Source organism: Lactuca serriola, chromosome 4 (genome assembly GCF_051521515.1).
Source record: "Lactuca serriola cultivar US96UC23 chromosome 4, Lser_US96UC23_V15, whole genome shotgun sequence".
In the NCBI taxonomy this organism is placed as follows: Eukaryota; Viridiplantae; Streptophyta; class Magnoliopsida; order Asterales; family Asteraceae; genus Lactuca; species Lactuca serriola.
Window position 1 is genome coordinate 188,712,510 of NC_136411.1, and position 72,089 is coordinate 188,784,598.

General features: G+C 39.6%; 1 protein-coding gene across 1 annotated transcript; it reads right to left on the reverse strand.

Moving 5' to 3' along the window:
- Window positions 1-31,228: 31,228 nt before the first annotated feature.
- LOC145103064 (glyoxylase I 4-like) lies at window positions 31,229-32,265 on the reverse strand. The gene is made up of 3 exons (XM_079040601.1): window positions 31,938-32,265; window positions 31,690-31,795; window positions 31,229-31,608 (listed from the first exon to the last, which is right to left on the reverse strand). The coding sequence occupies exons 1-3, from the start codon at window positions 32,090-32,092 to the stop codon at window positions 31,348-31,350; spliced, it is 522 nt and encodes a 173-aa protein (XP_078896727.1). The 5' UTR covers window positions 32,093-32,265; the 3' UTR covers window positions 31,229-31,347.
- Window positions 32,266-72,089: the final 39,824 nt, after the last annotated feature.

The following is a 72,089-nucleotide window of genomic DNA, read 5'->3' on the forward strand; positions in this document are numbered from 1 at the left end:
CGCCATCCTCTACGTCTAGCCGCCTCTCCCATCGACTTATCCCTATTCTGATCACCAAAGACCGCCGATACCATTGCTTCCGGCGACAAAGACCATCGAGTTTCGTCTTGTTGTCCGACTGCCACCTATCCCTATTCCATTCCAACGTGACGTCCGTGCTACCACTTTACCAGAGTCGCCACTCCCACTGTTGGGGTCGTAAACCACCCACCATTACTACCAAGGGAGCCGTTGATGATGCCAAGGACCACCAGTAGGTCCGCTCCTTGACTACTGTGGCTATTGTTCGAGCAGCCTTTGACGAGGGGGTGTTTTATCGTCACTGGCAGCTGCTAGCCTCCGCCTACCTCCACGGAGTGGCTGTGTGGGGTGTGTGGTTCAGTTTAGACCAACGTTTGGTTGTGTGCTTCAGTAACGAGAAGTCATATGGGTGTGATGTTGGTCGGAGATTAAGGAAAAGAACCACCATGGACGCCACCAATGGTGGTCGCCGCTTGCTGCTATGTTTCCGTTGCCACCAGCCACCATGGAAGGTGGATGTGTGTGTGTGTGTGTGATTTATGTATGCTTAGGTGGGTGTATTGTGTGTGTGTGTTGTATTGTGTGGGTGGGAAAAACCTTGGCCGGAATCTGGAAAGAAGTCACCACCACCACCGTGAGGTGGTGGCTGCTGCCGTCTACCATCACCGACCAGCACAAGGTGGTTGTGTGTGTGTGCAGGTGTGTTAGCTTAGTGTGTGTGTTAATTGAGTTTTCTGCTATATGATTCAATCGACAAAGGATAATGGAAAGAAAATCCTAACCACCACCGTAGGGTGGTGGCTGCCCCCTCCTACTGCCACCGGCCGCCGTGTCAGGTAGCGGTGTGCTTCGCCTTGGTGTGTTTGTTCGTCTGGAATGGATGAATCCCTAATAGGACCCAAGGAAGCCCTAATTCACCTAATTGACCTTAATGGACCCAATGAGGCCCAAAGTGACCTAAAAGCCCAACCAATTGAATAATGGGCTAGTATTGGGTAGAAAACGGTAATTAGGGTTTGGAAAACCCTAATGTCTTGAAAACCCTAATTTTGGGGAGTGAGCGGGACACACATTGGAACTAATTATTAAAGTTAAAATATTAATTAATAATCATTGGCAAATTAATCTAAAGCGATATGGGACTTAATGAATTAAGTCCTTAATGGGTTAAGTAAGAACACTTAACCCTAATTGTCATATTATGAGAAACGCTAATTCACTTAGGCTTTATGTCGGGCCTTTCCATTGTACTTTGGTAATTAGATTATTAATGGGCGATCCAAGAATGATAATATGGACTACAATATGTTGATGTTTTAGGATAAGGCCCATGTAAGAGTCTTGGGCCCAATTTGGAAAATTGGGCCATATGTTGGGCTTTAGTCCATTGGTTGGCTATTGGGCCTTTGGAGTGTGAGTTGGACCTTGGACATGGAACCTAATTATTAATTGGGTGTTGTTTGATGTTGACAGCTCGGGATTTGTCAACCAGCAGCTGGAGTTTTATCTACGGGACTTCAACAGTGCCAGGTGAGTTGTCCTCACTATATCAACAGGGTCTAAGGCACCAAGGTCGGTCCTTTCTCGGATTGTGTACTGGTATTTGTGTATTATGCTAACGCTTAGTGACCTGTTTAGGTCGGTGTCCTAGTTATAGGATGTTTCTATGTTATTGGATCTGGTAGATCGGTTTGACTGTTATGATGCTAGCGTATGATATGTATGTGATATGCTTATGCTTAGTGACCTGGTAACGTCGGTGTCCTGGTTATAGGATATTGCCATGCTATTGAATCAGCTAGATCAGTTTGACTGTTATGATGCTAGCATGTATGTGATATGCTTATGCTTAGTGGCCTGGTTAGGTCGGTGTCCTGGTTATAGGATGTTGCTATGCTATATGATCTGTTAGATCGGTTGGATTGTTATATGTGTTATGCTACCATACGATAGTTATGTGCACATGTTTGTTTGATTGGGGTGGGTTGAGGCGGTCCTGCTTTGTGCTAAAGGCCAACATACCCAGGGCAGACCGGATAGACTACAAACCCAAAAGGGTATGGTAGTCAGACCGAAGGCCCGACGAGCATTCCAGATAGGCTAAAGGCCCTGAGAGGTGGTCCAGACATGCCGAAGGCTCGGAGAGCGGTCCAGTCAGGCTGAAGGCTCATTATTGATGGGTTTTAGCCATAAGAACTTTCCTATGTGCGCATGCAAAACCCTAATGCTTGGATCTAGGGTTTCTAATTAAACATGCTTTGAATCCAAGACTTCTAATGACTAATTAGGTATAAGAACAATACAAAATCAGATCTAGAAGTTTACCTTTGAATCTCTTGTTTGATCTTGTTTTCTTGGAGCTCTAGAGTCACAATTGTCACTCCTCTAATGGCTTGCAAACACCAACTAGCAAAGAGGATGATTTGAGAGAGAGGTTAGGAAGAAATCGGCCAGGGGTTCTCTACTTTTGATGAGATACCGATTTCCCTTGGCCATAGGGTCTATTTATACTTGTAGACTCCTTAAGGGTTTCACCTTAAACCCTAGTTGGATAATCTTTCCTTAAAGCAATCCAAATCCTTTCCTTAGATAAGCATTGGACGATTTAAGGCTATCCCTAGCCCTAGAATCCGTCCACCCTTCACCCAATAAGGATTTACAGTCTAAAGTGTAATTATCAAACAATTGACAGTTTATACCCTCTTATTTAATTAATCTCTTATTTACAGTCTAAAGTGTAACTATCAAACAATAAGGATTTACGGGTTTGTTCCAATACTCAAAACCAATTCATAAGCACTCATGAACGTCGTAGCAATCTTTTGCCATGTCTAATACCATTTAGACAATCTACGCACCAATTCACGACAATCTTCATTCATATCTACTTCCGACATATGAACGATTGTGGACAATTTGAATAATTCGATTATTCTTAATAAACTTAATTATTCTGGAAGTCAAAACATGCAAAATGAAACAATAGTTTAACAATTAACATAAGACAGTAGCATTACTCATAAATAAAACTCCTTTATTTAATCATCAAATGTTAATTACATTTATCTATTACACGTTTCTACTATCTAATCTATACTAATATCATCCTTCAACCCAATACTCCTAGTATGCTACAAGTGCTTAACCCTACTCAGTCCCTTCGTAAGCGGATCTATTGGGTTATCTTCTGATGATATCCTCTTCACTACGAGTTGTCCTTCTTCTACACGATGTCTAATAAAGTGGTATTTTATGTCGATATGTCTAGATCTACCATGATCCCTCGGTTCCTTGGTCAAGGCAACTGCTCCTTCATTATCATAGAAAATCTCAATGGGCTCCTTTATGGCGGGTGCAACTCCAAGATCACCAATGAAGTTCTTCAACCATATTGCCTCCTTCGACACTTCGCTCGCTACAATGTACTATGATTCGCACGTTGAATCAGCTACGGTTTCCTGCTTGGAACTTTTCCAAGTCACTGCTCCTCCATTCAGGGTAAAGACCCAGCCCGACTGCGAACGGTAGTTGTCCCTGTCGGTCTAAAAACTGGCGTCACTATACCCTCGCACCTTCAAGTCATCACTCCCTCCGAGGACTAAGAACCATTCCTTCGTCCTCCGAAGGTACTTAAGGATATTCTTCACCGCAATCCAATGGGCTCTGCCAGGGTTCCCTTGATATCTACTAACCATGCTCAAAGCAAAGGCTACATTAGGGCGAGTACAAGTCATAGCGTACATGATTGAGCCAACTGCGGAAGCGTATGGTACTCGGCTCATTTCTGCTATTTCAGCTTCGGTACTCGGACTTTGAGTCTTACTAAAGTTGGCATTACTTTGTATCGGTAATTCTCCCTTCTTTGAGTTTTCCATACTAAAACGTTTTAGTACCTTCTCTAAGTAAGTGTTCTGACTAAGTCCTATTAGTCTCTTACTTCTCTCTCTTACTATCCTTATTCCCAAAATGTAAGAAGCCTCTCCGAGGTCCTTCATAGCGAAGCACTTCCCGAGCCAGGACTTAACCTCCTGCAGAGTCGAGATGTCGTTTCCTATGAGCAATATGTCATCGACATATAGAACGAGGAAGCTTACTATACTCCCACTGGATTTGACATATACACACGATTCATCTTAGCTTCGTACAAATCCAAACTCTTTGACTTTCTCATCGAAGCAAACATTCCATCTGCGAGATGCTTGCTAAAGTCCATAAATGGACTTCTCAAGCTTACACACTCTATTCGGATGCTTCGGATCCACAAACCCCTCTTTCTGAGCCATGTAAACATCCTCAGCCAATTTTCCGTTAAGGAAAGCGGTCTTGACATCCATTTGCCAAATCTCATAATTATGAAATGCGGCAATCGCTAGCATCACTCTAATATATTTTATCTTCGCAATTGGTGAGAAGGTCTCGTCATAGTCAACTCCGGGAGTTTTAGTAAAGCCCTTCGCGACCAATCGCGCTTTATATGTGTGTACGTTTCCATCCACGTCGGTCTTCTTCTTGAAGATCCATTTGCACCCAACGGTCTTACGTCCGGGAACATAATCAACCAAATTCCAAACTTGGTTATCACACATGGATTGGATCTCACTATCCATTGCCTCTTTCCATTTCGCAGACTCCGGGCCTACCATGGCTTCCTTATAGCTATTAGGTTCATCAAGGCTTATTAGTGTACCATCATTAATATACGTGTCCCCTTCGGTAGTAATATGAAAACCATAAAACTGGGGTTGAACTCTAACTCTATCGGAACGTCTAAGAGGTAAGGAATCGTCAATCGGTTCAACTGGAGTTTCCTCCTCGGGTTGAGTGCCAGCGGTAGAGGTTCCTTCATCTATCGACTCTTGAATCTCTTCAAGCTCGATTTGCCTCCCACTGTCTCCTTGGCTTATGAGTTCTCGCTCTCGGAAAACCCCTCTCCTCGCAACAAAGACAACATTGTCCTTCGGTCTATAGAAGAGATATCCAAAGGATTTCTGCGGGTAGCTGATGAAAATACATCGCTCACTACGAGGTTCGAGCTTGTCGTGAGTATCTCGTCTTACGAAAGCCTCGCAACCCCAAACCTTGATATGTGCTAACGAAGCAGCTTTCCCTGTCCACATCTCGTGAGGTGTTTTGGCAACCTTCTTAGTAGGGACTCGGTTAAGGATATGGGCGGCAGTCTCTAAGGCATACCCCCAAAAAGAGATCGGTAGTGAAGCACGACTCATCATAGAGCGAACCATATCCAATAAGGTTCGATTACGCCTTTCTGCCACACCATTCAATTGTGGTGTCCTAGGTGGCGTCAATTGTGAAACTATTCCACACTCCTTGAGATAATCGTGGAATTCAAGACTTAGGTACTCTCCTCCTCGATCGGATCGAAGCATCTTGATTTTCCTGCCCAATTGATTCTCCACTTCATTCTTGAACTCTTTGAACTTTTCAAAAGTTTCTGACTTTTGCTTGATTAAGTAGATATACCCATATCTACTATAGTCATCGGTAAAAGTCACATAGAAGCGGTTCCCATCCTTCATGGTTGATCTAAACAGTCCACATACATCGGTATGTATTAGGTTCAATAGACCCTCACCCCTTTCACATGTACTCATGAAGGGTGACTTGGTCATCTTTCCAAGTAAGCAAGACTCGCATGTGTCGTCTTCCCTAAGGTCGAACGACTCCAACACTCCGGATAGGCTAAAGGCCCTGAGAGGTGGTCCAGACATGCCGAAGGCTCGGAGAGCGGTCCAGTCAGGCTGAAGGCTCATTATTGATGAGTTTTAGCCATAAGAACTTTCCTATGTGCGCATGCAAAACCCTAATGCTTGGATCTAGGCTTTCTAATTAAACATACTTTGAATCCAAGACTTCTAATGACTAATTAGGTATAAGAACAATACAAAATCAGATCTAGAAGTTTACCTTTGAATCTCTTGTTTGATCTTGTTGTCTTGGAGCTCTAGAGTCACAATTGTCACTCCTCTAATGGCTTGCAAACACCAACTAGCAAAGAGGATGATTTGAGAGAGAGGTTAGGAAGAAATTGGCCAGGGGTTCTCTACTTTTGATGAGATACCGATTTCCCTTGGCCATAGGGTCTATTTATACTTGTAGACTCCTTAAGGGTTTCACCTTAAACCCTAGTTGGATAATCTTTTCTTAAAGCAATCCAAATCCTTTCCTTAGATAAGCATTGGACGATTTGAGGCTATCCCTAGCCCTAGAATCCATCCACCCTTCATCCCATAAGGATTTACAGTCTAAAGTGTAACTATCAAACAATTGACAGTTTATACCCTCTTATTTAATTAATCTCTTTAAGTCACCAAATTAATACTAATAAATTTATGACTTATATGTGACATCCCCATTTTCACGGCCAGAAAAGACCGATTTTGTTTATGCTTTGTTTTATAAAATCAGAGTAATCTTTTAAAGATAACGGTTGCGGAATTTGTTCCCAAAACAAGACATGATAATAACTTATCAAAACATTTCTCAAAGGGAATGTATTTTTCATTTAATAATAAAACCTCGGGATGTCATGTTCCGATACAGACATATAAGCATAAACAGAACTTACATTTAATTACACAATTGATTTATATCTCCTTTAAATCTCTCTGTGAAATATGTCTTCGTATTAATACCTGTGATATAAAGAAAACTGAGTGGGTCAGGCTTGGGAGCCTGGTGAGCATATAGGGTTTTCATCCCACAATGTTATATCATATTTTTATAAATATAGAACATTCAAACTTGCACAATTTCACCATATAAAGGCAACTCTTAACCCACCCCCATCGATCCTCACAATGACACGATCTAAACTCTCGTATCTAATATTTTCCTCTTTACCTGATCCCTACTCATGGATCTAAAACTATTCTTTTCACCTGATCCATACTCACGGATCTAAAACTACCTGATCCATACTCACGGATCTAAAACTACCTGATCCATACTCACGGATCTAAAACTACCTCCTGATCTGATCCATACTCCCGGATCAATAATTGTACCCAATCCATACTCCCAGAATAAGGACAATTATCTATACCCTAATCCTGATCTGATCCATACTCCCGGATCAATAATTGTACCCAATCCATACTCCCGGACTAAGGACAATTATCTATACCCTAATCCTGATCTGATCCATACTCCCGGATCAATAATTGTACCCAATCCATACTCCCGGACTAAGGACAATTATCTATACCCTAATCCTGATCTGATCCATACTCCCGGATCAATAATTGTACCCAATCCATACTCCCGGACTAAGGACAATTAACTTAGTCTTAATCCATACTCCCGGACTAATAGCAAGTTTATCTCTTTACCTGATCCATACTCACGGATCTAAAACTAACCTCTTGATCTGATCCATACTCACGGATCTAAAAACTAACCTCTTGATCGGATCCATACTCACGGATCTCATCTACCCATGTCCTACCCAACATATTCGTAGATATAAAATACACATATAGTTTAACTCATTAAAAATCTATATAGTTCATCCATTCCTCCAATACCTCAAATAAACAACAATATATAAACACTTAGCACGTATTTCGTAGCAAATACTTCATACTTATGCGTTTAGAAGAAAGTAACCACACACTCACACATATAAACAACAATATACTTAATACACTCGAACCATACTTGTATTATTATCGTGTTTATGAAAGGTTGTATACACTCACTTGATCAGAAGATGATCGGACAGCACTACGACTTGCAGAAGTAGAAATCCTCAGCAGATCTGGAAGATCTCTACAAAAATCGAACTTCTCGCGGGCAGAGCTTCGACTCGGGAACCGCACTTCTCGGGATCTTTGGGATCTCGGGACTTGCCTCGGGGCTCGAGAATAATACCGGGCCTTCAGGGTATTTTCTAGCACGCAAAACGATGCAAAACGGGAGAAAGAAGAGAAGAAATGAACAAAACTCTCGGCTGCCCTCGCAAGCCTTTTATAGGGGCTGAGTCTCGCACGTACGCGGGGCGTACTGGTCCGAGAAACGTCACTGCTTACGCATCCGAAGCCACTTGCTGCGATGTCGACACCTTCGAAGTACGCGGGGCATACTCGAGTACGCGGCGCGTACCTCGGATTAGACCGGTGACTCCTTCGGATAATGCTTCCGATTAAAAGATTAAAAATAAATAAAATTTATTTAATAAACTTCGGAAATTCATATCTTCTTCATACGAACTCCGTTTTCGACGTTCTTTATATCCACGAGAAGGTGAGAATACGCTCTACAACTTTTGTTTAGACTCCATCGGCTAATTTCGACTTTATTTTTATTATTTATTTTTAATAGGCCGCGACAGAAAAACTTCGTTATAAATTCATAACTTCTTCGTTTGACGTCCGTTCTCGCCTAACTTTTCGTCGTTTCGCTACTAACAACAGGATCTTATATTCTCGTTTAGATTGCTAAGGCTAAATATCGCTCCAACGTAAATTCACTTTTTACGTCGCGCTGTGTCGTGCCTGTTCTGTCGCGAAACTTCGACAGGTCATAACTTCTTCGTTATAGCTCGGATTTTGGCGTTCTTTATATGCACGGAAACCTTGTGACATATACTACAACTTGGTTAAGATTAATCCTTCTAGATAATCTTCCTTCAAAAAGTCATTTTTGACGCCTATTGCCTCTCAATTGACTAGCCCTGATCTACGGGCGTTACAATTATCCCCCCCTTAGGATGATTACGTCCCAAAATCATCAACGAAATAGGACTTGCATAATGATTCTACACGTTATCTCTTCATCCTAGGTAATAACCGTAAATTCTATGTTTCCTCGAAAGAGTATTTAACTCTATGGCTTTCTTGACCGCAGAAGATGCCAAATGTTGCATCTGCTTATCGTACTATGTTGTACTTTCAATCGTAACCTTCAAGTTACCAAATAAGTTCTCATTGTGGACTCCTTCTTCTTCTCAAGATAAATACTTTCCTTTATCTATTGTAACAAACCGATGGGTCGTGCTCTATTGAGCTCTCATCGCACGATGCGACGCTTAGACTCGGTCTTTAATAAAGTTAAATTCCAGAATGGAATATACCTTCCTTCATATTCTAATGTGATTTAATCACATTTCAGCATGTAGCATTTCTACCTGCAAACTTCTTTTAATAACGAGCGCGACACTATCAATCGCATTAACTTCAACCTTCTGACTTAATTCAGATGTTACATCTGACTTGGTTCCATGAACCATGTAACAAACTCCTCGTAGTCGGACTCAATTTAAACATGACCACTAGGGTTGGAACAAGAACCACCTTACTAGTCATTACCGAAACAATGGTAATGACATACCAGAATAAAATGGAATCGATCACTAGCTTCTTGGTAACCTTGTGACTTTCCCTGATCCAAGTGCGAGTCCTGTGCTTCCGGTAGTATATGCATCTACTACCTTTCACACCTACTCATACTTGTCCCAAGTATTGTCCCGCAGTCGACCAAGTCACCATACAAGAAAATCACATAATCATTCAACACATCAGATAGCAAAACTAGGTTTTATATTATTTCTTGAAACGATTACACAAAGGTTCAAGTTCACCCTATACTACGCCTCTAGTAGGCTACACCACATGTTACTTTTCATATCGCTACTTTATAACTTGATCTTTGGATATAAAATCCTCATTCCTGATTCCTTGCATTGCCATCTGCTTCATCAAGGATCATGTGGAATGCTTTTGGCTTTGGTGGTGCATTTGGCCTTATAGCCTCTTCCCTTCTTGGGCAGTTTTGATTGAAGTGCCCTTCTTCGCCACACTTAAAGCAGACTTCTCTTTTGGTTGGGCATTTGCTGGCGTAATGACCAGTCTTCCCGCATTTGAAGCATGTCATTTCTTTAGAGCATTCACCAATGTGCTTCCTTTTGCACTTGTCACACCATTGTGCTCCTTCTTCGAGCTTCTTCGAATCATACTTCGAAAATTTTCTCTTCTCATCGGACCTTGAAGATCCTTCCATCTTTCTTTTCTCACCCACCTCGTTTCTCTCTAGACCCCTTTCCTTTAACTGGGTCTCCACATTTTTAGCTGCTCGAACTACTGTCTTCAAAGTAGTTGCCATCTTGACCGTTGGGCCAAAGTCGACAGGCAGTCCATTTGCGAACCTCTCAATTTTTGAGAGTTCAGATGGCACTAAGTATGGAAATAACTTCATCTTTTCGGTAAACGCAGTAGCATAATCATCAATGCTCAATTTACCTTTCTTCAGGTTCTAGAATTCATTGTTCAGATCAATCAGATCTATCTCTGAGCAGTATTGCATCTTTAACTGCTCCAGGAATGATTCCCACGACATCTTTAGGGTTTCCCCTCGAGGCATCATATCTGCCAGTAACTTCCACCAGCTCAAGACTCCGGTCTTCAGTTGTCTAACTGCAAAGACAGTCTTCTGTTTGTTGCTACAGTCGCAACTCTCAAACACCATCTCCATTTCGGAGATCCAGTCCATAATCTCAACAGGCTTTGGGCTTCCAGAAAGACTTGGCGGTTTGGCGCCCAAGAAATTTTTATACATACGCCCATCCCTGTTTCTTTCCCTATCTGGGTCATTCCTTTCTACTACTGGGGGTTCTGCTCGTCCAACCGTCCCACTGTAGTTACCTCCCTCTGAATGCCCTCCATTCACTTCAGGCTCTTCCACTTGAAGTGACACTTCCTCCCGATTCTGTTGGAGTAATCGCCTTGTCTCCTCCATTTGGCGATCCAACATCATCTGTATCATCGCTTGCACCCCAGCCATTGTCATCGGCTCTGGTGCTGCTGCTACAACAGGTACTTGTTCAACCACAGGTGGTTGATTCCTGTTTTCATCAGCATTTCCAACCCCACTTCTTGTTCTCACCATTTTTGATCTACACACCCAATAAGGTGAAATTAGATCCTTATTCACGATAGATATTCAAATCATCTTTATCTCTCCGAAACGTTTACATGCTAGTTCTAATATCGTAGACGTACGCTTAGAATCCTATACACATAAGGTTTCCAGATCCGGTCGGCAACAGACCATAGATCCGAACAAATAATAGCACCAATATAGCTATCACACAAAACATTTAGCACATAAAAGCATTTTAGGCATCATTCCTAAAATAAACTAGTGCTTGTGTCAATTTAGGTGTACTACCTAACATATTTTAGACACACTCCTCACAATCATTACTTAGCATTCTAAGTTTAAGTCTAGAAATTTCCTACAAATTCCTAGTTCGCTTAAACTAATGCTCTGATACCAACTGTGACATCCCCATTTTCACGGCCAGAAAAGACCGATTTTGTTTATGCTTTGTTTTATAAAATCAGAGTAATCTTTTAAAGATAACGGTTGCGGAATTTGTTCCCAAAACAAGACATGATAATAACTTATCAAAACATTTCTCAAAGGGAATGTATTTTTCATTTAATAATAAAACCTCGGGATGTCATGTTCCGATACAGATATATAAGCATAAACAGAACTTACATTTAATTACACAATTGATTTATATCTCCTTTAAATCTCTCTGTGAAATATGTCTTCGTATTAATACATGTGATACAAAGAAAACTGAGTGGGTCAGGCTTGGGAGCCTGGTGACCATATAGGGTTTTCATCCCACAATGTTATATCATATTTTTATAAATATAGAACATTCAAACTTGCACAATTTCACCATATAAAGGCAACTCTTAACCCACCCCATCGATCCTCACAATGACACGATCTAAACTCTTGTATCTAATATTTTCCTCTTTACCTGATCCCTACTCATGGATCTAAAATTATTCTTTTCACCTGATCCATACTCACGGATCTAAAACTACCTGATCCATACTCACGGATCTAAAACTACCTCCTGATCTGATCCATACTCCCGGATCAATAATTGTACCCAATCCATATTCCCGGAATAAGGACAATTATCTATACCCTAATCCTGATCTGATCCATACTCCCGGATCAATAATTGTACCCAATCCATACTCCCGGACTAAGGACAATTATCTATACCCTAATCCTGATCTGATCCATACTCCCGGATCAATAATTGTACCCAATCCATACTCCCGGACTAAGGAAAATTATCTATACCCTAATCCTGATCTGATCCATACTCCCGGATCAATAATTGTACCCAATCCATACTCCCGGACTAAGGACAATTAACTTAGTCTTAATCCATACTCCCGGACTAATAGCAAGTTTATCTCTTTACCTGATCCATACTCACGGATCTAAAACTAACCTCTTGATCTGATCCATACTCACGGATCTAAAAACTAACCTCTTGATCGGATCCATACTCACGGATCTCATCTACCCATGTCCTACCCAACATATTCGTAGATATAAAATACACATATAGTTTAACTCATTAAAAATCTATATAGTTCATCCATTCCTCCAATACCTCAAATAAACAACAATATATAAACACTTAGCACGTATTTCGTAGCAAATACTTCATACTTATGCGTTTAGAAGAAAGTAACCACACACTTACACATATAAACAACAATATACTTAATACACTCGAACCATACTTGTATTATTATCATGTTTATGAAAGGTTGTATACACTCACTTGATCAGAAGATGATCGGACAGCACTACGACTTGCAGAAGTAGAAATCCTCAACAGATCTGGAAGATCTCTACAAAAATCGAACTTCTCGCGGGCAGAGCTTCGACTCGGGAACGGCACTTCTCGGGATCTTCGGGATCTCGGGACTTGCCTCGGGGCTCGAGAATAATACCGGGGCTTCAGGGTATTTTCTGGCATGCAAAACGATGCAAAACGGGAGAAAGAAGAGAAGAAATGAACAAAACTCTCGGCTGCCCTCGCAAGCCTTTTATAGGGGCTGAGTCTCGCACATACGCGGGGCGTACTGGTCCGAGAAACGTCACTGCTTACGCATCCGAAGCCACTTGCTGCGATGTCGACACCTTCGAAGTACGCGGGGCATACTCGAGTACGCGGCGCGTACCTCGGATCAGACTGGTGACTCCTTCGGATAATGCTTCCGATTAAAAGATTAAAAATAAATAAAATTTATTTAATAAACTTCGGAAATTCATATCTTCTTCATACGAACTCCGTTTTCGACGTTCTTTATATCCACGAAAAGGTGAGACTACGCTCTACAACGTTCGTTTAGACTCTGTCGGCTAATTTCGACTTTATTTTTATTATTTATTTTTAATAGGTCGCGACAGAAAAACTTCGTTATAAATTCATAACTTCTTCGTTTGACGTCCGTTCTCACCTAACTTTTCGTCTTTTCGCTACTAACAATAGGATCTTCGATTCTTGTTTAGATCGCTAAGGCTAAATATCGCTCCAACGTAAATTCACTTTTTACGTCGCGCTGTGTCGTGCCGGTTCTGTCGCGAAACTTCAACAGGTCATAACTTCTTCGTTATAACTCGGATTTTGGCGTTCTTTATATGCACGGAAATCTTGTGACATATACTACAACTTGGTTAAGATTAATCCTTCTAGATAATCTTCCTTCAAAAAGTCATTTTTGACGCCTATGGCCTCTAAATTGACTAGCCCTGATCTACGGGCGTTACATTATATTAATCAAATAACAATATTATTATTCCTTATATTATTCTCATAATATATTAATAATATTTATTCTCTCATAATAAATCATCCTATCAAGTTGCTATGGTGAAGGCAACCCAAAAGGACCATGCATAATCGGGCCAAATACTTGCCTAATATAGTTGCAGCCTTAGACCCTATTCCAACAATTATGCATGTTGTTCTTAATTTGTTATATGATATGGTTGTATTTGTATGGCGTTGATACTTTGGGGAAACTCACTAAGCTTCAGGCTTATAGTTGTTGATTTTGTTTCAGGTACTTCTAATGATTGCTGGAAGGCGAATGTGTGATCGTGCACCTCCTTATATTTTCATGATTGATTCTGGGGATACTCTGATGTTTAGACTATTTTGAAAACAAATTGTAATAACTTAATGGTTTTAAATGTTTTAAAAAGTTTTCAATTGGCTTGATTTTTATGGGTGTTACATCATGTGTATATGTTAAGGCTAGTGCGAGTATAGTTAGCTTTTTGGTATTGTATGTGGATGGCATACTACTCATAGGAAATGACATCCCAACCTTGCACGAGGTTAAATCATGGCTTGGGAAGTGTTTTTCTATGAAGTACCTTGGAGAAACTTCCTATATCTTAGGAATAAGGATATGGAGAGACATGAGTAAAATACTAATTGGACTTAGTCAAAGTACCTACTTGGATAAGGTATTGAAAAGGTTAAGCATGCAAAATTCCAAGAAAGGTGACTTGCCAATCCATACTAACACCAAACTAAGTAAGACTCGGAGCCCGAGTATAGAGGCTGAGATAGCTGAGATGAGTCTAGTGTCGTATGCTTCCGCTGTAGGCTCAATCATGTATGATATGACTTGTACTCGCCCTAATGTGGGCTTTGCTTTGAGCATGGTCAACATATATCATGGGAATTCGGGCAAGGCTCACTGGACTACAGTGAAGAATATTCTCAAGTACCTACAAAGGACTAAGGACTGGGTCATTACCCTTGGTGAGAGTGATGACTTGAGAGTAGTGGGGTATAGTGGTGTTGGCTTCCAGACTGATAGGGATAATTTCCGCTCTCAGTCGGGTTGGGTCTTTACCCTAAATGGAGGAGCGATTACTTGGATAAGTTCCAAACAGGAAACAGTGGCTGATTCAACTTGCGAATCAGAGTACATAGCAGCAAATGAGGCGACAAAGGAGGCTATATGGCTAAAGAACTTCATTGGATACCTTGGAGTTATACCGACAATTAAGGTGCCTATGGAGATTTTCTGTGACAACAAAGGTGTTGTTGCCTTAGTGAAGGTACCAAGGGATCACGGGAGATCTAGGCACATCGACAGAAAATACCATTTCATTAGACATCAAATAGAAGAAGGAATCCTCATGGTGAAGAGGGTATCATCAGATGAGAACCCAACAGATCCCCTCACGAAGGGACTGTGTAGGGTTAAGCATTTGTTCCATGCGTGGCGCATCGGGCTAAAGGATGATATTAGTTTTACAGATTAGATAGCTATTTCTGAAACTTGTAAAATGTAAATTGACATTTGATGATTGAATAAAAGTTGCTGTTTATTTATAAGTAAGGTGTTGCTATCTTGTGTCAATTATTTACTATTGTGTCAATTTTGCATGTTTTGACTTCCAGAATAATTTCTTTATTCAAACTCTCCACAGTCAGTCATATGTTGGAAGTAGATATGAACAAATACTATCTTGAATTGGGTTTGTAGATGTCTAAGGTGCTAGACATAGCAAATGGTTGCTACAACATTCATGAGTGCTCATAAGTTCTGAGTATTGGATTCAACCCACTCTCACTTGTATCACTTCATGGAATTTATCTCAAGTGATCGTGAGACGGTAACATCATATAAGTCTTCAAACCTAGAGATATGAGTTCTTGACTATGACTTGGCTATACATTGATTGTACGAAAACGCATTGGTAACTCGATGTTATAAAACGTGCCTTTTGTATGATTCAACAAGTAGTAGAACAAGCATATAAGTCGAAGTTTATTTGTTCCTTCTAGTCCTTGGAGGATTAGAAGCAATATTTGGTCCCTTCGATGATTTTATTTTGACCTATGTACCGGGCCCGGTTAGAACCAAATTGATGTGTACAGTTTAGTTCTATGTCAAAAAAATCAGAAATCGGGAAACAAATTGCTAGACAATAAGTACGACATTGTTCTACATATTTTTCCGGCTGATATCTAGAATAGAGGATTATATGATCACTTATCTTAAATGGCGCATCATCATCTCAGTTCTGTGAGACTTTGAAAGAGCTACGATTGCTGGTCGGTTCCTGAAGTCATACCTGTAACTATAGTTATTAGACTTATCCAAGTGGGACACTGTTGGATAAAGTGTCTAAGTCCATAACTATATTTAGTATGTACTTGACCCGACTTGGCATGGTCTATTTGGGTTGCATCGACATCTCAACTGTTGGATAGACAAAATGAGAAAAAGGACACTTACAATTTGTTAATATATTATAAGTTCTAATATATTAATATGAAATCATATTATTTAATTAGTATTGATCAAGAATTAATTTGGAATTAATTTTTTGATCAAAAGTGACTAATTAAATATATGGGATTGATTTGTAAATCATTCATTCTTATATAGTGGTCTTTTGGTTCATGATTCACTAGATTGTGCTAGCACCAATTGGGTGCTCCATGGATACTCCATGGAGGTTATAACCCATGGATCATGGAGGAAAATGAAAAGCCATGCACATTAGGGTTTACATGGTGTAACCCTACATGTGGCACACCATATAAAGAGCTCAATAGCAAGCAAAATCGACCACTAAGACAAGACAAGGAGGGCTAGCCGATTTTGTGATCAAAGTGTTCTTCTCTCAAGTTATTTAAAGAGTATTGGTGTTGTGTGAAACATTTGAGGCATCACACTTGAGGTGCTAGGCTCACAAAGTCTTAAGGAATCCAAACAACTTCAAAGGTATGTTATTCTACTAGTTTTATATTACATGTACCCCATGTCATGCTAGTTAGGATGTAAACCTTGGAAAATTCTTATTTGCATGAATATTAGAGAAAACATAGATCCAAGGTTTCTAGGGTTGCATGTACACCATAGGAGTGTTAGAATGCTCAAAACCCATCAATAATCATCTTTCTATGTAAAACCGTAAGGTGTGTTTTATATGAAAATGAATGGAACATGTGTGTTTACTAGAATTAGTGGGAGCATAGTGAAATTCCTAATCTTGTATGAATGAGAGATGATTAATCATTTGAAATAACATTCTGACTAAGAAAGTTCGTTTTCACCTTGACTCAGAAAGTGTTTCTAAAATGAAAGACTTAGAAAGGAAAGGATACATTCTTGGAATGTAAAATCTATAAGGGATAGATAAAAGAATTGTTAAAAGTTTCATGTTAATTTCTAAACAAATACAAATAATTGTGAATTATAATTGGATTTTGACTTCATTATGGAATGAAAAGTAGGTTTTGTTGGAATCAGGTCCAAACAAAACATATTGACACAATATACTATAAAATATGAATACACTAATTTAGAAGATGAATTCAAATATGATTGGATGAATGGGATCATTGAAATACTATGTTGATTTCTGCCATTCAAGGATCACATAGAAATCTTTGTGACTTCGAGAGTATACTTAATCAAGCTAAGATACTCTATGTCACGAAAGAAAGCCAATCATATTCTCTAAGATATTTAACTACACTTAGAGTAAAGTTAAGTATGGAGATGATAATATTCACAGAATTCACACAAATTAAATTTTGTCATATCCATTGATAAGGTCATTCGTTTGACCTAAGTATGAATGGTCACACTTCAGCTATAAGACTTTACTATTCTAGAAATGGGTTTCTGATTTGGATTTAGTATTGGAACATTATAACAACAACTATTAGATAATGTTATGATATATTGGGATATAGTCATCACGTTAATACTTGTTGTGTTCTATATTAACATGTTTAATCCATGAATAATGTTATTATTCTAAAAGTTCATAGTCGGTTATAATTGTGGGAGCAATTATGAAGTAAGACTAATATGAATTGGATTGGTTGACTCTCACTAGATGAAAGTAGGCAAGTGGTTGTAACCAAGTTTCATAGGTACTTGTCAGAGAACTAGTATTGAACTGACCCGCATCAATATCATCTCATGGGTCCCTATCATGAATGATACTTGATTAAAAGGTACTATCTTTGTATCCTTAACACCTGAGATACATAGTGGGACTTAAGTATAGGGAGTATTATGCTTTGATATGTTCAAATGTTGTTCCTTAATCGGGCAGTTATAAAAGCCATTTTCAGGTATTGTGTGAACTATGCAAGAGGCTTATGTAGTCAAAATGAGATTTGTTCCTCTTATGTGTTGAGAGTTAGACATCTGAGGCGCCTTACAAAAAGTTGAACAACTAATGAGACTGATCGCAATCCGTATCTCATGTTCAACATGATGTCTGTAGCAAAGGGATAACTGATAAACTTACCTTATACACCAATTCTCGCTTTGAGATTTTTGGTAATTGGGCATTGATAGAATGGTACAAAGTTGTATATTGTTGGGGGCAGTGAAATGTTGCTAGACGTTCACACCGTCTATATCTATCTAATATGAGTCTTGCACAAGTGGGAGATTGAAAGGTCTAGTATGCTCAAGAATCATATTAAAGTGATATTGCTAATTAACATATGATAATAATGGGTCACACTAACAACAACTTGATACAATTGATTATTTATTAGAAATTGGTTTTAATAAAAATTCAATAAAGTCTTATAATTAAAATGGAAATTATATATATTTCTAGGAAATAATAATTTTCACTAGCAAGTAACACAAGTAACATTATATATAATTCATATGGTATGAATTAATAAGTCATGCACAACATTTTGTAGGACTAGACAATTTCTTTTGTCTTTTACCAGAAAGTGAAAGTTTATATTTTACAAACTTGGTTTATAAAATATAAAGCTTTTGCCTTCTTCCTTTTATTATTTTATAAAATAAGAGTCAAAAAAGAAGATTATCGTTTTTTGATTATTTAAATGAGAGAATGGCTCTTTGAATATTTAAATAAAAGTATGGCTTTTTGATTATTCAAATGGGATAATAGCTCTTTGATTATTTAAATAAGGGCATGGTCTTTTGATTAGTTTATTCAAAAAGTAGGGTATTGTTTCTACTATATATACAAGACTTGAGGCTTTCATTTGGTCTTGGATTTGATACACCAAAACTGTAACATATATATATATATATATATATATATATATATATATATATATATATATATATATATATGGAGAGAGAGAGAGAGAGAGAGAAAGAGAGACACAGAGAGAGAGAGAGAGTGAGATGAGACTCTCTCTGTAACATCCCAAAATTCAAGCCCAAAAATTTCATTTTTGATAAATTAATCCATAAAACATTCATCAGAAAATATTGTATAAACACGTCATCTCAAAACCAAGTATCATATTTGAAACCCACAACCATGAACAAATGTCATATCAGAGTACAATCCCAGAATACACCTTGCGAAAAATCATATATGGGTGTGTGATGCCATGCTACGCCGCTGACTCCTTCCCCTTAGATGAAGAGGTACCTGAAACCAAAAACTGAAACCGTAAGCACAAAGCTTAGTGAGTTCCCCCATTATACCACATACCATACAATGCTATCAGTATCTTTCAACCGGTAATCATCATCGGTATCTTTCAACCGGTAATCATCATCGGTTTCTTTCAACCGGTAATCGTTATCGGTATCTTCCAACCGATAATCGTCATCGGTATCTTTCAACCGGTAATCACCATCGGTATCTTTCAACCGGTAACTAGGGACTATTCCACCTCCTACCACTAGTATACAATATCAAGATATAAGCACACAGTCAGACATATCCGGGTACTGACCTACCCCTTGGTCCTAAGGACCACTATCAGGGAAACTATCCCTATCATGTAACATATCATACAGATATAACTCATAACCAAACGCATACCATACCAAGATAAATTATCACAAATACAATTATCTTCTAGATACTCCTCAATGGTGGGCCGATATTGTGGCCTTAGACCCACCCCTACTGGAAGGTAACTCACCTCGTAGTTGCTGAACTGTGTGGGAATCCTCTGACTGATGTCGCTGCTGCTCCGGAAATCCTTCGGCTATAATTCCCACAAAACACTTAGTCAGAAACTGACATCTACCTTTAGGGTAAAATGACCGTTTTACCCGTTGACGAAGTCAAAGACAAAGTCAACTTCCAGTTGACCTGGCTCGCCAACTCGCCGAGTCCCTGTCCTTCCATCAGACCTCATACACGTCTCTACTCGTCGAGTTAGGCGATGACTCGACGAGTTTTCCTTCTAAAAGGATACCGACTGAATCCACATCCGACTCACCAATTTGTATGAACAACTCGTCGAGTTCATCATCAATCGACACTCATGTGCTGCCTTGACTCGTCAAGTTGTATGAACAACTCGTCGAGTTCATCATCAACCGATGAACACGTTATGTCCTTGACCCACCGAGTTGTATGAACAACTCGCCAAGTACCATGAAGATTGTCTTGGAATCGCCGAGTCCGTTCATGCACTCGCCCAGTACCATGAATTCCCAAAACACTTTGCTTAGTCTAGAACGTTGGGTCACTCCCCGAGACTCCTAAAACCCTTCCACACTCAACTGGCCCTTAAGACCCTCACTGATATGGGCCCAAAACCCTTGGACTCGCCGATTCTATCACATTCCTTACTAAGAACTTCGATTTCTGATGTACAACACTTAACCAAATGATAGATCCAGGCCCCTAAACTCGATCTAGCACGTAAAGTTACAAACTTTACGTGCATGCATGGGACATTAGAGCTTAAAAGGCTCTAAAATGGTTCTTTTGTATCATGGGGCCTTCCTTGGTGCAAAAAGCAACCTAGATCTGACTTGTGGCTCATAAAATGACATGATACAGAAGCCCAAACCCCCAACCATGTTTGCAAACATGGCTGGCCACAAAAAATGGCTTATAAAAGCCCTAAATCACCTCAAAGAGGGATCTAAGAAATGAATGAGCAAGGTTCAGACTTTATACCTTCCAAATACTACAAATGATGAACCAAACTTGAATCCTTCAGTCCCCTCTTGATCCTCCTATGCTCTTCCTTCTTCCTTGAGGTCAAAACTCACAAGAATCACTCAAAAAGCCTTAGATCTACTCAAAAACGGCTAGGGTTTGCTATGAGGAGTGTTTGGGAGCATAAAGGGGGAAAGGAGGCTGCATAAGGTTGTTTAAATAAGGTGCAAACCCCTAGACTAGGGTTTTTGCCCAAACAGCGGCTACTCGCCGAGTCCGCAACTCAAACCCCGCGCCTCATCCCGCTTCTACTCGGCGAGTCAATCCTTCGACTCGCCAAGTCCAAGGCTAAAATGAAAAAATAAATGAAGGTTTAATAACATAATACATACTAAGAACCAGGCGCTACAAATCTCCCCCACTTATTTTAGACTTCGTCCTCAAAGTCTGCCGCTCGATCCTGAAACAGCTCGGGGTAGTGCTCCACCGTCTCACTCACCGGCTCCCAAGTCTACTCTGACCCCTTCCGGTGCTGCCATTGCACCTTCACGAGTTCCACTCTTTTGTTCCTCAGATCCTTCGACTTCCGGTCAAGGATCGCTACAGGCTGCTCGATGTAATTCAGGCTGCCATCAACCTGAATGTCCTCCAAGGGTACCACTGCCGTATCGTCCACCAGGCACTTCCACAGCTGAGAGACATGGAAAGTGATGTGGATCTGACTGAGTTCGGATGGCAGTTCTAGTCGGTACGCCATCTTGCCCACCCGGGCTACAACCCTGAACGGTCCGATATACCTTGGGCCCAACTTGCCCCGCTTCCTGAATCGGATGCCGCCCTTCCATGGCGACACCTTCAGGAGAACCATATCCCCGACCTAGAATTTCAGGTCTGATCGACGCTTATCGGCGTAACTTTTCTACCGTCTCTGAGCAGTCTGAAGCCTGCTCCGGACCTGCTGAATCTTCTCTTTCATCTTGAGCACTACTTCGGTGTTCCCCATTACTCTCTGGCCAACCTCGCCCCAACATATCGGGGTCCTGCACCTCCTCCCATATAACATCTCGAAGAGAGGACGGTCGATACTCGCATGATAGTTGTTATTATACGAGAACTCCGCCAACGGGAGGTAGGTACCTCCGAAATCTAAAACACATGCCCGCAGCATATCCTCTAGAGTCTGGATGGTCCGCTCGCTCTGGCCATCCGTCTGCGGGTGGAAAGCGGTGCTAAAATGCAGACGAGTACCCAGCTCGTCATGAAACTTCCTCCAAAACCTGGAAGTAAACCGCACATCTCTGTCTGAAATCACCGATACTGGCACTCCGTGCCGCGCCACCACCTCCCTGATATAGATATCGGCCAATTTCTCGGCCGAGATGCTCTCCTGAATTGGAATAAAGTGGGCGCTCTTGGTCAATCGATCCACGATGACCCATATCGAATCCATCCCCCGCGCAGTGCTGGGAAGCTTCGTGATAAAATCCATCGTAATATCCTCCCATTTCCACAGCGGGATATCCAACGGCTGCATCTTGTTGTGTGGTCTCTGATGCTCGGCCTTGAACTTCCTGCACGTCAAGCACCGCTCCACGTACCATGTCACATCCCGCTTCATGCAGGGCCACCAATAGTCCAGACGAAGATCCCTATACATCTTCGTCACCCCGGGATGAATGGAGAATCGGGATTTATGTGCCTCCTCCATCAGGACCTGGTGCACACCTCCATGATAAAGGACCCACACCCTACGGTGAAGAGTCAGTAACCCTCGGCTGTCATAGTCGAAGGAGGAAACCTGCCCCACAATCGGCTCACTCTTCCGATGTTCCTCCTTCATAGCCTCTTGCTGAGCCTCCCGGATCCGCTCTAGAAGTGGAGTCACCACTGTCATCCTTAGATAGATATCCCTGATCGGCGCTGCCTTGCGGCTAAGCGCATCGGCCACGACATTGGCCTTCCCTGGATGGTAGAGGATCTCACAATCATAATCCTTCACCACATCAAGCCACCGACGCTGCCTCATATTCAAATTTGGCTAGTCCATGAGATACCTCAAACTCTTGTGGTCCGTGTAAATCGTACAACGAACCCCATAGAGGTAATGACGCCAAATCTTGAGGGCAAACACAACGGCCCCCAACTCCAAATCATGCGTCGGGTAGTTCGCCTCGTGAGGCTTCAGTTGCCTCGATGCGTAGGCGATGACATGCCCTCTTTGCATCAATACCGCTCCCAAACCTGCGATGGATGCATCACAGTACACAACGAAATCCTCCATGCCCTCTGGCAGGGCTAAGATTGGCGCCTCACACAATCTCTGTCTCAGCGTCTCAAATGCAGCCTGCTGCTCAGGCCCCCAGCGATACACCACCGACTTCTTAGTCAGTCGGGTGAGCGGAACCGCTATCTTAGAGAAGTCCTGAATGAATCTCCGATAGTAGCTTGCCAATCCTAGAAAGCTTTGAATCTCATATGGAGACCTCGGAACCTCCCAATTCATCACGGCCTCTACCTTGGGCGGATCTACCGAAATCCCATTCTGGTTGACAAGGTGCCCAAGAAACTGCACCTCGCGCAACCAGAACTCACACTTGGAGAACTTAGCATACAAGTTCTCCCTCCTCAAAGTCTCCAGAACCTCCCGCAGATGCTCCTTATGCTGCTCCCACGTCTTGGAGTAAACCAAGATGTCATCAATAAATACTATCACAGACCGATCTAGCATCGGTCTACACACGTGGTTCATGAGATCCATGAACGCGGCAGGAGCATTGGTGAGCCCGAAAGGCATCACCACAAACTCATAATGACCATAACACGTCCGAAACACGGTCTTCTGCACATCCTCCTCTCTGACCCTCATCTGATGATACCCTGAACGCAAATCAATCTTAGAGAACCAAGATGCTCCCTGTAGCTGGTCAAAGAGGTCATCAATCCTCGGGAGTGGGTAGCGGTTCTTCACCGTTACCTTGTTCAGCTCCCGATAATCTATACACATCCAATGCGACCTGTCCTTCTTCCTCACAAACAGAATCGGGGCTCCCCAGGGTGAACTGCTTGGTCTAATGAAACCCTTGTCTAACAGCTCTTGCAGCTGTGTAGACAACTCCTGCATCTCAAGAGGAGCCAACTGATACGGTGCCTTGGCTATCGGAGCTACACCAGGAACTAGGTCGATCCTAAATTCCACCTGTCGTTCCGGAGGTATCCCAGGCAACTCCTCGGGGAATACGTCCGCAAACTCCCGTACCACAGGTACATCGTCCACCGTCGCCCTACCCGTTTCCCGGGTATCCATAACATACGTGACATAACCTGCGCAACCGTGCTGAAGGTAACGCCTAGCTCTCGCTGCTGAACATAAAGTCGGTCATCGTTGTGGCCTCTCGCCTTGAATCACCAGCTCTCCCCCACTTGCGGTCCTGACCCACACCAACTGCTGCGCACAGTCGATCACTGCCCCATTAGGGCTGAGCCAATCAATGCCTATAATCACCTTGTTCCCATGCAATGGAATGGGAACCAAGTCTACCAAGTAGCGCTCCTCAAATAACCTTAGCACACAATCTCGAAATACCATCGATGCTGGCACCGAATGGTTGTCTGCAATCTCTACCTCTAGAGGGCAATCCAACATGCCCGAAGACTCGGAAAATTTCTTGCTAAGCGCAAGAGACACAAATGATCAGGTAGCGCCCGAGTCAAATAATACCTGAACCGGGATGCCGTTCACATGGAACGATCCTAAATAGAGCACATATCAATATCACAACACAACAAAAGAAGATCAAAGGGAAAGAATCATACCCGTCACCACATCAGGTGCAGTGCGTGCCTCCTCGGCTGTCAGCTGAAATGCTCGGCTCCGCACCACTGGAGCCTCTGCCTTGACTTTCCAGCCATCTGTAACCCGCGTCATTGCCGAGACCGGCGCTGCCGCTGGCAGTGCTGCTGACGCTGCTGTCAATCTCAGGAAATTGGCCTTTTTGTGGCCCCTCTGATTGCAATGGAAGCAAATCAGGTCTGTCATCTGTACCGCAGGGGCGGGGGCAGTATAATCCCTGCCAAAATGCCCCACCTTGCCACACTTATAGCAGCCCAAACCCGGCCTAGTGCGACAAGCTCCCTCGTGTGACCGACCGCATTTCCCACAGTGGTCCCATCTTGCCTGGCCTTTCGGCCTACCATCAGATCCCTTGGGCTTCTTCCTCGAAGCCCCAGACGTCAGCCCTTCCACTGCCTTCCTCTTCTGGACGTGCTCCAGATCAATCTCCCTCTCCCTAGCCCTGGCAATCATGGAATCCAAGGTAGGGCAAGCTGAAAAACTAACATGCTCCTGAATGTCAGCTCGTAGCATGTTGTGGTAGTGGGTCCTCCTCATATCCTCATCACCCGCATACTGGGGCACCAGCAATGCCCTCTCCCAGAACTTGGCGGTGATCTCCACCACAGTCTCCATAGTCTGCCTCATATCCAAAAACTCCCTGGCCAAACGCTGAAGCTCCACAGCTGGCGCAAACTCCGCCCTGAATCTGGTCACAAAGTCCGACCAAGTCATAGCCTCAACAGCTGAGGCTCCCAATGAGTCACCAACAGACTCCCACCAATCTCTAGCCCTGTCTCTCAAGCATCATGCTGCATATCTCACCTTCGACCCCTCTGGGCAGAAGCTCGTCAGCTGCGCAGACTCAATGTCTGCGATCCATCTCCTAGCAGCAATGGGGTCTTTCACCCCATGGAAATCCGGCGCACCACTTCCACGAAAGTCCTTAAAGGACAGTGCGCGTACCCACCTGGCCAGACGCCATATCACTCCTGAATGACCGGAGACGATCCTCCATCAGCTCAACAATCCCCTCCTTGATCGACCAGAAGATAATAAGGGTCGAATCAAGGATGCCTCTCGTGATCTCTGACGCGATGAAATCGCGTAGCCCGTCATCAACCTGCTCGGATCCCGAACCCAAGCCCGATCCTGATCTTGATCCGAAACCTCCTGCTCCAAGTCGTGCGGTCACCATACTGAAAATACACGCATAAAGGTCAGGATCATGCATATACTCGAGAGATCTAACACACTTCCCAAGGTTCCCGATTTCATCTAGGCCCTCCTTGATTCGAGTACGGGTCCTCTGCTTTCAGTAGTACGAGCCCATACTACCTTCCTTATCTACCCGTGCTTTCCTCAAGGATTGCTTCGACTTCACCAGGTCCCTTTACCGATACCCCTTTCCACTAACCTCATCCTATGCTTCCCTAGGGCACTCTCCGACCTACTCTCAACCATTAGCTGCATAGGAGCCCCTACCATTTCTCCCTAACTAACTTGCAGGTACTGTTACATATCCACTCCTTAGTTAGTTGTAAATAGCCAGACCCCCATAGCACAAAGCAAGCAGCATTCGTGCATCGAGTAACCAAATCAGGCATAACCTATGTAGGCCATCCTACTGCTGACTAAACAGTCCTAGCATACAGCTCATACAATAGGCATATAAGGCATCCTACTAGATCCTTAGCCCTAACTAGCATCCAATTATTAGAATCATATATCAGGCACACAAGGCATCTTCCTAGATCCTTAGTCCTATTCTAGCATGCAATTATGTATCAAGCCGTATAGCATAACATAACATGTATGGGTATCTTGGGGAAAACTTACTTGAGCCCGGCCAGTCGCATGCATCACACACCTTGTCTTTCGTAAAATCCTTCCGTTTATATTTTTTAGAAAACCACTTTATTGTAAAAATCTTTTAGCCCCTTAGTTTGAGTCCAGACACCCCCGAGGGCGTGTCCGAATCCCTCAAACCAGGGCTCTAATACCAACTTGTAACATCCCATAATTCAAGCCCAAAATTTTCATTTTTGATTAATTAATCCATAAAACATTCATCAGAAAATATCGTATAAACGCGTCATCTCAAAACCAAGTATCATATTTGAAACCCACAAACATGAACAAATGTCATATCAGAGTACAATCCCAGAAAACACCGTGCGGAAAATCATGTGTGGGTGTGTGATGCCATGCTATGCAGCCGAATCCTTCCACTTAGATGAAGAGGTACCTGAAACCAAAAACTGAAACCGTAAGCACAAAGCTTAGTGAGTTCCCCCATCATACCACATACCATACAATGTCATCGGTATCTTTCAACCGGTAATCATCATCGGTATCTTTCAACCGGTAATCATCATCGATATCTTTCAACCGGTAATCGTCATCGGTATCTTTCAACCGGTAATCGCCATCGGTATCTTTCAACCGGTAACTGGGGACTATTCCACCCCTACCACTAGCATACAATAGCAAGATATAAGCACACAGTCAGACATATCCGGGTACTGACCTACCCCTTGGTCCTAAGGACCACTATTAGGGAAACTATCCCTATCATGTAACATATCATACAGATATAACTCATAACCAAACACATACCAGACCAAGATAAATTATCACAAAGACAATTATCTTCTAAATACTCCTCAATGGTGGGCCGACATTGTGGCCTTAGACCCACTCCTACTGGAAGGTAACTCACCTCGTAGCTGCTGAACTGTGCAGGAATCCTCTGACTGATGCCATTGCTGCTCCGGAAATCCTCCGGCTATAATTCCCACAAAACACTTAGTTAGAAATTGACATCCACCTTTAGGGTAAAATGACCATTTTACCCCTTGACCAAGTCAAAGACAAAGTCAACTTCCAGTTAACCTGACTCGTCGAGTCCCTATCCTTCCATCAGACCTCATACCCGTCTTTACTCGTCAAGTTAGGCGATGACTCGACGAGTTTTCCTTCTAAAAGGACACCGACTAAATCCACATCCGACTCGCCGAGTTGTATGAACAACTCGTCGAGTTCATCATCAATCGATACTCATGTCCTGCCCTAACTCGTCGAGTTGTATGAACAACTCCTCGAGTTCATCATCAACCGATGAACACGTTCTGTCCTTGACCCGCCAAGTTGTATGAACAACTCGCCGAGTACCATGAAGATTGTCTTGGACTCGCCGAGTCCGTTCATGCACTCGCCGAGTACCATGACTTCCCAGAACACTTTGCTTAGTCCAGAATGTAGGGTCACTCCCCAGGACTCCTAAAACCCTTCCACACTCAACTGGCCCTTAAGACCCTCACTGATATGGGCCCAAAACCCTTGGACTCGCCGAGACCAGGAATGGACTCGCCGAGTCTATCACATTCCTTACTAAGAACTTTGATTTCTAATGTACAACACTTAACCAAATGATAGATCCAGGCCCCTAAACTCGATCTAGAACGTAAAGTTACAAACTTTACGTGCATGCATGGGACATTAGAGCTTAAAAGGCTCTAAAATGGTTCTTTTGTTGCATGGGGCCTTCCTTGGTGCAAAAAGCAACCTAGATCTGACTTGTGGCTCATAAAATGACATGATACAGAAGCCCAAACCCCCAACCATGTTTGCAAACATGGTTGGCCACCAAAAATGGCTTATAAAAGCCCTAAATCACCTCAAAGAGGGATCTAACAAATGAATGAGCAAGGTTCAAACTTTATACCTTCCAAATATTGCAAATGATGAACCAAACTCAAATCCTTCAGTCCCCTCTTGATCCTTCAATGCTCTTCCTTCTTCCTTGAGGTCAAAACTCACAAGAATCACTCAAAAAACCTTAGATCTACTCAAAAACGTCTAGGGTTTTCTATGAGGAGTATTTGGGAGCATAAAGGGGGAAAGGAGGCTGCATAAGGTTGTTTAAATAGGGTGCAAACCCCTGGATTAGGGTTGTTGCCCAAACAGTGGCTACTCGCCGAGTCCGCAGCTCAAACCCCGCACCTCATCCCGCTTCTACTCGGCGAGTCAGTCCTTTGAATCGCCGAGTCCAAGGCTAAAATGTAAAAATAAATGAAGGTTTAATAACAGAATACATACCAAGAACCAGGTGCTACACTCTCATCTTTTGTTCTTGTCTTGAAGTTTACTTGCATTTATGTACTCTCTTTGGTTTATATTTTGATATGAACTAAAGCTTAAGAGTTCTTAAGAGTTTATGGACTAACATCTACATCAAGTTGAGTCATTGTTGGTGTATCAAAAGTTCCACATTCTTCATCAACTTCCAAGTCTCCCAATAGGACCCTAAGGACAACAAATGTTGTTATTTCTTCATCCTTTCTATGGTTGGTGTTTAATCTTTCTATAACTTGCAAGGAGATCCTTGGTGGGTATTAGATGTTTTGTTATGTTCAAAATTTTAAGTCTTCCGTTGCCAGATTTTTCTAGTTTATGAAACTATTTTTAAACTAAACCCCAACATTTTTACCATTTGAATTTTATTTACTAAAAATTTGGTTATAATGAACAAGTCCTCTAGGTACTTACAAAAGTAATTTATTATGCTTCAATTCAGAGAAGTTATATATAGATAGAAAGGATAAACAGTACAACAAGCTGTATCATTAATTTTTTTGGATAACAAAACTAATTTAAAAAAAAATTCATAGATCATTATTATGTATGACCTGTTGGATTATATCTTGTGCAAAAAAAAACATAAAATATCAAACACAAAAAATATAAATGCTCGTTAATTTTCTATGCACGTATTTTTATATTTTGCCACTTGAACAGTATGTCCGACAGAAAAACTTCACTCTGCATTTTTTTAATCCCACGGAAGGGAAAGTTTTAAATCTATAATCTATATATGCATGCCTCCTTTATACTCATACAAAAAACTAAAACGGTAAGTTAGACTAAATAAATGTTTAACTTAGGACTAAATAAATGTTGATCTTTCCTTCCAAAAGATCAATCAAAAAATTGACAAAATGTTTTTTATATTAAATTATAAAAGTTAATAATTCCCGGAAGTATATAAACAAATCTTGACTATGCGTCAATAAAATTATAATAATCTACAAAACAATATGTATTAAGTATTAAAATATGTTTCAAGAAATCTACGTCAAAAAAACAACGAAAAATACCGGCAATAGTAAAAAAATGGGGGTATTTTCAAAAAATAGACATAAAATGATAAAAATGGACTTTTTCGGATATAGATATGCATTCCGCGGAAGTAGCTTTGCGGAATCTACTGTAGCTCCTCGGAATGGCAAAATCGTAAATACTGCGGAGCTACCTCCGAGCAATGAATCTTTACTTGAAAATAATTAGTTAGCGAATTAATATAAACCCCGAAGAATCGATGTGAAAAAAAAAAATACCGGCAATAGTAAAAAAATCGGGGTATTTTCAAAAAATAGACATAAAAATTGACTTTTTCGGATATAGACATGTATTCCGCGGAATCTACTGTAGCTCCTCGAAATGGCAAAATCGTAAGTACTGCGGAGCTACCTTCGAACAATGAATCTTTTACTTGAAAATAATCAATTAGAGAATTAATATAAACCCCGAAGTGAAAAAAAATAAAAATCTCTATTCTAATAAAAGAATAGTTTTAATATCCTTTTGACATGTGTCATCATATTAGGTCTACTAATTAATACATATTTTATTCTTTTTTTTGTCATGTGTCATCCTATTAAACATCTTAATAAATGCATGCCACTTGTCAACCTATTAATTCTCTATTTCAAAATTTAAAATTTTCACTTTAATTACAATAAATTAATAACAATGCAATAAAAATTTAAATAAAATTAATACAAATTATAAGGTGATATAATTTCAAATATTTATTTAAATTAACGATTATAATTGATTAATAATTTTGTATTCTAAGTATTAAAGTTTAATTAATTTTGTAGCCGTGGTTTCACGGGTTATAAATCTCTATTCTAATAAAAGAATAGTTTTAATATCCTTTTGACATGTGTTATCATATTAGGCCTCCTAATTAATACACATTTTTTTATCATGTATCATCCTATTAAACATCTTAATTAATGCATGTCATTTGTCAACCTATTAATTCTTTATTTCAAATTTTAAAATTTTATTTTAATTACAATAAATTAATAATGCAATAAAAATTAAAATAAAATTAATACAAATTATAAGATGATATAATTTCAAATATTAAAGTTTAATTAATTTTGTAACCATGGTTTCACAGGCTATAAACTAGTAAATATATAAATAAATATAGATTCCGCGGAGCTAACGCCGCGGAATATGTCTATATTCGGATCCGGAAATGTCTGTTTATATTTAGAAAAAAAAAATCATTTTTTTTACTGTTGCCGATCAGATCTGAAGTCTCTATTCCTAATTTGGTTGATTCTGGTTTCTAGTCTCCTCGATTTCAGTTTAAATCTCGATTTGGTTTCTTTTATTGAGTATCTTGTCTCTTAGTTCTTAGGGTTATGTTTAATTTATGGTTTCAGTTTCCTCATTTATGAGACTGAAGATGAAATGGGTTTTCTGAGTCGAGCATTCATACGAAAATTTATTAAATAACCATAGAAATTAAAGCACATAAATCAGAACACAAACTGAAATCAGAAAGATAGCACCATTGATATTTGATAGAACTATAAAGTATAAACCATTAAATACAACGTAGAAATTACAAAGCATTACTACAACAACATAGCAGAGACCATTTATGGGATTCACTGAGTTACAGCTGAACAAATGTTTGGACTTTGTTGCTGCGAAATGATATCTAAGTTAATCCGGGAGCATGATCGGATCATTTCTCCGGCAAGAGAGATCACCGGAAGATTATCACAGTTGCAAATTTCGACCATGAATCCATCTGGATCATGGAAGAATAACTGATCCACGTAGATTCCACCTTCTTCCACCCTCTGTCTCTTGTAAACGATCTCCATCTCCTTCAGTTTCTTTTCCACTGCTCCCATGCTCTCACACTGTCGTCATAAACAAAACCCAATTCAAACTTCGAAGTTCAAAAACAGAGTTGATCAAAACCGATGTTTAAACTGTGTTACCTGGAAGGAAATATGATTATCTTTGGGATTTATTTCGGTTTTCTTCGGCATGTTATCAGGGTGTTCGGATTGCAATAAATGAATCCCAATTCCGTAGTTAAACAGCCTGCAAATAATCAAATTAAGGATAATTCATAAGGTGGCGGATAAAGATCAATAACAATCAGAGAATCCAGATTTTTCAGTTCGGCGATTCTGAATTTCAGCTTTTGTTTGAAATTAGGGTTACTGGGTGAAGATGAAATTACCATGCACCATCGAAATCAAACGATCCAGGCCTTCTGATCGGGATAAATCCGAGAACATTAGTATAGAAGTTGATGGATTCTTCAATGGAGCGGCATACGAGCGAGATGTGATTTAACGACTTGAGGTGCAGAGGGTTTCCAGCAATTTCCTTCATTTTCGGACAAATTTTTGGAGCGAATGCAATTGAGTAATCGACGAAACTCAAATTCAACTGAAGAACAACTTGGAAAGATGACGATGAAAATCAGAGTATTCGAAAGGATAATTTGTTGAGGGCAATATGTATATCAAGAAAAAAAAAATGAAAGAATTCTTCGACTGATTGATTCAGAAAGGATGAGAATACCGCATTGAACAAGAACGGAGGTGAGGTTTCTTATAGGAGAAAGTTTTCTAAGCTTTTGGTACTTCTTTTCCACGTGTCATGATTATCCTGTGCTTGACACGTAGGTTCCACGTTGCTAACAGCCCATGTGGATACTGACACCTCATTTCAACTAGACAACTAGGTTTTGGATTTTCTCGGTTGAATTTTAGCTTAAAAAACAGCTGTAAATATTTTAGGTATACGACGACTCGGATTTAGAAAACGTGAACCGACCCTCTAATATTAATCAATAAAAAGACAAAAATCGTTTTATTTATTTATTTATTTTTATTTTAAACTATTTTTAGAATCTACCCGGTATATTTTGAGCTCATATTGAGAGAATAAGAATGAACTCTTAAAATACATAAATGTCATCAATTTCTTAATCTATTGTGTGATAGAATGCATAAATAAGAATTTTATAAAAAATAAATTATTATTTAATCAAATAAAGATAACTATTAAGTGATTTCTATAATTATATGTATATTAAATGATATCCATAAATTATAATACATTTTTTTATGAAAACCAGTTAAATTCGTCATTAATATCAGCAATAATATTTTTTCAAAATGAATTCTTATTTAGTTTTCATGTATGAGTTCGTATTTTGTTTCCTGACCCACTCATCTAAAATACAACAAAGTTGCCTAAAACATGGAGAATGAGAATGTGCTCTAGTATAATAAGAGTATATTCTAACAGAATGAGAGTGTATTATAGTAGAATACACTCTCGTTTTTCTTATTCCATGAAACTTTGTTGTATTTTAAGTAACTAAGTCCATAAAAAAATACAAACCTATACATGAAAACCTAGATGCGAATTCATTCTGAAAGAATGTTATTGCTGACATTAATGACGAATTTAATTAGTTTCCATAAAAAAAAGAATTATAATTATGGATGTCATCTAATATACATACAATTATGGAAATCATTTAATATCTATCTTTATTTAATTAAATAATTATTTAATTTACTAAATTCATATTGGTACATTCTAGCACACAATGAATGTTAGAACCATATGGACCTAGCCTTATATATATATATATATATATATATATATATATATATATATATATATATATATGATGTTACTTGCTAATGAAAATTATTATTTCCAAGAAATAAATAATTCCGAATTAATTATAAGAGTTTATTAAATATTAATTGAAATCGTTTTCTAAATAATCAATTGAATCAAGTTGTTGTTAGTGTGACCCAACAATATCATATGTTAATTAGCAACATCACTTTAATATAACTGTTGAGCATACTAGATTTTCAATATCCCACTTACGCAAGAGTTGTATTAAACTGTTATAAATATTGGTGAACGTCTAGCAAAATTTCACTGCCTAACAACATATGACTTTGTGCCGTTTTGTCAACACCCAATTCCCCAAAGTTCAAACCTATAATTGTTGTATAAGGTAAGTTATTAGTTATCACTTTATCAAAAACATAATCTTGAAGGTGAGATACGGATCACAATCAATCTCATCTAGTGTTCAACGTTTGGTAAGGCGCCGTAAATGTCAAATTCTCAACACATAAGAGGAACAGATCCCATCTTGACTATATAAGCATCTTTCATAATTCACACTATACCTGAAAATGGATTTTATAACTGCCCTATCAAGGATTAACATTTAAACATATCAAAGCATAACACTCCCTATACTTAAGTACCATTATGTATCTCAGGTGTTAAGGATACAAAGATAGTACCTTTTAATCAAGTAGCACTCATGATAGTGATCCATGAGGTGATCTTGATGCGGGCCAGTTCATACTAGCTCTCTTATAAGTACATATGAAATTTGGTTGCAACAACTTTCCTACTTTCATCTGGTGATATTCAACCAATCCAATTCCTATTAGTCTTACTTCATAATTTCTCCCACGATTATAACCGACTATGAACTTTTAGAATAATAAAATTATTCATGGGTTAAACGTGTTAATATAGAACACAACAAGTATTTATGTGATGATCATATCCCATTATATTGAAACTTATATAATAGTTGTTGTTATAATGTTCCGTTATCCAAATACTAAATCCAAATCATAATCATATTTCTAGAATAATAAAGTCTTATAGGTTAAGTGTGACCATTCAGACTTAGTTCAAAAAAAGCACTTTATTAATGGGTCTAACTAAACTTAATTTGTGTGAATTCTACGAATACTATGAAATATAATTTGTGTGAATTCTACGAGTACCATCTTCTTCATATTTGAATTTACTCTAAGTATATTTAAATATCTATGGAGAATATAATTAGTGTTCTTTCGTAACATAGAGTGTGACATCCCCATTTTCACGGCCATAAAAGACCGATTTTGTTTATGCTTTATAAAAATCAGAGTACATCTTTTAATAAAAATGTTGCGGAATTTGTTTCCAGTAAAACATGATAAATACGTTATCAAAACATTTCCGAAGAAAGTATTTTTATTGATTTTAAAACATTTGGGATGTCATCGACAATACAGAAGCATAAGCATAAACAGAACTTACATTCATTATCACTAGTGATTTACATCTCCTTAATCTCTCAGTGTAATGTGACATCGTAACAACACCTGTGATATAAATAAACTGAGTGGGTCAGGTTGGGAAACCTGGTGAGTACATAGGGTTTTCAACCCACAATAATATAATTATTATGTTTAAACAATCAAGCAATCAACCCAATTACCCATCCCCATTATCTTTTTTATTCTTAAGGATTTACCCTAAGAGTCATCTATCCTGCATTCGTTTATTCTGAGGTCCTTTGCTTCTAGGGTTATAGGACTAGCACTAAATCCATAGCTGCCAATGCTCGTTCGTAAAGCACTAATTCCATAGCTGCTATAGTTTATTCTTCGGGTACTAAATCCATAGCTACCATTGTTTATCTAATAGGTACTAAGTCCATAGCTACCAATTCCTAACAGGTACTAAGTCCATAACTACCAGTGTTTGTCCAATAGGCACTAAGTCCATAGCTACCGATGTTATTTATTAGGCACTAAGTCTATAGCTGCCAATGTTTACTCACATCATCTTTTATCTCTCATCATTCATCTACCCATGTCATACCCAACATACTTGTATAAATAAAATACATATACCGTTTAAATCATTTAAAACATGTATAAAAATCTTTCACCAGCATAGACAGCAAGTATTCAGACAATATGCACACATAGCACGTAATTTATATTAAAATACTTCATATCTATGTGTAAGATGAAAGGGATTACGCACTCACCTGGTAAGGTGGTGAGTCGGCACTCGGACAGCACTTTGTTACTCTTAAAACAATTATCCCTTGACGAAACCTAGTATCATTACCACTAAAGTTTAGTCTAACGTTTTGACGAGACTAGTTAATAGTCTAGCTATTATTAATATTATATAAGCGTTAAACAATACTTATATAACCCATAATAATAGCCCAAATACTCCTTATAAGGTCCTAATAACATTACTATATTGAAACATAAGCTATACTAAAGATAGGGTAGGCATAACTCACTTACAACGGGTTTATAGGCTGGAAAACAGCTCTACTCGTTGAGTAGGTCCTCCTACTCTTTGATTCCATGCCAAGTGTCACCCTCTGGTGGCTTGCCTTGGGGAGAAAGCCTTGGCTCTTATTCAGCCACGTCACCTGATTTCGCATAGCACCCTGCCGACTTCTAAACCCCTTAACTTTTGCATATGAGCTCCTTTTTTGACGTTCTTTATATACACGCGTAGGTAAAAACAATATCTACAACTTTCATTTAGACTCCATCGGCTAATTCTCGACCGATCTTAAATTTAACAATAGGAGGGTATTAGACTGCTAAATGACCGCGAAGAATTCGTAACTCCTTTATACGGACTCTGTTTTCGTCTATATTTTTACCGTTGAGTTCCTATTAATGAGATCTTCAACTCTCATTAGGTCGCGTAAGCCAAAAACCGCTCAAACTAAAATTCGAGTTTCGGGCTGTACACCGCTAAGCCGAAACTTTGAAAAATCATAACTTCCTCATACGAAGTCAAATTTGGGCGTACTTTTTTTGTATGTCCTCGGTTTAACCTATACTACAATTTTTTTTAAATCACTAAGGCTAAAAAGTCCTCTATCTTAAATTCACTATTTACGTCTCTCGGTGCCATGCCGGTTTTGCCGAAAAACTTCGACGAGCCATAACTTCTTTGTTTTAACTCGGATTTCGGCGTTCTTTATAGTACGGAACCCTTGAGACATATTCTACAACTTGGTTAAGATCATTTATTCTAAATAATATTTTTTAGAAAAGTCGTTTTCGACCCCGATTATCTCTAAATTGACTAGCCCGGATCTACAGGCGTTACATAGAGTCTCTTAGCTTGATTAAGTATACTCTTGAAGTCAAAAAGATTTCTATGTGATATTTGAATCGCAGAAATCAACATAGTTTTTCAATAAACTCATTCATCCAATAATATTTGATTTTGACTTCTAAAGTAGTGTATTCTTATTTTGTCGTAGATTATTTCATTATATTTTGCTTAGATCTCATTCCAACTTAACTTATTCTTCATCCCATAATGAAGTCAAAATCCAATTATAATTCATAATTATCTATATTTCTTTAGCAATCAAAATCCTATGTAGCTCTTTACACAAAGATCCTTTCTAAACTAATTATCTCATATACATTCTATAAGTCCTTCTTAAGGACTCTTGGAATGTTTTAATAGTCATCCAACGACTTAACCATGTATTTAACTGGTAACTTACGATATGCTCACAACATGATTATATACCAGGTTATATGCATAGTATAGCATAAATGATGGATTCATTTTCCAAGAAAATAGAGTATAAATCATTTCATCTAGTTTATACCTATGAGTTAGGTCCTTTTGAGGTTGGCTCAAACTTAGTGGCACGTGGCAATGCCAATATTCCTCCAAAGCAATCTTCAGTCTTTATCTCTTTCAAGATATTTTCAATATATGCATAAAGATATAAAACTTTTAACATTCATTTTATTTATCTCTATGGATTTTACATTCCCAGAATGTATCTTGTCCTTCCTAAGTTTTTCATTTTAGAAAAACATTCTGAGTCAAGGTGAAAAAGGTTTGCCATGGTCAGAATGTAATATCTCATGATTAAGTACGACTCATTCACACAAGATTAGGAATGTCACTATGATCCCGCTAGTTCTTAGTAAATTAACATATTTTATTCATTTTGATATAAAAGCATACGTTGTGGTTTTATAATAAAATGATGATTGCAACCTTGAGATGTTTTCTTTATATCCACAAGTGGATCTCAAGCTGTATATATTTTTCTAGGATAACATGGATTAAGAAAACCTCTTGGCTAATCTATATATATATATATATATATATATATATATATATATATATATATATATATCTTCTAGTAGATGTTCATTAAAAAAGCGGTCTTTCTTGAAATCTATTTGCTATATCTCATATTAAGAATATGATTTATAGTAAATAATATCATTGTTGATCTAATCATAGCTACTTGTGAAAAAGGTTTGATCATGGTCAATGTTATTAGTATGATGAGGATCATAGTCAATGATATGAGTATGAGATAATCCCATTATAACAAGTCTTGCTTTAAATGTATCTAGTTTTCCATGTAATATATTCTTTCAAGAAGAATCATTTACTCCTTCTTGCCTTGCTATAGGGAGGAAGGTTAATAAAGACCATACTTGATTATTAAACATTGATTACATCTCATGTTCATGACTCTAAGTTATTTATCAAATTCAAGATCTAATTTAGCATTTTGGTAGTTGATGGATTTTCTAGAAACCATGAATAAGAGCTCATCAGTGAGAGATTCCACATTTCTCAAGTCACAAATGATTTCTACAGTTAATGCGTACAATTTGTGTTTATGAATAAATATTATTCAAGTTTAACAATCCCTTACTAAAACTAGTGCCAACTGTTACTACATCAGGCTATGGTTCTTGAGTTGCTTCAAGTTCCATGTGCCTCTCACTTTCTTTGTCATTAGAATCTTGCTTTCTAGCAACTTATCCTTCATATGAATAAGAGAACTTATTCTGGATGGGTTTGCATATAATAATCTAAGCGACATTTAGAGCATTACATTAATATGTATTTCGCAGATATTAGGTTTAAAAGCTTTAGTCCAACATAGGTTTCAAATCCACAAAACATTTAAACAAGATATAGATGGAGCCTTCCACACAAAACCTTATAAAGACAATGTTCTATCCAGTTATTAGTTGGTATTTGTACTTAATATACATTTGGTGGTGATTAAAGAATAATCTCAAAAGAATAAAGGAAGATAATTTCCACTGATTATAAAGTAAATCATACCAAGTAAGGTTTAATTCATCCTTTATTATCATTAAGACTTTAGATAGTTCTTACAGATTTGTTTCTCAACTTCATATTTGAAAACTTCAACCAATATTTCACGAACATGCTTTACCATGTAAAATATAATTATAAATACTATAGTTGTTAATAAAGTTGATTTGATATCTTATGCTAAATCTTAGACATTCATTAGAACAGAAGTCATAGACTATAGTGTATAGTTCCTTAATAATTTACTTTCTCTACCACTTAGAGAAAATATCATTAGGAATCTTTTATAATTAAATAGATTTCACATATGTCACATAACCTACATCATTTTCCATCAAAGATCACTTTCTTGAAGTTGGAATATATGAATGTCATTTATATAATAAAGATAACAATGTCAAAGATGTGTTTGATTCAAAACAATTTTAAGTCAATAGTACTATGTATATACAACTTATTATTTATAAAACATTGATATTTACTTTATAATTCTTATTAAGACATTTATTCTCTTAAAGAGAATTTTAATCGTTGATGAATATAAAGGTGATCATTGTGAAAAACGATTTTAATTAAATGGTCAATCACTCATAAATTAACTACTAAGTATTTACACAAGCTAAATTAGAACATACATTGTTCCCAAACAACATTGTTCCAAAACAAACATTATTCTAGAATACAAATACATCATTTTCCTAGCATAAATAATAAACTAAACTCCGAGAGCGTAGTTCCAACTTAATTGTGCTTAGCAGGTTACTCTTTTGTAAATATTTGTAAGCCATTTAAAAATATTAGATTAACATTTAAGTACTTGAAGTACTAGTCTCTTAAGACTTTCTTCTCAGATAAAAGGAGTAGTTCCACTTATAGTGTCCAGTGTTTCTACAAAAGAAACAAGATCCATCTATATGGGCTTTATTAGATTTCTTGGGCTTAAAGGTGTTTAGTCCGTGAAACATAGATCTCTTAGATCACCCAAGATGACTCTTTTTGCCTTGCACTATTCCTATGTTTGAACTAGTTTAAAACAAAATGTTATTGTATTTATTGGAATATTGCTTAACCTGTTATATTGTAAGATATATATCTAAATTATCCAAGACATCCAGGAAGTCATGAATAACTCTAAGTTCCCAAATTTAGGATCTTCATCAGTGATCAAATGATACTGCAAACAATTCAGAGTGTAGAAGTGAGTAGAAGAATAATCGGACCAAGCATGCACACATTTATATCACATAAATGTCAAATACACCTTGGGAAACACGCACATACGTCACCTGACACTTACACAGACACCTACTATTTATATCACCCCAGCAGCACACCGGTGTACAACTACACACGCATGTGCGGCCGCACACATGGTGTACGGCCGTACAAATGTGTACGGCCGCACACAACCATACAACAGTTACAACAACCACTACTAACACCAAAACCCTAACAAGACCAATTACAAGATAGATGCCTAGCCCAAACCATAATATAATGACCTATCAATCTCCCCTTGGTTTGTGGCTAGCTTGAGCATGGTCTTCAAACACTTGGTTTCTCGAACAGCTTCAGGTCAGATTTTCCCATGGATCCCATCCAAAGCTTTTCATTAATGATCGTGGCAACCATACCTGTGAATTCCTTAGCAGCAGCCTCCATGACCTCCTTTCTGCATATGATTTGGTGACGATCCAGGGTATGAATGTCTCTCTCTCTGAATCTGAGGAGATCCTTAGCACTAATAAGCCTCATAACCTCTTCTTTGTTTTTGAACTTGATGGCAGCTGTTGCAGTTTCATCATCGTATGCCCAAAATTCCATGTTATCAAGATATCCATCGTGGAATTGTTGTGGGATAGGAATATCCTTCACTTGATTAGTAGCTGGCCATAACATGATCTTCATTGGTTGGTTGGTTTCAGGATCAAGGACATGTTTGTCTTTTCTGACGAATGCTTTTGCAGTCTTCATCGAAGGAAAGTTATCCTTGACCTGTTTATCCAACAACTGCTTGAATTTGAAAGCACTAGGGTTTTGAGACGAATTGTGGAAGGGAGCCCTAGAGAGTTCAGAGAGATCAACTTTCGCCCATGAGTTGAAGTCATGTATGCTTCTGTAGTATTCTAGATTTCTAGAATTCCTCTTAACCACCCACAACTTAAGCTCAGGATCATAACCCCACATCCTGATCCCTGTACGATCACCATATTCATCACCAAATTTTCTCGTTTTAAGATCAGTCACTATGAGTTGAGGTTCATCTGCTTTACGATTCTCATTTGAAATTTTCAAGAAAAGCAAGCCTTCCTTATGCTTAGCAGTGACTGTTCTTTGGCCATGTTTGATTTTGATCCGTGGCATGGCATTTACTGTTACCTTTTCAAATCGATCAACAATTCTTGTTGTTCGCGGGGGAGGTTGGTGAACTGGAAATTCGCCTTCTGAAGGTTAGATGGGAGCAATGGGAGGATCTTCAACACCATATGGCTGTTTGTAACAACGCAAATTTTCAAACAAATTTTTCATTTTAAAAATATATTTATTTCCATTCAAAACAAGGCATAAATAGTTTATGTATTCTGTCAAATACAAATAGTCAAAATCCCAAGATCATAAAAGCATTCTTCAGTGTGTATCGATCACGCCGGCGCCTTCCCACGGTCCTCGCTAGTACCTGAAATACATGCACAACAACTGTAAGCATAAATGCTTAGTGAGTTCCCCAATATACAACTTACGCACATACGCCTTTCCAGGCCCTGACCTTCCGGTCCATGTGTCTCAGGGGACTTCCGTCCCTGCTGGGTAAACCTTCCGGTCCTACCCACGCCGACCTTCCGGTCCATAACACAACATATTGCCTTTCGGCCCATAACATATTGCCTTCCGGCCCATAACATAATCGCCTTCCGGCCCATAACATACATAGCATATATAACAAACAGCTTACCACATATAGCATACATATCACATATCATACCTGACCTTCCGGTCACACAGTCAAACCCTTCCGGGTACAGTATAGTGAGAAGACTCACCTCGTGAATGCTGAAAGCTAGCAAATCCTGAAATCACTCGTGCACAATCCGACGAGCTACAACTCCCCCTATAACATCACATGTCCCTCATTAACACTTATATCTTCTAAGTGTGACTATCCCTAAGAAGTCAGACTTAGGTCAACTCTGGTCCACGGTCAACGGTCAACGGTCAATGGTCAACTCGACCGGACTCGGCGAGTGCCATGGCGACTCGGCGAGTCTAGACGTCCTCCAACTCTCTGGGATTCCTTATCTACTCGTCGAGTATCCTTCTTGACTCGACGAGATCCTCGTGGAAGAATCGCGGGGCCACCCCGACTCAACTCGCCGAGTCTGAAGAACAACTCGACGAGTCCCAGCAAATCTTCAAGCTACTCGCCGAGTCTGCTCATCGAACTCGGCGAGTCCATGCCATGCAACCGCTCAAACTGCATCCTAAGGTCAGAACTGCTTCGACCATTCCTAGGTCTGGCCTTCCTAGAATGATCTACCACGTGAAGTCCTCATTTCAGTGCTCATGATACACCATGTGATTCATAATTTACATTTTGACCTAAGGCATAAGGATTCCAATCCAAAACCTTCATCAATTCCCGAAATGCATAGACATGGAACATTCTGGACCTCCAAGGGTCTCAATACAGGTTTACACTCGTTTAGGGAACTAGGGTCACAGTCAATCTAATCACACAAGGGTTCCATAAACCCTAAATCCATAAATACATCAATATAGCAGAGCATACACGAATTCTTACCTGGATGATGTATTCTCTGTGTCCCCAATCCTTAGAATGTGACCCCCTTGCTGCTCCCTTAGCCAATCTCTTCTCTTCCTTGCACAATCACTCTTCTATAATCAATAATGGCCTATGATCCTTGCTCCAGATGCACCCAATCGATTTAGGGTTCTTCTCAGAAGGCTAAAATGAATAATGACGGCCAATAAGTCTCCTTTATACGTCCCAAACCTGAACGGTTAGGGTTTTCGCTAAACAGCGTCGACTCGCCGAGTCCATATCTGGACTCGTCGAGTCCAGTCGCGATCCCGCGACCAAGTCTGTGATCCTACTCGGCGAGTCTAGGCTCCAACTCGCCGAGTCCCCTCTTAATTCACCCCAAAAACATAATTTAATAATACCTGAGATTCCGGGCTGTTACAACTCTCCCCCGCTAGGATTAGACTTCGCCCTCGAAGTCTCATTCTGAAAATAGTTCCGGATGCTGCTCCCGCATCTCACGTTCCGGCTCCCAAGTCATTTCCGATCCCTTACGGTGTTGCCATTGAACCAACACCAGAGGTACTTCCTTGTTCCTCAGCACCTTGATCTTCCGATCCCTGATGGCCACCGGTCTCTCGGCATAATTCAGGCTCGCATCCACCTGAATATCCTCCAATGGAACCACTGCCGACTCATCGGCTATGCACTTCCTCAATTGCGACACATGAAAAGTGTCGTGGATCTGACCCAACTCCGCTGGCAACTCCAACCGATAGGCTACCCGGCCTATCCTTGCAATCACACGAAATGGCCCAATATACCGGGGCCCCAACTTTCCCCTCTTCCTGAATCGAATCACTCCTTTCCAAGGAGAGACCTTCAGGAGAACCAAGTCGCCGACCTGAAATTCAAGCTCGGATCGGCGCCTGTCTGCATAACTCTTCTGTCGGCTCTGGGCAGTCAATAACCTCTGTCTAACTTGCTGAATCTGTTCTGACGTCTGGAGCACGATCTCCGTGCTGCCCATCACTCTCTGACCCACCTCTCCCCAACAAATGGGGGTCCGACACCTCCTACCATACAACAGCTCAAAAGGTGGCATACCAATGCTCGAATGATGGCTGTTGTTGTAGGAAAACTCTGCTAAGGGTAAATATGCATCCCAGCTACCCCCGAAGTCTAACACACACGCTCGAAGCATGTCCTCCAGTGTCTGAATCGTCCGCTCGCTCTGACCGTCTGTTTGGGGATGGTATGCGGTACTAAAATGCAATTTAGTACCCAGCTCCTCATGAAATTTCTTCCAGAACCTGGAAGTGAAACGCACATCACGGTCTGAAACAATCGAGATCGGTACCCCATGCCGAGATACCACCTCTCTCACATATATCTCTGCCAACTTCTCCGCTGAAGAACTCTCACTGATGGCAAGGAAGTGTGCACTCTTTGTCAACCTATCCACAATCACCCAAATTGCATCAACTCCCCTGGCAGTCCCTCGGTAATTTGGTGATGAAATCCATGGTGATCTGTTCCCACTTCCACTCGGGAATCTCCAATGGCTGTAACTTGCCATGCGGTCTCTGGTGCTCGGCCTTAACCCTACGACAGGTCAATCACCTCTCAACGAACCATGCGACGTCCCTCTTCATACAGGGCCACCAATACTCCTTCCTCAAATCCAAATACATCTTCGTAGCACCGGGATGGATCGAGAATTTCGATCTATGAGCCTCTTCCATCAAAGTAATACGCGTACCGCCCACGAACGGTACCCAAATCCGACCCTGGAACGTCATAAGCCCTCGACCATCCTGAACGAACTCTGAAATTAACCCCACAACCCGTTCTTTCTTCTGCATTTCTGGTCGCACCGCTTCGGCCTGTGCCCCACGGATAGCATCCAATACAGGAGTCATCACAGTCAGTCTCAAACATACATCTCGCAATGGAGTGCTCTCCGCCCTACGGCTCAATGCATCGGCTACCACATTAGCCTTGCCTGGGTGGTACAGGATCTCACAATCATAATCCTTGACCACATCCAACCACCTCCTCTGACGCATATTTAGGTTGGGCTGATCCATCAAATACTTCAAACTCTTATGGTCCGTGTATATCGTACATCGAACCCCATACAAGTAGTGACGCCAAATCTTGAGAGCGAACACTACTGCCCCCAACTCTAAATCATGCGTGGGATATCTCGCCTCATGAGGCTTCAGCTGCCTCGACGCATAAGCTATCACATGACCCCTCTGCATCAACACTGCACCCAGTCCCGAAATCGATGCGTCGCAATATACCACAAAATCTTCCATCCCTTCTGGGAGAGCTAATACCGGGGCTTCGCACAACCTCTGGCGAAGTGTCTCAAAGGAGGTCTGCTGCTCGGGCCCCCATGAGAATGCAACACCCTTCCGGGTCAATCTGGTGAGTGGCACTGCGATCTTGGAGAAATCCTTGATGAATCTCCGATAATACCCTGCCAACCCAAGGAAGCTCCTGATCTCAGAAGGTGACTTCGGCACCTCCCAACTCATCACCGCCTCAACCTTGGCCGGATCGACCAATATCCCTTTCTGATTGACAACATGTCCTAGAAATTGGACCTCCCGCAGCCAGAAGTCACATTTGGAGAACTTTGCATAAAGCTTCTCCGACCTCAATACCTCGAGGACCTCCCTCAAATGTTCCTCATGCTGCTCTCTAGATCTAGAATACACCAGAATGTCGTCGATAAATACAATCACTGACCGATCCAACATCGGTCTGCATACCCTATTCATGAGATCCGTGAACACAGCCGGGGCATTGGTGAGCCCGAAAGGCATCACCACAAACTCATAATGCCCATATCGCGTCCTAAACGCTGTCTTTTGGACATCCCCATCCCGTACTCTCACCTGATGGTACCCTGATCTCAGATCAATCTTGGAAAACCAAGACGCTCCCTGCAACTGATCGAATAAATCATCGATCCTCGGTAACGGATAACGGTTCTTGACCGTCAACTTGTTCAACTCCCGGTAATCAATGCACATCCGGTGTGAACCATCCTTCTTCTTGACGAACAGAATAGGTGCTCCCCACGGCGAGTTGCTCGGCCGAATGAATCCCTTCCCCAGCAACTCCTGGAGCTGCGAGGACAACTCTTGCATCTCTAGAGGTGCAAGACGATAAGGCACCTTAGCAATAGGCGTGGCCCCCGGAACTAGATCGATACCAAACTCTACTTGCCTCATAGGAGGTACCCCCGGCAGCTCCTCGGGGAAAACATCTGGAAACTCGCGCACCACAGGGACCTCCTCAACTGATTTCGGTCTCTCGGAAACCTCCCGCGTATCCATCACATACGCCACAAAACCCTTACAGCCCTGCTGTAGACACTGCCTCGCCCTGGCGGCTGAACAAAAAGCTGATCCCGAACGGGTACCCTCGCCGTACACCGAAAGAACTCCCCCACTATGGTCTCGTATAGTCACCAACTGACGCTCACAGTCGATGACAGCGCCGAATCGGCTCAACCAGTCCATGCCCACGATGACACAGACATCACCCATCGCAATAGGAATCAGGTCAATCGGGAATTCAACCCCGAAAATCTCTAGTACACATCCCCGAAGAACTTCCGTGGCACAAATCACTTTCTCGTCAGCTATAGAAACTCTCAAAGGTCGACTCAACGACTCACGGCTAACGCTGATATGCTGACTAAAGGCTAAGGACACAAAGGACCTACTCGCACCCGAGTCAAATAACACTAAGGCAGGCACAGAGTTCAGAAGGAAAGTACCTACGCATATAATAACATAAGCATAACATCTCGACATAAAATAAATACATGAATTACAACATACCTGCCACGACATCGGGCGCAGCGCGGACCTCCTCCGCAGTCAGCTGAAAGGCTCTTCCCCGAGCCCTCGGGGCCTCGGCCTTCACCGGTCGAGTCGCAGTAGCTCCGGCAGCAGGTGCAGATCCCTGAAGAAGCTGAGGGCACTCGGCCTTCCTATGGCCTGTCTGGTTGCAATGAAAGCAAACCGTAAATCCCTTGGGACACTCCCTAGCAATGTGCCCCTCCTTGCCACACTTGTAGCAAGCACCAGATCGACACGCCCCCTCATGACCCTTGCCGCACTTTCCGCAAGTGCGTCCCTTCGAACCTCCTTTGCTCGCATCGGCGGACTTTATCCGCTTGGCTGCCGGCTGGAACTGAGCCGGTCGCCGGTTCACCTGCTGAGACTCGGCCTCCTCCCTGGCCTGGGTCTCCAACTCGATCTCGCGCTTTATGGCATTCGCCTGAAGCTCAGCAAAAGTATGATAAGTGGAGTTTGACACAAACTCCCAGATATCCCTCCTCAACACTCCCAAGTACCGGCTCATCCGAGCCTGATCAGTGGATACCAGATCGGGGCAGAACATCGCCCTCTCATGAAACTTCCGCGTGATCACCGCAACAGAATCAGTACCCTGCTTGAGGGTTAAGAACTCCTATACCAATCGTTCCCTCTCCACCGGGGGAACGTACTCATCCCTGAACATGGCAGTAAACCCCTCCCATGTCACTGCTGTAGTCTCTGCCAAAGTGAAGTTCGCCGTCACGAACTTCCACCAGTCCTTCGCTCCCAGACGGAGCTGGTTCAATGCGAACCGTACCCTCAGGTGCTCCGGGCATGAACAAGTGTAGAAGCACCCCTCTATATCCGCGATCCACCTCATCGCAGCAATCGGATCCTGCGTCCCATCGAACTCTGGTGGCTTCGTGTTGCTGAACTCTCGGAACAGCAACGAGTCACTCCCCTGTGGCCTAGCAGCGGCCACAACTGCGGTAGCTGCAGCGGTTGCAGCCTCAGTCAATGCGGCGTACCGCTCATCAAACGTCTCCATTAGGGTGGTCTTAATAGACCCAAACATCTCCGGGATCTCAGCCCGGATCGCCGCCGCTACCTCCTCGTGAATCATCTGACGAATCTCCTCGTCACTCACACCGCTCGAACTCGCTCCGTGGCATGGTCTAACCATGATGTCTCTGAAATACAACATAAATCTATCAGAGACTCCATCGAGTATAATCGTACTCGATAACGCAACCCTACTCAGTCTCCGATATCCAGGGATTCTTACTTGGGCCTCCCACTGACCCGGTGTCTTCGGTAGTATGGGCCCAATACTATCGACCACACCGCATCAGCAGTCATCCCAAATCTTCGTCCCCAAACCCCGGATAGTGAGTACTCTACTTCTGTTATGCACTATCTACTCGCACACTAGCAAAGCATCTCATATCGGCAAACTTCCCTAGACTAAGGCATCACAAATCAGGCCACTCTAGTCCTATCATGAATACCTAGTCTTCTAGCATGCATAACAATTCATATCATATAATATTGTAAGGTATTTTGGGGATCTTTACCATTCGGGCGCTGACTGATCGTACACACTGCTTCTTTCTTGCTTACCACAAAACCATTTACAAAAGTTTATGCCTTTATTTAAAAAGTTTCCTCAAATCCTCGGTTTGAGTTCAGTTACCCCCGAAGGTGCACCCGAATCCCTCAAACTTGGCTCTGATACCAATTGTAACAACGCAAATTTTCAAACAAAATTTTCATTTTAAAAATATATTTATTTCCATTCAAAACAAGACATAAATAGTTTATGTATTCTGTCAAATACAAATAGTCAAAATCCCAAGATCATAAAAGCATTCTTCAGTGTGTATCGATCACGTCGGCGCCTTCCCACGGTCCTCGCTAGTACCTGAAATACATGCACAACAACTGTAAGCATAAATGCTTAGTGAGTTCCCCAATATACAACTTACGCACATACGCCTTTCCAGGCCCTGACCTTCCGGTCCATGTGTCTCAGGGGACTTCCGTCCCTGCTGGGTAAACCTTCCGGTCCTACCCACGCCGACCTTCCGGTCCATAACACAACATATTGCCTTCCGGCCCATAACATATTGCCTTCCGGCCCATAACATAATCGCCTTCCGGCCCATAACATACATAGCATATATAACAAACAGCTTACCACATATAGCATACATATCACATATCATACCTGACCTTCCGGTCACACAGTCAAACCCTTCCGGGTACAGTATAGTGAGAAGACTCACCTCGTGAATGCTGAAAGCTAGCAAATCCTGAAATCACTCGTGCACAATCCGACGAGCTACAACTCCCCCTATAACATCACATGTCCCTCATTAACACTTATATCTTCTAAGTGTGACTATCCCTAAGAAGTCAGACTTAGGTCAACTCTGGTCCACGGTCAACGGTCAACAGTCAATGGTCAACTCGACCGGACTCGGCGAGTGCCATGGCGACTCGGCGAGTCTAGACGTCCTCCAACTCTCTGGGATTCCTTATCTACTCGTCGAGTATCCTTCTTGACTCGACGAGATCCTCGTGGAAGAATCGCGGGGCCACCCCGACTCAACTCGCCGAGTCTGAAGAACAACTCGACGAGTCCCAGCAAATCTTCAAGCTACTCGCCGAGTCTGCTCATCGAACTCGGCGAGTCCATGCCATGCAACCGCTCAAACTGCATCCTAAGGTCAGAACTGCTTCGACCATTCCTAGGTCTGGCCTTCCTAGAATGATCTACCACGTGAAGTCCTCATTTCAGTGCTCATGATACACCATGTGATTCATAATTTACATTTTGACCTAAGGCATAAGGATTCCAATCCAAAACCTTCATCAATTCCCGAAATGCATAGACATGGGACATTCTGGACCTCCAAGGGTCTCAATACAGGTTTACACTCGTTTAGGGAACTAGGGTCACAGTCAATCTAATCACACAAGGGTTCCATAAACCCTAAATCCATAAATACATCAATATAGCAGAGCATACACGAATTCTTACCTGGATGATGTATTCTCTGTGTCCCCAATCCTTAGAATGTGACCCCCTTGCTGCTCCCTTAGCCAATCTCTTCTCTTCCTTGCACAATCACTCTTCTATAATCAATAATGGCCTATGATCCTTGCTCCAGATGCACCCAATCGATTTAGGGTTCTTCTCAGAAGGCTAAAATGAATAATGACGGCCAATAAGTCTCCTTTATACGTCCCAAACCTGAACGGTTAGGGTTTTCGCTAAACAACGTCGACTCGCCGAGTCCATATCTGGACTCGTCGAGTCCAGTCGCGATCCCGCGACCAAGTCTGCGATCCTACTCGGCGAGTCTAGGCTCCAACTCGCCGAGTCCCCTCTTAATTCACCCCAAAAACATAATTTAATAATACCTGAGATTCTGGGCTGTTACAACTCTCCCCCGCTAGGATTAGACTTCGCCCTCGAAGTCTCATTCTGAAAATAGTTCCGGATGCTGCTCCCGCATCTCACGTTCCGGCTCGCAAGTCATTTCCGATCCCTTATGGTGTTGCCATTGAACCAACACCAGAGGTACTTCCTTGTTCCTCAGCACCTTGTTCCTCAGCACCTTGATCTCACGTTCCGGCTTCAAAAAGTTTATTCTTCAAGCTAAAATAAAAGGCAATTAGGGATCCAAGATTGGTCTGAAGCTCAGAGATTTGCTTTGACTTCAAGGCATTATCTTCCTCAAGTTCAGCAATCCTAACATCATGCTTTCCAATTAGGATGTCCTTCTCAATGTTCTGTTGTTTTAAAATTCCAATTTCTTCTTTGAGAGAGGACTTCTCAGAATCACCATCCCCTGAACGACCTTCCTCGAAAGGTATTCCTTTTCCACATGAGGAAGGTTCATAAATATTTTGAGCCAAGTGCCTTGCTAGCCTGATGGAGGCTTCATCTAGTGAAGGCCTTGATGGAGTATTTTGGGACAACAGATGACCCGCCTGTTTCAAAAGTGGTGCTTGGGCCTTCTTCGTATGGTGCAGTAACAGTTGTGGTGATGACAGTGGATGGAGCTAGAGGTGCTTGATCTTGAATAAGCACTCCCTGCCTCGGATCAAGACGCCTTCTTTTCACCGGAGGAAAAGAGATATGTGTCTCTATCGGATCGTTAGAGGATGGAACAAATTTAGGAATAGCTGAATCAGTGGGAGGAATCTCTAAAGCTGCATCCTTATGGCTTCAAGATTCTACCATCACTCTTGAAGTTGGAGGAATTGCTTTGAGAACGTTATCAACACCCCTAGACTCAGTTGTTGTGTGAACAACTTCATTGTCATTGAAAAAGAAGTTGTTAAAGAATGTTGAGCTTGGATCCAGGTCGTCATGATCAAGGTTAAGATTGAGTGGGATTTCTTCATTTTCAAAAGTAGAGAAATCCATTTGACTGAGAAAATCATCATCACCCTCATTTTCTTCATCATTAACCTCCTTATCAAGGTTGCTCTGAATTTCCACATTCTGCAGTTGGTCATGCTCTTCTGCCACAATTACAAAAGGAGAAACTTGATCTTCTTCATTTTCATGTTCAGAGGCTGAAATGATAATCTCTTCGGTTTCTGCGGGGCTAGAAAGATTTACGGATTCAGATTGCTCACTCTCCTCAGCAAAGATTCCAAACTGATCAGGGGAAATTTTCCTTCAAATTTAACTTTCCCTAGTTGATTCTGCTTCATTAACCCAAAAGCACTTGAGCCAATTGACTTGAGATCCAGAGTCTCTCTTCCCCTTTCAATTTCAGGGTGCTTGATATCGAATATGATTTGAAGGAATCTCGGGTACATGAAGAACTTATCCCTCTTGTTACCTTTAATGTTCAAAATCATCTCATGAAGAATGAACCTTGAGAAGTTGAACTCTGATCCGGACACTAAGGAAGCAATTGCACCGGTGTTGACCAGGGATATTTCGTTAGCTCCTGAATTCCGGCCAGAGATACAACTCACAAACACATGAGCTAAATATTTCCAGCACGGAGGCAAAAGCTTCTTGAGAGTGGGAGGAAATAATCATTCATATCTCATTTGGTTCAGAATCTCATGAGCCTTGTCTAACTCAATCTCCATTGATAATTCAGGGTTGTCATCGATCCACAGGGCTTCTAGAATAATTTCCTCGGTAACCAGGACTCTCTTTCCACGTACAGAAGCCTCAAGAAACTTGTCACCCTTGTTGTCCTTCTTCACTACAGCGTTGCTCCAGAATTCCTTGACCAACTTCTGATAAATGATCGGGCACGTGGTAAGAGCAGAGACTAGGTAACATCTTCTTAGGCCATTCACTATGAATTGAAACTCAGAGTGAGCCTCTGGAGGATCAGCAAGGTAAACAGCCAAATTGTGAACTTTAGTGAATTCAAGATCTGCCATGTTGAGCTGAGAAAAACACAAGAGAATTCATCAAAAAATATCAAGTATTTAAAAAAAAATTGAGTAGGGTTTTTAATTGGTTAAATTTCAAATTTGAAGGACAAAATAGGGTGTACACCCGTACACTTAGAAGTCCAGCCGTACACGCAGTGTGCAGCCGTACACGAAGTGTGCGGCTGTACACGGGTGTGCGGCCGTACACAAACCGTTTTTGCCAAAAAAAGATTTTAACCAAGGAATTTCAGTCGATTTGGCTCAATAGTTCCATTTCAAGGGTCGATTCGATGATACCTTCGCGATTGAGTGTTCAATTTCTAGAAAAAGATCGAAATTTTAGGCTTTTAGAGAGAGAATTTGATGGGATTGTGCGGCCGTACTTAAAGAAATGAAAGGAAAGGAGTGTTCGGCCACACACTCTCCTTATATACCCCCAGACCAACTCAAACCCAATCATCCCAAAAGATTTTTGATCATGATGCATTTTCAAGGACTAAAAGTAAAAATAAAAATAAAAGTAAAAAATAAGATATGAAAATAAAATAAAAATAAATTTAAACTTAAAATTAAAATTAAAAATAAGTGATTATCATTAAAGCTAGCACTAATAACTACTTGTGATGTTGGGATCAAATATGTTAGGCAGCCTTAATCCACTCATCAGTACCTCACCCTTCATGAAAAAATCTAGTCAATCGTCGGTATTGTGGTCCACTTAAGCACGTAAGATTTTGACAAAATTTGGACATACTATAAATGATAAGAAATTTTGTGACCTCATATAAGTATATGAAATTCCTAAGGACCATTCATCTGACGACGACCAAGGATATTGTTTTCCACCTAAATTGAGCAGCAAGATCTACATACATCCTATAAGTGTTCAATTTTAATTGTATTTAGAACGTGTTTCCCGCTTCCTGATATGACCCAATAATCAGGGACTTCCAGAATACTCCTTACTTCAGATGAGAAGACAATCATTAAGGAAGAAAATAGATTTAGAATTCATATGTTGTACACTCAGGTCGGATTTCTTCCAATCACGCAGAGAGTGAAGCATATGACTAACCAGAGTTTAGAGAGGGATTTAGAAGTAGAAAGTTGCATATGCTGTGTACCAGGTCGGATTGTTAATCACGCAAAGGAGACTGTATATGACTAATGATGGGTTTTGGTCATAAGACATCCTATGTGCTCATACAAACCCTAATGCTTGGATCTAGGTTTCTCTATTGTACATGCTTTGAATCCAAGACTATAAACCCTAATTCTGGCATACAAGTAATCATATTAGATATTAGAATAGGTTCATAATGTTACCTTGATTGTTATGTAGCAATAACAATCCCAATTCCTCCTTGAATTGACTTTGGAAGGCTTAGAGTCACAAGTGTCACTCCTCTAATGGCTCACAAACACCATAAGCAAGAGGATGAAGAGGAGAGAGGATGGAGGCTGCCCAAAACATGTTCTAACCCTAGAAGAGATGTTCCCCACGTTTTTGAGCCTTAAGGGTTCTATATATAGTGAGGCTATTAGGGTTATCTAACAAGGAAACCCTAATTTGGTTGCTTAAGCCCTAATCAACCCATGGACTCATTTAATCAAGCCCTTGGACGATTTCCTTATGGGTTTCTCATTAGAATTCGTCCACCCCTTGATTCAAGACAATCCATGGCCCAAATTGCAATTATCTTATAATTACAATTCCAGTCCCTTAAGTTTAATTAATCTCTTTTAGTCACAAAACTAATTACCAATTAATTATTGACTAATATGATTTCTCCTTTAATATATTATTCTCATAATATATTAATAAATCATATTTAATCCTTTCTCTCCATAATTCATCCTATCAAGTTGCTTTGGTGAAGGCAACCCAAAAGGACCATGCACCATCGGGTCAAGTACATACCAAAATAGTTATGGACTTAGACACTAATCCAACAGTCTCCCACTTGGATAAGTCTAACAACTATTATGCGTATGACTTTAGATCCTGGTCTGCAATCGTAGCTTTCCAAAGCCGTTGTCAACTCTGATCCTATCAGATACGTGTGTCCTTAGATAAGGGATCATATATTCCTCCATTCTAGATATCATATAAGATATGATTTCAAATCATTCTCTTTGTACTATATCTCGATTTCCGATTTATGACGACTGACTAATTGAACAAATCAAATTAGCCCTAGCCCGGCCGAGCATTTACGTTTGTCATCACTAAACCATCGAGGGGCCCAAAGATATCGCTTTTATCCTACTTTGGATAAAAGGAACGGATAAACTTTGATACAATGCTTGCTTGTACTCACGCACCGAATCACACACAATAATATATTTTATAACACTAAGTTACTGGTGCGTTTACATATTATCAATGTGCAACAGATTTGCAAGATACAACTCACACATCTCGGTTTCAAGAATATAAGATGTTATCGTCTCACCAATCACTCGTGATACAATTCATGGAGTGATCCAACTGAGCGTGGGTCTAATCCAATGCTCAAATCACATTCATAAGCACTCATGAACGTTGCATCAAACATTTGCTTATGTCTAATACTCTTTTAGACAATCCACACACCAATTCACGACAGTCTTCATTCATATCTACTTCCAACATATGAACGACTGTGGTCCGTTTGAATAATTCGATTATTCTTAATAAACTCAATTATTCTGGAAGTCAAAACATGCAAATGTGAAACACAAGAATAATACTAATCCCATATGGCCTCAACCCTTTGAGCATAAATAAAACACCTTTTATTTATCACCATATTGATTACTCATTATTTGTAGTTTCGGGTAATCAACTTCTTACTTGAATTACAACACTTGTCCCATGCTCCTAGCATGCACACAATGTTTACCTATGGTTCTTACTTTGTGAAATAGATCACATTGAACACATTTCCAATCATTCTCATTTCACAACTCCAAATCCTTTTCATAAGTGAAAGAATATCAAATTCTTGCTACTTATAGAATATGCTAGATTCTAACATTTTATGCAATGATCTCTTTTGTAATGTCACTGCACCAAAATCACTAAGACTATTGTCAATGATATTACAAAGTCTTCTATCGGAGATTGTTACAAGACAATTCCATAGATGTGATGTCTCTCACTCAAAGTACTTTCTTTGAACATCCTTTTGCATAGAAGTTTCTAATCTAGTCATAGATTTCTCAATATTCAATTCCCAATATGGACACACTTCCATATGTTCCATATGACAACTCATTCTTAATAGAATCTTATCTATTCGTAATGATGTCGATATGGTCCATCCAATATGGAAACATTTCCATATTTTCCAATACTATACTTCCAACTACTCACAAACGACCAATCCTCGTCGAACTTGGATTGTCCTTTGATAGTTGTTTAATTATTTTAGTCTAAACCGATTCTAGTCTTTTTTCCCTCTAAATGTGCTCGACATTTGGAAAATTTTAGAATGGTCAAACATTAAAGCATTTGCAATCGATCCTGTACCCGAAGCGTATGGGACACGACGCATAATGTTTTATTTGCTATGTTCTCAAAATTCGAATTGTGAAGAGGGATGCCGTAATCATAATCGAAATTTTAAGAACACACTTTGTACCTTTGACTAAATTTTATTAACATTTCTCAACCTAAACCTTTAGATTTGAAATGAAGCATAATATTCTCTCCCTTAATTATAGCAAAACAACTCTTCAACTATTGCGACTTTGCAAAGTATGACTCTTGTTTTCTATAATTAATATTGCTAACCTTGCAATACTTTCCTTAATAATCATACAATCATAACTTTTATGCTCCCACTATCTTGATGATTATTATAAAACATAACACTTATGCTTCCACTAGCTTCGACATGTATTCATAAACATCTTAACTTTCAGAAAAACAATTCTTATTGAATTTCTTAAGTTCATGTTTCTAATACTTAGTGCTTTGATAATCTTTTATCAAGGTTTCTTGAACTTATACACATTTTCCTTTGATAGTTCATATGTGTGTCTAAACAATTAAGACTAATTGCCAAACCTCACAATTCAAATTATGGAAAGGTATGCCGTAACCATAATTGAATTCGAGAATGCAATTTTACAATCACTATCTTCTTAAAATCTGTCTTAGTGAAAGCATTTCCTCACAATCATTTTCATGAAGGATGAAATCTTATGAAACTTAGATTTAAACAATGTATTTGTTCCTATCCATGTGAATTTGTCAAAACCAAAGTTTATGACAAATTCAAACTCTTATGGATCGAACTTTCTTGATCTCGATTTCTTGCCTTTATGGTAGCACAGCTGCCCACCATGTCTTTCAAGTAGTTAAGCAGCTCACCCTTTCCTATCAATGTACCTTTCATTGATTAAGGTGCTTTGCCTTTTATGCGTTCAAAATGAGAACTCATAGAACTCACATGCATAATTAACTCGATTGGATTGGCATATAATCAAAATAATGTCAACACGATAGGTTGTAAACCTCAACTCGTGTGCTAGTGATGATCGATAAGGTTTATTTGATTTGTTCTTGAAACCTTTCAAGACCATTAAGACTCCCACTGACTCCTTGACATATAAGATTCTCTTGTCAAAAACCATTTCTTGACAAACAAATATTCAAGAGTTAGTGTAGCTTTTATCAAAACACTTCATAAATTGGTCCTAGTTGGTCTTTGTCTTATCCAAGACATCACAACTTTCCACATTTAATGAAAGTTACAAACCTTCTTAATACCTTTCACTCAATGTCACAATCTTAACTTTAAGACTTGTTATTGGAACGAAGTATGATTGACTTATTGATTTAACCATTTCTTCAATTCTTGATTCCTCTTCTTAGACATACAATTGTACTAAGACTCACTTAGAGGATCAATTGAGATATGGTTCTTAATCATTAAGACCTATCATAAAGCATAAAAGGTACTCTCCCATCTTCTTAGAATGGAGAAACTTTTATCTTTCTTCCTACTTGATTCTTCTTATTCGTTCTGCTATTGATCTAAACCCTTTAATCAATTCAAAATTACACTTAATCTTGTAAGTATAATCATATTTACTAAACCTTTAGTAAATCATGACGAATATCATTGTTACTCTTATGGTGGACTTGATCAACACGCAACATTGTGTGCTCGATCTCTTAGTCCTTCACTTGACACTTTGTCAATGAATTTGTCTAATTTCCAAATATGAAATTTCTCATTCATCGTGCAACCAAGTTGTGTGATTCCAAATTTCTGTCCAATTGAAACTTTGGGCGATGAGAAACTCTCCCTATTTGGTAAATTCTCAACTTTCCATAAATAACACAATAAGAACTAAATCCATCAATTTTTCATACACACCATTGCAAGGATAAATAAATAAAATTTAAAATCAAAATTTATTTTATTGCGGAAAAATTTGTCCTTACAATGCATTTCATTGAAAAACTTATGCTAATACATCTTTCTTAGCAATCTAATTCTAACTCTAAGTAGTAGCTTAAGAATCTAATCTTTGAGAAATACGATCGAAATCCATTCCTTCATGGTTAGATTCTGCTCACTTCTTATTTTAAGCTCCCTTTCTTTTCTTCGATTCTACAAAACATCAATTGTAATGTTATCACATTATGTATTAAGAATCTAGAATGAAGCTTAAAAGAGTTAGTCAATGGATTTTACCTATATTAGAGCCATACGTTTCGACTCTCCCATCTCTTAGATCTCTTAGGTAAATGGGGCTGCTTCGTCTCCAATGCCCTTTCTCTTGGCAATAAAAGCAAATTGACTCTTTTGGAGCATGACATGGAACTACTTTAGACATTGCCTTTCTCTTATGATCAAAATTTTTGATCATAGCATTTCTTTCGTTGCCATTGTCTATATCCATAGAGGTCTTGAAGGTAGATTCACCAATCAACTTTGCTTTTCCATTGCGCTAAACCATTGTTGATTTAGCAGCAATAAGCATATAGGTGAGATATATAAGGGTCACGTCGCGGTTCATCATATAGTACTCTCTTACGAACTCACTATATGAGTTAGGAAGTGACTGAAGAACCCAATCAACAGCCATTTCCTCACAGACAACGGATCCCAACATTCTTAACCTATGAATGTGTGACTTCATCCCTAGGATGTGTGCACACACCGACTTTCCTTCTTTATGTTTACTTGCCAAAAGGGCTTGATTGATCTTGAACTTTTCAAGCCTTTGAACTTGTGGGTTAGGGAGAATAATTGGAGGAGGAGGAGGAAGTGAAACATGATCTCTTGTTCCTCGATCGAATCATGGAATATCATCTTCATGTGGAATGCTTGTTCCACGGGATTTGAGAAGACCATAGTTGTCAAACTTTGACATCTACAAAACGGGAGAAAATGAATTCAAGTTAGTTGATAGATTGAGTCCTTAGTAAATCACCCAAATGAGATACTAAGGCTAGGACCCAACACAATATTCTACAACTCGGGAGAGGGATGCCGTAACCCTAATTGCAGAATATTTGAAGGTAAGTGAATGACGATTCACTAATTTCCACCATGAAAAAACGAAAAAGAAAATTTAAGTTTTAAATCTATAAAAACTCCTAGATCCTTTGAGATTCATTGAACTTTCAATGGCATGTTTAAATCTCGATATGCCCCTCTTGTTTGTGACTGGGATGCCGAGGATCACAAAGCGGGTGTGAATAACCATGCAAACTTACATGGTGCCCTCACATGTTACAGTCACCTATTCGATGTGCCGGTAATCCACACACGCTCCACCGAACTATGACAAACATTGAGTCACCCTTTGCTACCTTTGCTTAGAACCATTTAGTGTGCCGGTAAACCACACACGCTCCACTAACGTCTTCGCAAGGGCACAAAGTGTAATTTCATGGAATTGCATCAATTCACTTTTGCCTAAGTAACTAAGATTGGGAATTTTATGAAAATATTTAGTTACTTTAATAATTCATTATACTTATAATGGAAGGTTTCGTCCTATCCTACCCGTTCGGCTGACGACCCTCCACTAGTCAAGAGTGCGGTGGGTAAGAGTGGATACCCATTCAATCGCCATTTTATAGGCAATTTCCTTAAACACCCCTTATAGACCAGCTTCGTGAATGAGGCCTACTAACGGTAAGACTGACTTTTACTCATACATATATATAATGTTAGACCTTTAATGTTATATATAGTATAGGGTGTATTTTATACTTTCAAAATACTAGGTGGTCTAATTTAACAATTATACTTATAATTCAATTAAATTGTAGACCTAAACTTTTATGGATTTATTAAACTTCTTTTAATTATACACCTTAATTAATTAATAAAACCATAAGGGTGTGATTTGAACTTTTTCAAAACTATGCTAGGGTTTTAGAATTTAACATTCCTAATTAAACTTTTAATCAACTTTTAAATTCCAAAACTTGAGGGCAAGTTTTGAAACCTTTTTTCAAAACATTAGGGTTTTAACTATTTAAATTTCAAAACAACAAAACTTTTGGGTTCAAATTTAAACTATAAAACCTAAAGGGCAAAATATGAAACATTTCATAACAACAAGGATCAAATAACAAATAATTCAAATTAAAATTTAATCACATAATTATCCATATTTGATTTATTTATTGATTTCTTGCAAAACAATTTATCAATTTACTCAAAATAATTGATCAATTATCTTATAAGGAAACAATTATCTTATTAATTGATAAATATCTTCAATTAGATCAAAATTATAGTCAAATATATCATATAATCGGATTAATAATGATCTAACATGATAAGGTAACTATCCATAAGCAAAAACAGCAAGAAATCCCGAAGTACCCTCCATCTGACGAGTTGACTCGTCAAGTCTGCATGGACTCGGCGAGTTCAGCCATGGACTCGGCGAGTCCAGCCTCCAGAATCCAAAAAATCGAATTTTCCAGTTATACCAAGCATCAATACAATTGAAACCAAGCTAGTCTCGTATACAACTGATGGGTTTTGGTCATAAGACATCCTATGTGCTCATACAAACCCTAATGCTTGGATCTAGGTTTCTCTATTGTACATTCTTTGAATCCAAGACTATAAACCCTAATTCTAGCATACAAGTAATCATATTAGATATTAGAATAGGTTCATAATGTTACCTTGATTGTTATGTAGCAATAACAATCCCAATTCCTCCTTGAATTGACTTTGGAAGGCTTAGAGTCACAAGTGTCACTCCTCTAATGGCTCACAAACACCATAAGCAAGAGGATGAAGAGGAGAGAGGATGGAGGCTGCCCAAAACGTGCTCTAACCCTAGAAGAGATGTTCCCCACGTTTTTGAGCCTTAAGGGTTCTATATATAGTGAGGCTATTAGGGTTATCTAACAAGGAAACCCTAATTTGGTTGCTTAAGCCCTAATCAACCCATGGACTCATTTAATCAAGCCCTTGGACGATTTCCTTATGGGTTTCTCATTAGAATTTGTCCACCCCTTGATTCAAGACAATCCATGGCCCAAATTGCAATTATCTTATAATTACAATTCCAGTCCGTAAGTTTAATTAATCTCTTTTAGTCACAAAACTAATTACCAATTAATTATTGACTAATATGATTTCTCCTTTAATATATTATTCTCATAATATATTAATAAATCATATTTAATCCTTTCTCTCCATAATTCATCATATCAAGTTGCTTTGGTGAAGGCAACCCAAAAGGACCATGCACCATCAGGTCAAGTACATACCAAAATAGTTATGGACTTAGACACTAATCCAACAACTAAAACATAGAAAGAATATCATAGAAGAAGATGCAGAGAGACAGAGTTGCATATGTTGCATTCCAGGTCGGATCTCTTCCAATCAGCAGAGGAAGCAACATATGACTAACAGATAGAAAGAAAGAAAACGATTTTCTACAGACCTAATTTATCGGAGTTCCCTAGTTGTCTCGTCAATACCAAAATTGAAGACGAAGTCCGCACATCGAGGAAAAGTTAATCCACAGTTCTAGATATAGATCAATTAATGTATCTGTAGATTCTCATGTATATCTCTCTGCTCAACCTACCCAAGCATCATATTGTCAAGCTAAATGGAACAATCTAGGTCATTGATTTGTCAAGTCTCTAAATTTCTTAAGTTCATATGATCCTAGTCAAGTCCATTATGAAAAATGTTTCGTGCCTACCAACGCATTAAACACAATCTCAGACAATTCGACTTAGGCACCTTACACAGATTCAGATTGTCTGTTATCACATGAATATATCAGTTCCTAACATATCTCCTATAGACAAGAACTCTCAGCAACATTTTTTTAATTTTCTGATTTTATAATGTTTTTTGGATTTTTTTTAATTTTTTAATTTTTGTTTGGTTTTTTTTTATTTCTCCCCCTAAATTTGTGTATGGGTGAGAACGAAATGCGCAAATTTAAACTAACCTAAAACAAAAATTAGTCCTCAAAACGTATCATTTTCAAAAAGCTCACAAGCACATCGAATAGAGCTTTGTTAAACGGCTTTGTGAACAGATTCACCACATTATTTGCAGTGGGAACTTGTTCCATCCGAATGAGCGAACGCTCATAATAGTCTCTGATGAAATGAATTTTGATATCAATGTGCTTGGTTTTCGAGTGTTGGACTGGGTTTTTAGTAATCTGTATTGCAGCCTCATTGTCACAAAATATAGGGGTTTCTAAATAATTCAAACTGTAATCCAACAGCTGATGTTGGATCCATATAACTTGAGAACAACAAGCAGAGGCAGCAACATATTTGGCTTCTGGTGTTGAGGTTGAGACGGTGTGTTGTTTCTTGCACTGCCAAGACACCAGCCGGTCACCAAGGAATTGACACCCTCCTGATGTAGATTTCCTGTCAAGCTCACAGCCTCCATAATTACTGTCAGCAAATGCATATAAATCAAATTCAGAATTTTTCGGATACCAAAGACCCAAATTTGGGCTGCCTTTGAGGTATCGAAAGATTCTTTTGACAACAATAAGATGTGAAAGTTTAGGATGAGCCTGATAGCGTGCGCATTGACAAACTGCAAACATGATGTCTGGACAGCTTGCATTTAGATACATTAACGAACCAATCATCGATCTGTAGTGAGTTTGATCTACGGATTCGCCATCAGTATCTGGAGTCAGCAGGGGTCTCTCAGCCATTGGCGTCAAGGCAGTTTTTGCGTCTTGAAACCCGAACTTCTCAAGTATATCCTCCACATACTTTTTTTGATGGAGCAGGATTCCGATTGATCTTTGTTGGACCTAAAGCCCTAAAAACATGGTCATTTCTCCTAGAGAACTCATCTCGAACCTCTTTTTCATCACTCCTTCGAACTCTTTGCATAGATGTGGACTTGTAGACCCGAAGATAATGTCATTAACATAGACCTGGACTAGAATCTGATCATTACCCACATGCTTGATGAACAAGGTTTGATCGATAGTGCCACGAGAATATCCATGTTCGAGCAAGTGCTCCGTGAGAGTTGCATACCATGCTCGAGGAGCTTGGTGTAACCCTTACAACGCCTTGTCCAACTTGTAGACATAATTGGGAAACTTTAAGTTAATAAACCCAGGAGGTTGATCAACATAGATTTCTTCCTTCACTTTGCTATACAAGAAGGCTGTCTTGACATCCATCTGATAAAAAGTGAAGTTCATGAAGGATGCATATGCAAGGAAGATACAGATAGCCTCCAAGCGAGCCACCGGAGCATAAACCTCAGTGTAGTCAAGACTCTCGATCTGTCTAAACCAACGAACCACCAATTTTGCCTTGTTGCGTACTATGATGCCAGAATCATCCTGCTTATTGCAGTATACCTAACGTGTGTCAAGAGAATTTTTGCCCTTAGGAAGTTCAACCAGTGTCCAAACCTCGAGTTTTTCAAATTGATTTAACTCTTCGTGCATAGCATCTACCCAGTTGGGCTCATTCAAAGCCATTTCAACGTTCTTTAGCTCTCTTTGAGAGATAAAGCAAGAATAGAGGCATTGATTAACATCTCCACTCTGGCTTCTTGTTCTAACCCCGTCACCTAGCTGGCCAATGACATTCCTGATCGGATGATTGCGTTGAATGCGTGAAGGTATCTCCTGGTTGATGTCATTGAGTGAAACTGGAAGATTGTGAATGTTAATAGCTCCATCACTTTCTGAATGTTCCACTTCAGATGAACCGGTCTCATTAGTGGGATCTGCTACAAACTCATTTGCGATTTGCTCAGGAAAGAGAAGTTCCATAAAAGTTTGAGTAACAGCGGAAGCATCTTTGGACATGAACTCTCTTTCATTAGGAGTTAGAGGTGTAGCATCAGCATCTGGAGCATTTAGTTGACTTGGAGATTCTGGACAAATAATTGGAACATATGATTCCTCTATCGGCAGTCTGTAAACAACTTCTTCGTCTTCATCTTCATGTACAGTCTTCGAATCAGAAGGAGAACCAGATAGACCATCTGACCACACATTGAACGATTTGAACAATGATGTGTAGTCAAATAGCTAATCAGGACCCACCCTAGCATCCGTTTCATTCTCCTCCAGCCAGCGCACATCGAAGGATTCTACAATTTTCTTTGTTCTTTTGTTGTAGACCTGGTACGCAGTGCGAGCAGCATACCCCACAAAATAGCAGTCATTAGCTTTGCAATTAAACTTCGGGTTGGATTCCAGGTGAAGGGTACAAGGGCAACCAAATATACGGAAATGGCTGACAGATGGATTGTGACCATATAGAATTTTGTATGGAGTCTTCATTTGGGCTTTGTTGATCAAAACACGATTCTGAACATAAAAAGCGATGTTGATCGCCTCAGCCCAAAAGAAAACAGGTAATTTGGAGTCACACAGAATCGTCCTTGCAACGTCTTACAGCGTTCGATTCCTTTGTTCTGCAACACCGTTCTGTTGAGGCGTGCAAACGGAACTATATTGACGCACAATTCTCTTTTCTGTGCAAAAGTAATCAAGAACCGCGTTCTTGAATTCTGTTCCATTATCAGTACGAAGCGCCTTCACCCGATTATTGGTTTGGTTTTCAATCATTACGATGAACTTCTTGATCAGATCAGACACCCCAGCTTTGTTGGATAAGAAGAAAACCCACGTGAAACACGAGAAGTCATCGATAACAACAAGGCAATAAGAATTCCTGTTGATGCTTAGGACTTTGACCAGACCAAATAGATCCATGTGCAACAATTGGAGCACATGGCTGATTGAATTTATTTGTTTTGGCAAGTGTGGTTTCCTATGATGCTTTCCTTGGGCACATGACACACACTTTTCAAATGTTATAAAGTCTCTAAAAGGCAGGCCACACACCATTTCATTTTTAGCAAGACGATTCAGATTCTTGGCGTTCGCATGACCGAGTCGTCACTGCCACATCATAGCATTTTGTTATGAGACTTTTGAAAAGAGGCAGGTGACTTGCTCAGGAATGTTGTGTGACAACCATCAAATTCTGGTCAATTCAAAGTCAAATAAAGTCAACAAGTCAAACCGGTCAACCCAACTAACCCTTGTGTACTAGGGCTCACGTTATATATTTACTAAACAACTCGCTATTCTAATGAGAGATCATAAATCGAAAAGTACGTACATCTAGATCTCCTTAACCTAAAACTATGGTAAGTGTCGAGCCAAACCAATAAAACAATGTTGCATACTCATCGGGAGTGTGTGAGATCCTTAAACAAGGCTTAACGGGGTTTACGGACCTTGCGTTGCGAAGCCGGACACTCAAAAAGGTCACAAATGAAACCTCTCTCAATCGTTTTCACTCTATCTCCTCTTATCGAGAATCTCTCCCAAATCTCTCTAAGTATGTGGTATCTCTCCCCAATATCTCTTTGTATTTGAAATCTCTCCAAGAATGTCAAATCTCTCCCAAATCTCTCTAAGTATGTGAAATCTCTCTCAAATATCTCTTTGTATGAGAAATCTCTCCAAGAATATCAAATCTCTCCCAAATCTCTCCAAGTAAGTGAAATCTCTCTCAAATATCTCTTTGTATGAGAAATCTCTCCAAGAATGTCAAATCTCTCCCAAATCTTTCCAAGTATGTGAAATCTCTCCCAAATATCTCTTTGTATGAGAAATCTCTCCAAGAATGTCAAATCTCTCCCAAATCTCTCCAAGTATGTGAAATCTCTCCCAAATCTCTCTCAAAAGTTTACGTAACTTTTTGAAGTCATTTGGGTCATTTCGACCCTTAACCGGGTCAAAAACGGCTTGAAACGGGGTAAAAACGAGTAAAATAGGCTTGAGCACCTGAAACCCCTCTTAAGGACCCGAAACCCCTTTTAGGGCCGAAAGTCCTCTTAGAACCGAAGGTCCCTATAGGGACCGAACCTGCTAAGAACCGAAGCTGGAAGAACCGAATCCTTCTGAGCCGAAAGCTGCGGAACCGAACCCGAAGGGTCCTCTCGGGCCCGAACCTCGCATAAGACCCGAACCCGAAGCCTCGGTCCATTTCGCCCATGATGCCTTCGGTCTATTTCGCTTCTGACTGTTTCGGACCGAGCCCTTCGCTTCCTGCTTACCTTCGCTTCGCGCCTAGCATCAGGAGGACCGAACCTCGGCCTAGGACCGAGAGGCCTCGCTAGAAGTCCATTTCTTTCCGGTTTTCGAGTAGTTTTGCATTTTAGCTTCGTTTTTAATTATTTTAACGCACGATTTTCTCCCAGAACTTTATTTTAACATATACGGACCCATAATTAATTATTTATCATGTTTTTAAGGACAAAACCTTATCCAAAAAGAGTGGGTGAAGTACAAGAGGTAGAGTGTTGACTTTCCTTTATTCTATGACACAAGCAACCACCATACCCACTCCATGACTAACCCACACTCCTCCCCACCATACCTTGTCACTTCCTTATCCTTTTTACCTCTCTAACAAGTTATTTCCACGTTCATAGAGCTGGATATTCATCCTCTCCTCATTCTCACACACTTGCTCTCATTTCACCAAAAATCAAACACAACTTTTCTCTCAAACTTTTTCTCTCTATTTCAAGACTCTAAGGCTTATTTTCAAGCTTTATTCTTCTCTTGGTAAGTATAATTCATCCTCCTTGTGATTATTACACCTCATTCTACTCAAATCATTGATTTCTTACACAAACATCATCACATTCTTGTTAGATCTTCGAACCGTCAAGTGATTCTTCAAGTGTTCTTGCGTTGAACACTTCTTCTCTCCATTATCCATCTTCTGAAATCACTCAAGGTGAGTTCATACCCCTACATTTTCATGTTTTCTCAAGTTTTTAGGGGGGGGGGGGGGAATACAAGTTAAAACACCAAGAACATAACTACACTTTCCTTTTAGCCTTCATCAGAAAAGTTCAACTCCATTCACGGACTGTTTTGGACAACTTAAACATTTTAGTTTTCAAAACTATTTTAGGTGCAAGCAGTTTCACTTCTTAGCTTTAAAATGAATACTTGCACATCTCCATACGATTTTTCTACAATTTATGGTGATTTTTACAAAACTGTCTATCATTTCAAACATCAATCCGGACCAGTCTGCGATTATGGACTTTTTCACACAAGTAAGAGATCATTAAAATTTATAATAAAAATTATGAACAAACTAGACTCATTTTCCAAACTCTTAGAATTTATGGATTCTGATTTGCACCTTTAGTTATTTTTCTATGAATTTTCTAAAAGCAGAATAGAAATGGAAATACTAGAATAATGTTTTCAATTTCATATACACCTCGTAACTTGTTGAGCAAGGTGTGTACCTTCATGTGATGATATGTTATTACCATATATGTCATCTTGTCTTATTATATAGACATACATCAGAAAAAAAATGGATTCTTACCTCCATAAGTATGGTAAATATATAAATGATATTACAAGGCTATATCCATTAAAATACAAACATTGGTAAACTATGACAAGTAAGGCTTATGCTCACTACCCAAACAAATATTTGATAAACTATAATAGGTATAGTTTAGGGTTCTTTTACATAACAAACACATTATTAAAGGTGTTACACATACAAAAGAGTTATTACCACTATGAATAATTATGATAAACTATAATAAGTATAGTTAAGCCATTATACCCCCACAAACGAACATGCTAGTTATAATCGGTATAGTTATGGCATTCATATATTACAAACAAAGTGATAAACTATAATAGGTATAGTTTATGTTTCATCTACGCTACGAACTTAATTACAAGAAAAGGATTCACCATCACAACCACTTTTGATAAGCTATAATATGCATAGTTCATGTTCACTACCACTATCACTATTTGATGAACTATGATATGTATAGGTTATATTCACCATCACCCCACTTTTGATAAGCTATAATATGCATAGTTCATGTTCACTACCACTATCACTATTTGATGAACTATGATATGTATAGGTTATATTCACCATCACCACCACTTTTGGTAAACTATAATATGCGTAGTACATGTTCACTAGTCGCTATCACTATCCGATGAACTATGATATGTATAGTTTATGTTCACAGTCACTATTACTATTTCGTACACTACGCTAGGGTTTGGTTCCGGTTTTTGGATTTAAGTCCACATTCAATTTTCGCATTGTTAGTTTTCAGCTTTAATTTCTAAGTGTATATGCTAGAGTTATATAGAACCTAGTCATGATTGGCTTAGAATTGGTGGTTCCGCCTTATTTCCTGTTCCTCGTTTGGTTGTGGGCCTAGGGCAGACCCATTACATTCGTCGTTTTATCTAACTTTAATTTTATATAAATTATATACACAAGGAAATTATAGAAGGAATCTATAGGGAATTCTAGGGTGCACGATTTCATAACATAGAAACTTACATTTCACATTTTGAGGAAAAGTACCGGGTTTTCATATGAATGGCGTACATTCCAAAGTACCGGGTTCACATAGAATAGTTATTTTGGTATTAAAACTATATTTCATCTAGAATTGTTAGACTTCAACCATAATCGTTGAGCGTATATGCTTGAGTCATATAAGAATTTAGTCTTGATTGGCTTAGAATTGGTGGGGCTCGCCTCATCTCTTGTTCCTCGTTGGGTTGTGGACCTAGGGCAGACCCACTATATTCAACGTTTTATCTAACTTAAATCTTATATAACTTATATACGTTGGACGATTGTAGGGGAAATCTACGGGTCATTCTAGGGTTCATTAACGCATCATATAGAAATATTCTGTTCATACTTAACTAAGAAAATATTGGATTTTCTGGAAATCAAACTCTATCGATTTTATAAGGAAAATGGTTTCTACTCCAAACAAAACTCTTATGAACTCACCAACTTAATTTTTGACACTTTTTCAAAACTACTTGTATTCTCAGGAAATCAGTGAAACAGGAAAACTTCAGCGCTTTGAGGATGGGACGTTAAACCGTCAACAATTTATTTTTGTCATCATAATGTAATTGATTTTGAAACATGTAAACATATACTTTGGTGTAACTTTTTCAATTATATTTATGATGGTTGTATTTACTTTGAGCACTATTATACACGTTGTTGTGATACTGTACATGAAGTCCTCCACCCCCGGACGTTTCCGCCATCCTTGGTTTGGGGGTGTGACATGTTGCTATTCATGTCTATAATGTATGAATTTTCATCCCGCTTTGATTTAACAAGAATCCACTCATCCGGGATGACAATGCCAGGCTTTTAGATCAGACACTCTTTATAAGTAAAATGTGTTAAATAACCCTTGTCTCAAATCTGAGAGACACTCAACAAGCTATGCTTTAACTCGGGAGCATAGTTGATGTTCTCAAAACTCAACACTCCGTTCGTCACAGTTCCACTTTGTGTAATTTTTCCGCCTTCTCCGTCTGCAAAGGAAACGAATCCCTCGTTAAAGGTTTGAATGTCGTTCAATTGGGAGATGTCTCCTGTCATTTGCCGGGATCAGCCGTTGTCGACATACCAAGGTCTGACGACATTCCTCCTCAACTATCCCTGCAAATGAGCAAGATCATTTAGATTTGGGAACCCATGTTATTGCTTTCCTGGGTTGACCTTTTACGATCATAGACTTATCTTTTGAACCTTTTGATTTTGAATCATTATTCAAAGCACTCTCAGAGGACGACGATGATTGGTTGGAAATCAATTTGGGCGCCCACTGGTATTTAGGTTTCTTAAAAATCACGGGTGATTTCAAAGCATTTTTCTTTTCAGTTTGCTTTGAGCAGCGATATTTTTTACCAGAAGTGGCCGGAGATCCAGATCCACTCTTTGACAAAACCGATCTTGACTTAGTATTGATCGACTTTGGCAAACTGTTTGTGACGTTGTTATTGAAAATCTGTTTGTTCTTTTGAAAAATTGCCCTTTTTTGTTTTGAATAGCCTTCCAATCGTCATTTCGAGGATGAGATCTCGAGGACTTTCTAGTTAAAGACCTTCCTCAAGATTCATTCTCTCCTCTTTGAGACAAAAAATGCACAAATGCTCTATTTGAACAATTTGTAGCAATGTGAGCGACAGTACCATAGTTAAAACAAATCTGCTTATTATTGTAACTATTACTGCCTTTGTCTGATTTGCTTTCTTTACTGACACCCTTACTTTTTCCACAAGAACATGTGCAAGAATCAGATTGAGTGATAGGTGAGGGTGAATCCGATTCTGTGATTGGTGGTATGGATGTGCTTGAAACAGGAACATCAGGATTATCAAACAAATCATCAAATATGTCAAGGAAATTTAAATCAACATTATCTGAAGCAGGAGTATCACAAGATGTATCATTAATTTTAACATCAGAAACAAAATACTTATCATTTGAAACAGAAAAAAATTCAAAAACTTTTTCATTTTTAGAATCACATCCTTCAGCCTCTTACTTTGATTGAATTAGGGATTGATCTGCATGGGAAGTAGAAACATCCTTCAGAAACGTTTTCATTTTTAGGAGGCACTTTGTCATATCCTAAACCCTTTTGCTGATTTTCTTTGAATTTCAAATTATGCTTTATCATAGACGCAACTACTTCACTTGACACATCATATTTTCTGAAATTAAAATCTGCATTTTCAAACTTGTTTTTCAATGTGTCAAGCTCAACAGTTGCCTCAGCAAGTTGTTCAGTTACATATCTATAACATGCACTTTTATTGCTACATTTTGCCTGAAGTTTTCTAAAATCTTTGGTTTTTGCTTCTAATTCAGCCTGCAGGGATTTATGTCCTTTCCTAAGTTGATACCTTTCATATTTCAAGTCCTCGTTCTCTCTTCATAATAATTCTATATGCTCAAGAAGATTTTTAACTTTATCAATACGTATTTGAGAACAAGAAGAATGACTTACCACTTTCTTTTTAGGTTCGGAAGTAGAAGATACCATAAAGACAAACTGTAACTCCATCATCTCTTCTTCAGGATCAACTTCAACTTCTTCCACATGATTATCATTGATTTGAGCCAAATGAGCATTTTCAGGTCTTGAAATATTCATTTCCTGAATCTATTTCTCCCAGTCAAATGACTGAGCAACCACTGCCAGATTTGCAGTCTCACTGTTGATTGCAACATTTCCACGACTATTTCCCAATGGAACCATTGTTTGATCACTATTGACCCTTCTGTCTGGTTTAGGAGACTCATGAGCAAAGTGACCCGGCTCGTGACAATTGTAGCAACCCAGATTTCCCTTGTTAAACCCTACCTTCTTATCTGCATTCATTCCCCAATTATTCTTTCCCATGTTCTTAGCAAATTGCTTTGCCCTGAACACTGCCATTTCTATCTAACATGTAATATCCATTTCTTCCATGTCCTCTGGATGAATTTGATCCAGATCAGCAAAAGTGAGTTGAGGTGGAAGCTCTCCAATTACAAAAGTATTGTAGCAATTGACAAGTCCAATGGCAAGATCTAAGTTTTGATCGTTTTCTTTGGAATTTGGAGCAGGGACCTTAACTGGTGCATTGGAGGAGGAAATAGCTTGTGGAACAACGAAGGACTGACTTTGTGGGTGAGACATAGATGAAGTGAAGGAGGGAAAAGCATTATTTGAAGTGAAGGAGGGAAACAGTTTGTGGAACAACAAATGGTGTAACTGATGGAGTGATAAAGGTTTGAATATTAGGTTGTTAAACAACAAAAGCTTGACTTGGAGAGGAAGTGAAGGAGGGAAAAGCATTATTTGAAGAAATCCCAAGATTTGCAGTCGAGTAGGAATTCACATGATTAATCTCTTGTTGTTTATCATCAAGATCACAGACTTTGATGATTTCCATTGTTTCAACAAGACTGAGACGATTGAGATATTTTGTCTTCTTGATGACAGCCACATTCATATACCACGACTTCGGAGGTGAATTCAGCAACTTTTTGTTTATCTCTGATCTAGTCAAGTAAATCTCAGCTATGCTCGTCTCAGTAGTGAGTGCAGTAAATCGCTGCAACTGAGCTTCCAGGGTTTCCCCAGGGACATAATTGAACATATTGAACTTCTGTCTTAACATGTGCTGACGGCTCTCTTTCATATCTTCATTTCCCTCGTAGACCTCAATCAAAGCTTCCTACAGAGCTTTGGATGAAGTTGTTGGATTAGTGTCTAAGGCTGTAACTATATTTGGTAACTACTTGACCCGATTGTGCATGGTCCTTTTGGGTTGCCTTCACCATAGCAACTTGACAGGGTGATTTAGAGAGAAGACATATTATAATTAATATATTATAAGAATAATATATTAAAATAATAATATTATTTGATTAATATAAGTCATAAGTTAATTAGGAATTAATTTGGTGACTTAAAGAGATTAATTGAATAAAGGAGTATAAACTGTCAAATGTATGAAAGTTGTATTTTGAGCTGATAATCCTTATGGATATAGGGTTGGACGATTTTAGGGATACGGATCACCTAGAAATCGTCCAAGGGCTTATCCAGGAAGGGATTTGGATTGCTTTGAGGCTAAGTTATCCAATTAGGGTTTAAGGGTGAAACCCTAGGAGCTCACAGTATAAATAGACCCATAGGGTTGAGGAAATCGGCCACCATTTTTTTTTGGAGAAACCCTAGAGCCGATTTCCCTCTTCCTCATATCTCTCAAGTCACCTTCTTGCTAGTTGGTGTTTGTAAGCCATTAGAGGAGTGACATTTGTGACTCTTAGCTCCAAGAAGAAGAAGGTTTCAAGCAAGTAACTCAAGGTATTATTCTAGATCTCTTTTCATATGTTTTGTTCTTAGATCTAGCCATGAAAGTCTTGGAATTATTGCATGTTCAATTAGTGAAACCTAGATCCAAGATATAGGGTTGTATGTGCACATAGGTAAAGTTCTTATGTCCAAAACCCATTAGAAGTGTATTCTCT

Excerpts from the sequence above, each read along its gene's own strand:
- LOC145103064 (XM_079040601.1), bottom strand. The coding sequence starts at position 32,092 with ATGAAGGAAATTGCTGGAAACCCTCTGCACCTCAAGTCGTTAAATCAC. Across the intron at positions 31,796-31,937 it reads TTTGATTTCGATGGTGCATG|GCTGTTTAACTACGGAATTG; the intron begins GTAATTTCATCT and ends GATTATTTGCAG. Across the intron at positions 31,609-31,689 it reads ATAATCATATTTCCTTCCAG|TGTGAGAGCATGGGAGCAGT; the intron begins GTAACACAGTTT and ends TTATGACGACAG.